This window comes from Acomys russatus, chromosome 7 (assembly GCF_903995435.1).
Source record: "Acomys russatus chromosome 7, mAcoRus1.1, whole genome shotgun sequence".
Classification (NCBI taxonomy): Eukaryota; Metazoa; Chordata; class Mammalia; order Rodentia; family Muridae; genus Acomys; species Acomys russatus.
The window spans coordinates 42241615-42313703 of NC_067143.1; the positions used below are offsets into that span (position 1 = coordinate 42241615).

Below are 72089 nucleotides of genomic sequence, written 5' to 3' on the forward strand. Positions count from 1 at the left end.
TGATGCAGTCAGAGCCTCAGCTGCAGAAAGCCCTAGCCCTGCCCTGCCTTGCCACAGGCTAGCTTCCCCACTGATGAAGAAACGTGTCCAATCATTCCATCCCTGGCTTGGACTGAGCTCCTCCTAGCAGGGTTAGTTGAGGATTTGAGGTCTATACTGAGTCTCAATATCCTTCTCTGCTCCTGTCCACACAACCACAAGGCACAGTCTATCCCAACAAGATGTGGGAATGCCTCAGAATCTGCCTGTGACCCACTTACTGAAAAGACTGGAGCCAAGTGGGCCCCATGAAAATGAGAATAGAGCCATGCTGCCTACTTTCATCACAAGCCCTGCCTCACATCCCCAGTGCAACAGGAAAAGATGGAACTGCAGTCCTCAGAAGCCCCCAGGCTGAGCTTCCAATGGGCTCTACTGTGCACGACGTCAAGCTCCTTATTTGTACCATCTGAATCGCAGACCCCATGGGGTCCACAGGGTTGAACTCCGGAGCCACAGCACGGAAAGACTTCCTCCTGTTTGTTTCCTCTGTCCTCATCTGTGCCTCTGGCTCACAGGAATCATCCGCCCAGGCGAGGCTGGCTGGCGCTTGGTGAACAGGGCTGCCAGTGCACTGACTCATCGCTGGCAGCCTCTTCAGGAATTTTGGAATAGACAGAGGCTCAGGTGACTTTTGTTGTTTCAGCTGGGAACACCTCTGTTCTTAGGGGAGAAGACAGAGGCAGGGGAGGGAAAGGGCAGTGAGGATGGTCATGCTGGGGACAGACTAATTTTGCCTTGGTGAGGATAACTTGCTTGCAAGAAATCAGGTACAGAATACTGCTGACTTGGTGACCTTGGGTCTGTGCCTCCACTGCAAGCTAACCACACAGTGTGACTGGGGAACATGAAACAATTGGCTCATCAACTCCAGAACACACTTCACCCTACCAGCCTTGCCTTCTAGCCCTTCTAAGCCCTCAAGGACAGATAACCTGACATAATGCCTGTATGCGATGTCACTCCTTCACAATTTTTGCTTGATTGTTTTGTTTGTTCTCAAGATAGGGTGTTTCTGGGTAACCCAGGCTAGCCTGGAGCTTGAGGCTATCTCTCTGCCTTCACTGCCTTACTACTGCTTGGGATCACAGAACTGCACGCCACTGAGCCTGGTACCCTTTCATACTTTGAAGCTTCCGGTGTATGAGCCAGAGTAGTTAACAGACATTGGACTGAGATGGGTCTGTCTCTGAATCCTTACTTTTCTGCTCTGTGATTCTAGCCAAGTGGTACATGTTTTTATCCTTCCTCTGCGACAACTTAGCTGCCATGACTAATAATCAGAAAGTACCAGAGCATCCTGTGTGCGCTTCTCAAGCCAGTACCTACTACAGTGAAATCTATGCCAGTTCATTGCTAAGTATCTCCAGAATTACCCGTGTTGCGCTAACTGGGGGAGGGGGATGTGCACACACAGGAACAGCCACTCGGTTCATGGTACCTATTACTAATATATATATAGTGCATAAGTATGGGGGGGAGGAAATGGTTTTGAGAGCAAAATGAGAGCACTGAGGAAAACGAGATGGGGATGTAAGCACCGTGCTTCTGAAGCCTTGTCAAAAGGAAGGCATGGCCGCCATGCTTTTCTATAGTTTTCTGTGTGCTCTCTGGTCCTTTTTAAATTTTGTTTTATTGGTATTGTTGTGTGTACTGTGTGTGTAAAAGTGACAGTGTGCACACTATACTGCACATGGGAAGAACCGAGAACAACTTGCAGGAATCAATTCTCCCTTCCAACTGTGGGTTTTGGGAATCAAACTCAGGTCATTGGGCTTGCACAAGCATGGTTTTACTCATGAAGCGATCCCATCTCCCCACAGCACTAGACTGTGAAGTTTTTACTGGTTCCATAATTTGCCATATGCTGATTCTTCCACCTAGAACCCTCCTCCTGCTCTTGGCTAATTTTGTTTGATACTCAAAGGCTCCCGTGAGATACTGCATCCGTGGCCATGCCACAGGTACCCAGGTAACCCCACTCTTCTCATGACCCAGGACTAGGCAATGGCTTTCCATTCTGCACAAAGAATGCTCCCCACAGCCACCAACAGGGCACTTAGACAAGAAATGGGAGACACGTATCTGACAGATGACCTCAGTGTGCATATAGTTGGCTACAGATACCACCATACGCACGCAGGAAGATGGACATACGTGGCTGAGCTTCAAAGATATTTTTTGTAAGTTTAAGTTTTTTTTATTAATTAAACGTTTTTTATTTTTTACATGTTATTACACACATATACAATAAACTACCTATAGCAAGAAGAACCATGACACAATCTGGAATTATATAAATGTTACATTCTTAGTGTTTTGTCCATTTTTATTTGGCAGCCTTGAAGAAAACATCTTTCCTATCTTGGTGCGTCTAAAATTCTGAATGTAGATCAATCTCTATCACATCTTGTCATTATCAACTTAAAACGGGTCCAGATTTTGTCCATCTTGTTTGTCCTGCTTACAAAACAGCAGAGGCATTACAAGCCATCAAGGATCCATATTCCACCTCTCCTGCCACACGCAACGGTTCCAGGTCTTCCCTTGGCCTTTCCCGCAACAAACTCACCACCTCCTCGCACATCATTTCTCCCCAGCGTGCACAGCCTTTCTTGTTACCATGTCCTGTGTTCTGAGGCTACTTATTCTCAGAACCAGCCTCAGCCAGACTCCTCAGGAACCTCCTCTTTCAGCCGCTGGGCAGCAAAGGACCTGGAAAAGCTAAGATGGCATTTCTTCCTTCCAGGTCCTTCCAGACTACGGCAGGACAGGCCCACTGTGGCTTGGAACTGTTATCAGAGTGGGCTTTTTGTTCGTTTCCTACTCATAACCACCACCACCCCCCCGCCCCGAGGAACTTTTACAGGAAACTTAGATAAATTTTTGCAGCAATCTGGATACAAAAGTATATAGAATGAATATTCAAATCAAACATTCACTGGTCATCAAATCAAGACGTGTATTTTAAAATGATTCTTTGGTATGCATATAATTTTTATCTTTTATTAAAGATGAAACCAAGTTTTCATGCTACTGAGATTGGTACACTTAATTACTTTTAAAGTCAAATATAAAAGTAAAGTTAAATCATGGATGAATGTTTTATACTGCAGGGTATAAGCCTGCAGTAAAGGGTAGAGGTTAGAGCTGATCCATTTTAATATTAAAATTGTTCATGCTAGCCGGGCGTGGTGGCGCACGCCTTTAATCCCAGCACTCAGGAGGCAGAGGCAGGCGGATCGCTGTGAGTTCGAGGCCAGCCTGGTCTACAAAGTGAGTCCAGGACAGGCAAGGCTAATACAGAGAAACCCTGTCTCGAAAAAAAAAAAAAAAAAAAAAATTGTCCTGCTGAGAATACCACTCCATATAGATAACGTAGCACAAATGACAGAAGTGTGGCTAGGGCTGTTTCAGAAATTGTTGGAAATTCTGTCTTATTCCCCAGCCCAAATTCACTTAGCACTGACTTATAAAACTCAAGCCAATAACTCAAAGAGTAATTTTTGAAAAAAATCAAAAATTCTAACCCAATACAACCCAAAGATGTACAAATTTAGTGTTTACATATTGAACAATGGCAGTGTAAAAAAAAATATTTTTAAATTTCTATTTTTCCATAGTTAAACAGTATTTTTATAAGAGCAGAAAGTTTGTGGGTACAGGCAGAGGCCCTGCAGTTTGGAACAGACTCCAGTCTCAAGCCTGAGCCAGGCCTGCCCAGGCAGCATGGTTGGTGTTGCACGCTAGGATGGCACAGCAGTGGAAAGTGATCACGTTGTATGTCCGCAACATGCTTGGCTTTGCAGTAATTTTTTATTATTGCACATCCAGAAGCTTTTGACGGTTGCTGTGTTCTTCTCAACCTCCACTTCAATTACATGGCTCCCATGAGGTTATTACCCACGGTTTAATACGCGCTAGAGCACCCGAGGGCACTAGGAAAGTCCCTTATGACAACAGAGAACTGTTGAAGTGGTCTCAAGGCCTTGCCGGGGACCTAGAAAGAGGGACTTGGCTCTTCTGGAGGGATGCTGGCAGCTCCCAGAGAACAACTCCACCCTGTTGCTCCTTCTTCATTCTGTGCCATTGATGTCCCCTCAGCCCTCAATGTGTGCAAATGAGTAAACGGAGGTAGTGGCTTCCTGCTGTGGGAAGGGAATTACAGTGGATGGTGGCAAAGGCCTGCCTAGCTTATAGAAGCCAATCAGTCCTCAGAAACCCAGGGCTCCACGGCCACCTCACCCAGCCCACCTCTCCCTGTCCCTCTAGCTAGCAGTTATTGACACTGTCACCGATTACTCCCAAAATCTGTTCAGTTGAGAAACTGCTTCAACTCGGTCCAACGTGACTATGAAAAGGACCATTTCCAGCTTGTCCTTTTGCGCCATTTCCTAAGCCAGCAGCCTCAAGTGTTCTGTTTGCAGGAAGTGTAATTATGGAACATCCCCGCTGAATAGGAAAGTTTGTTTATCTTTCATCACAAGTGAGAACAACCAGTTCACATCACTTGTGGGCACAAGCCATGTTCTCCCACAGCCCCAGACTGTCAGACTTCTTAGGGTGGTTACCTCCAAAAATCTAAGCAATTTTCCTCCTCTCCCATTAAAAATTCCAGGCACACAGTCCAAGAACTAACCCACCCACCCCACCCCCACCGCACCCAACAGTGGAAGTTAATGGTGGAGGCAAGCCTTGATTTGCTAAGCTCCTGTTTTATAATTTGGAATCTAAGAACTACAGCTTTCTGTCTTGAGTTCTGATCTAGAACTAAGATATCTTGTTAGGCCTTAAGAGTGGGTCTCAGGAAGGGGACCATAAAGAAGTGACTGAAGAGACAGTTCCAGAGCCAAATTCAGAAAGAGTTCTCCCAAGGAGTAATGGGCATCCGTGCCAAGCGCTGCTGAGCAGCTAAAGGATGAGAAGCTGAGAACTGACCACTGAAGTTGGCACAGTGGAGCTTCTCAGTGACCATGACAAGAAGTGGCCCCGTCACTTGTATACACTGGATTCCATGGAGACAGAGAAGAAAACAAATTAAGGTAGTGGTCACATTCAGCTCTTGGAAGAGTTTGACTGTAAAAGACTGTGACGAGTGACAAGGGCAAGCCCTTTGTTTAACAAAAGTTCTCCGGTGTGGTTATACACAGATGCGTATGATCCAGCAGAGAGGGAGGAATTGAGGGTGAAGAATTGAGGAGAGAGAAAATTGGAGAACAAATCCCCTGGATCCTTGAGAAGGAGATCCACTGCAGGAGGAGGTGTTGATTAGGATCAGAAAGGACCTTCACGGTGTCTGCGGGGTGGCAAAGGGTGTGGGATGAGTCAGAGGGTCTGGAGAGCTGCTAAGGAGATTCACAGTGTCTTGAGAGTGTTTCGTTCTTCGTTATACGTTCAAGTGAGGTGCCTGGGTAGGCTTTACCTGACTGCTTCTATTTCAAACCTCGCTTTCCTAGGAGAAAGCAAAAACCTAAAAACCTTAATAGAGGGATCACAAAAGACCTACTCTATAGAGTTTATATAAAGATTAACCGGGCAAGTGCTGATAAGACAGTAGCACATAGCCAAGTTCACCTTAATTAATGGAGTTTGGGAAGAAGCCCGTTTGTTGTACCAATTTGAAGACCTGAGTTCAAATCCCCAACACCCATGTAAAAAAGCTAGGTGTGGCTGCTCTTGATTTTAACCTCAACATTGGGCTTGGGCGGGAGGGGGTGTGCAGAGACAGGTAGGTCCTGGGAGATTGGTGATGAGCCAGCCTAGCTAAAACAGTGAACTTCCAGTTCCCTGGCCTGCCAGTAAGGTAGAGAGCAATAGAAGACACCTAGGGTAACACCCTCCGCTGGCTTACATGCATGTACCACACATGCATTTTCCCATCACACACAAACACACAAAACAGACAGCACAGCATACAATAACAACAACAAAGGTATAATGAATAAACGGTGGCTGCCTTTGTGTTGTTTTGTGGCAGCGTGCAGCTCTTCTTTGAGCATCCCCACTGCTTTTTGTCCTGACCCCAGTGAGACTCATTGCTGAACACTGATGTGGGCTGGCAGTTCTCGTCCATCACCCACCCCACAGTTCTCTCCCACAAGGCCCACAAAGCCTCTCCTGCTGCCTCCAACTCCCCAGGAAAGGCTGTGGTCCAGGCTTTTCTTCTAGACCACTAACCAGACCAGTCCACTTTCTCCATGTACGTAGGGGAGGTCAGAGTCACCAGCTTCCTCTAGCACTATGTTTTGCTGATAAATTCAGTTATTCAACCCTCAAAAGATGTTTGGTAGCCAAAAAAAAAAAAAAGCCACCAGAGACATCTAGCCCAGGGAACATCTACTATGAAGCATCTTTGGCGCCATCTACTGGTGTATGATTTGCAAATTGCCTCCCTGAAAGCAGAAAGTGTTCGAAGGAGCCAGAAACTGATTCCAGGTGACAGAGAACCAACGCCTGAGTGGGAGAAGCCATCCTGACCAATGTGTGTCAGCACTAAATGAGCACACATAAAATTCAGACAGCTTTAGAAATACATATGTTAGTTACTTACTTGTAGCATTTCCTGGGTTGCTATACAATCTTCATTTTTTTGAAATTGTTTTGTTTTGTTTTGTTTTATTCAAGACAGGGTTTCTCTGTGTAGCCCTGGCTGTCCTGAAACTCACTTTGCAGACGAGGTTGGCCTCAAACTCAGAGATACACCTGCCTCTGCCTCTAAAGTGCTAGGATTACAGGCGTGTGCCACCATGCCCAGCTCTTCATAAAATTTTTAATAAAAATTTTTGCATGAGGTTTGTGCAGGTATGTGCTCCCATGTACACATACACACAAGAGTGTAGGCCAGAGGTTGACATTGAGTCTAGTCCTCAGCCATGCCACATCTTATTCTTTGAGACACAATGTCATGCTTAACATGATGTTTACCATTTTAGCTACAGTAACCATGAGCCTCTGGGATGCTCTTGGGTCCACTCTGTCGTAACAGACACACACTACCATGCCCAGCTCACACGTGGGTGCTGAGGACCCAAACTCAAGTCCTTATGTTTGGGCAGAAAGCACCTCACAGACTGAGCCATCTCCCCAGCCCCATGGTTGTCATTTATTTATTTATTCATGTATTTTATGTAGAAGACCGCTCTGTCTTCATGCACATCAGAAGGGGCAAATCAGATGGTTATGAGCCATGAAGTTAGTGGGAACTGAGCTCGGAGCCTCTGGGAGAGCAGCCAGTCCTCCCAACTACTGAGCCATCTCTCCAGCCACCTGTGGTGGTCATTTTTATTAGAAGGAAATATTCTCCTGAGTGTATAACCTACCTAAATTACTCAATCATTTTTCTCTTTGCTAGGTGTTTAGATTATTTCCAGTCACTGTGTATTAAAAAATAACACTGTCCTAAGTTCTAGACATATGTTCTAGACATAAACCCTAGAAATATGTTCCAGTGTGCATATTTGTTTCCCATACACCAATTTTGAAAAGTAGAAGTATAAGGTCAAAGGTCAAAAACACTTTATGCTCTGAATTTAGATGGGGAAATAATTTCCTAAAAGAAAGTTACTCTTTAGACTGAAAAGAATTCTGGAACCTCCCATTTGTCATTGCTCCCTCACCAGCCACAGATAATCTCATTTTTGCTTTCTAACTGTTGAAAATGGAACAAACCATAAACAGTCCCACTTTAATTTCCTTTCCTGTGGTTGCATCATAGAGGCTTAATTTTGACACTGTGATAGCAGTTTTATTGTGAGCCCTCAGTATCCGACAGGACTGGGACAGAGGCTCAGACAGAGAACTCTCAACATAAAAAGTGTGCGTATTAGAGAGTTGAAAAGCAGAAAAGAAACAATAAGACTCCGCTACTACCCCCTGAGGCTGAAGAACAAAAGAGAAGAGGAGGCAGCTGGCTGGTGCTCACGGGCCTGCTGTGAGGTTATCCACGAAATGATTGATGGGTTGCAGAGGGGTTAACTGCTCTGTGGAGGTGAAGAATCAAGTATGTGGAATTGTCTGACTTAGCAAAAGCAAAGCTATGGATGCGTTTAAGTTCCAATATCAAATAAATAATATTTTTAATTGTACTAATGTTTCACAGGATTAAGCCCAAATAAGATTATTTTTATCTAAAATGCAAATGTTATTAAATATCCTACACTTTACCTGTGATTCCGCAAGACGGAGGCAGTTCTGGAAATAATGTTCTTTTCACCTCCTGGAGCCTTTCAGTTGCTCTCTAGTGCCTCCTTCTGGCAGATCCCTGCATAGAGCCAGTTGGTGGTTTGTACTTTAATCAATGTAAGCTCAGAAAGTACTGTTAATTGGTACAGTCCTCCCTCTTGCTTTCTCAGCGTCCTTGCACAAACTTCCGCACCTTTGTGCTTCCAGGTGACAAAAGCAATGCTAACAAAACAGAACTATCTCAAACAAAAACTGTCTCCCCTTCCCCCTCCCCCACCCACCCCATCCAAAATAAGAAGAGACACGCCCCAACAGTTGTTTGTTACTGCAAGAGAGTCACACTAAGCATCACTGGGAAGAATTAATTACCTTGCTCTTCAAATCCAGTCACGGTTGAAAACCCTGTAACTCCAAGATGAAAGTATAGAATTAACTTCCAAAACTGTAAAAAAACAAACAAACAAAAAAAAAACAATCAAAGAAAAAAGAAGGGAGAAGGAATTAGCTAACACCTTCCATTGTCTATTGTCATATGGCCGAGGGCCGAGAAGGAAGTATGCATGTCTTTAGCCAGTCATACTGTCACCAGTGCTCAGAAATCTCGCCTCAACCAATCTTGTTTCTTGTCCTCTGACAGGACTTTATCTGGCCAGGGTTCCTCACCTGGTAAGGTAGCCTACTCCTCATTTCTGAAGGCCCTGGATCTTCAATGGCCCTGCCTCTCTGTAGTTGTTATGTTTATTGATATTAACTAGCAAGCACGGAACTATCAAGATAACCCCCAGAGGATGCCTCAGGACAGCTATGTTCCCGCTGAGGGATGTCTTCCTCTTGGTTGGTAGGACCAATCCCCACAGCCAGAGAAACGGGAGTCTTCTTTGCTTACTGGTTTAGTGCAGAGAGAGTCTTGATCCCTAAGTGGTGGTCTCGATTCCCAGGTGGCAGTCTCGATTCCCAGGTGGCAGTCTTGATTCCCAGGTGGTGGTCTCGATTCCCGGGTGGTGGTCTCGATTCCCAGGTGGCGGTCTCGATTCCCAGGTGGCAGTCTCGATTTCCAGGTGGTGGTCTCGATTCCTGGGTGGTGGTCTCGATTCCCAGGTGGTGGTCTCGATTCCCAAGTAGTGGTCTTGATCTCCAATTCAATAGAAGCTTGCTGTGATTCCTAATGGAAGTTTTTCTCTCAAGGGAGTTAAGGCCTCTAATCAGGCAGGGCACAAAGTTGAAGCCACAGGAAGCATAAAGTCTGAGTTATCTGGTAGAATTGTGAGAAGCCCACATGTTCTGGCTGTGAGAAAAAGGGCACAATGTATTGTTTGCTAAATCAGACCATAGGCTGAAGATTACTACCATGCACAATCTTATGACATGGTGGGTAAGATGCGCAGCTCATAACACAGAGACACTTTGTGTCTCGTGGTCCCATTGGGTCTTGTTTTTAAATGTTTTATCCTTGAATAACTCTATGGGTAGCATGCCCTGCGTGACTTGGTCATGGAAACGTGACCGGGATGACAACAGGAATAAAGAAATAACAAACGCACGTATAGAGAAGCTGGGAGTTGGTACACTGTAGCAACTATGATGGAGGCCACCAGGACTCCACAAGTCCTGCTTGATGTGTACATCATGGGAGTCAGGGTTACTGAGTCTCTTTGGGGGTCTCTATGGGGAAGAGTCTCAGGCTGTATACATAGGAAAGGAGGAAACCGCAGTAGCTGGTTCCTGTGCACTCTGTCAACAGTCCTGCCCAGACCAGGGGAAGGCTTTGTCCACTCCCACGGGTCTGAGGTTCCGAGGTCCTTCAGGTGGCTGTGCTCCTGTCAGCTGTACACATTGACTCTGAGTTTCATCTACTCCCCCCACATATGGGGATCACACTTCATTTTTGGCATGTTAATTGCATCTATCACATCACCTCATTTGTTAATAATAACAATAGTAACAGCTCCTGGGTAGCTGGCTGTCACTCCCACAGACAGATAATAGACTCCAGGGACTATTTCTTAAACAGTTATTTACAGTAGAAAGGAGGACCCTGAAAACCCATGTGCCTGCAGATATGACTTCTTTAAAAGTTAAGAAAAGTTGGGACCTGGAGAGGTGGCTCAGAGGTTAAGAGCACTGACTCCTCTTCCAAAGGTCCTGAGTTCAATTCCCAGCAACCACACCATAGCTCACAATGGCCTATAATGTTATCTAATGCCCTCTTCTGTCGTGCGTACATACATGCAGGCAGAATACTGTATACATAATAAATAAATACTAAAAAATAAATAAATAAAAATAAAAAGAGTTAAGAAAAGTTGCTTTAGCCTGGCGCAGGCCTTCAATCCCAGCACTCAGGGGGCAGGTGATGTCTGTGAGTTCAAGGTCAGCGTCGTCCACAGGGAGCTCTGCCAAGAGTCTTTACTGAGTGCTAGAGGTCACTGGTTGATACGTCCACTCTGTTGCAGGCACAGCCTCTGTAGCTGTGGCAGGGATCCTGGCTGCTCTGAGAATCACCAAGAACAAGCTCTCCAACCATGTGTTTGTTTTCCAGGGTGCAGGTGAGGTAAGTGCTATCAGCAGCGGTCTGCAGTGGCTCTTCCAGGAACAGTAAGACTGGCAAAAGCAGCCTTGATGGGAGAGGCGGTCTGGGGTGCTGACAAGAGGAAGCAGCAGGAGCACACTCTGATCATTGCAGCTTTTTGAGTGTCAATGTTTTGAGTTTCTCAAAGGACAGATGTAACTGGGCCACCTAGGAATTGTGCGGCTGCGGGGGGCGGGGGGAGAAGGGCTCATTTTGGGGAAACATCTTGTATGTGCTGAACAGCTGTGTGCTCCGAGCCTAAACACTATCCTTGTGCATCCTTTCCCCCCCACCCCCTCCCACCCTCCCACCCCCCCCAACCCCTGCCTCACCCAGGCAGCCATGGGCATCGCTCACCTCCTTGTCATGGCCCTGGAGAAAGAAGGCATACCCAAGGCAGAGGCCACAAGGAAAATCTGGATGGTGGATTCCAAGGGTCTCATTGTCAAGGTACTGTTCAGGGATGAAACGCTGGAGGTTTCCTCACACCTGGAGCTGCCAAGAGCTACACTGAAAGAGTTCCCTGGCTGAACATGATGGTACACGCCTCTAATCCCAGCACTAGGAAGCCAGAGACTGGGGAGTCTCTGAGTTTGAGGCCAGCCAGTCAGACTACAGAGAAAGTTCCAGGACAGCCAGGGCTACACAGAGATACTCTGTCTCAAAAAAAAAAAAAAAAAGGAGGAAAAGAGAGAAGGAAGACAGAGAAAGTTCTCCAAGAGACCGACTGCTTAGAGAAAATTCCAAAGCTTTAATTGCTATTGTCCAAAAGTACTGAAGGGGTGTGTGTGTGTGTGTGTGTGTGTGTGTGTGTGTGTGTGTGTGTGTGTACGTGTGCATGCGTGCATGCAAGCACATGCATGTATGGGTACCTGAATACCCCTTTCAGCCTTTTCTCATACCCCTTCCTGCCTTGGTTTAGTCTCAGCCATACTGAATCATAATCCTCCAAAAGACACATGCTCTCTCTCTCTTCCACAATTTTGCACAGCCAGACCGCTGTAAAGAAACTTGGGCCTGCAGATAAAGCTTTCCATCACTCCAGAGAATGCTCTCAGAGCAGGTTACCAGATGCTGGTGACTCCTCTTACTTACTTGCTCATTTCCCGGCATCGTTTTGTTCACCCTACTGAGCTGACTTCTAATCCAGGTGCTTGACATCATCACTCTGGCACTCATTAGGCCAGTCAGAAATGGTCGCACTTATTTATCAGAACTTGGTGCAGCCTGTCACTACTGGGCTTCTGTTGGAAGGAGATGGAAAGACATCTGAAGCTTCTCAGGCACAGTTGGCATGAACAGCCTATCCTAGAGTCAGCTTAGTGAGACTCACAGGAAGACTGGTGGGTCCTAGCAGATCCACTCACACTAGCGCTCTGGCAGGGGAAGTCTCAAGCCCTGTCCTTCCATGAACCTGTGGACTGCCTTTCTTGTGGCCAGAGATTCCGTGAGGCTAAGGAATTTCTTAGCCCAGAAAGCTATGACCCCCAAGAGCTAAAAATAAAAATAAAATGATTTATTGCTTCTTTTTCTGTGTGACTGAGATGGCTCAGATGTTAAGAAAACCTATTTGATCTTTAAGAGGTCCCAGGTTTGATTTGATTTGATTTGATTTGATTCCCAGCACACACACATGGTGGCTAACAACTGTAAGTTCACTCAGCACCCAGTGCCATCTTGTAGCCCTCATGGATACTACATGTATAGGGAGCATAAACATAAGCAGGCAAAAATACTCATTCAATTAAAATAAATATATAATGTAAAAAAAAAGGAAAGAAAGAAAGAAAAGAAACACTTGTATATATTTCCTTAGGATTCACCTTAGGTCCTGCTGGGAAATCTGATCAAGTGTCTGGGCCTCATTATTCCAAAGCCTCAGACCAAATCACGAGACTCAGTCAGAAACACCGTCAGAATGCTAATGCATCCAGGCCCTGCTCAATGGGCCCTCAACACTCCATCTACCCCATCTTCCTCCTTTTCCAACAGGGTAGGAGCCACCTGAACCATGAGAAGGAGATGTTTGCCCAAGACCATGCTGAAGTCACCTCCCTGGAGGAGGTGGTGAGGCTGGTGAAGCCCACAGCAATTATAGGTAGGAGGAAGAAGGGGCCCCACTACCCAGCCCACCTAACCTTCTTGACTTGCAGATGGAGAGTCTGAGACTCGGGGAAGAGTCATAAACAACCAATGAAGCATGGTTGTTCCCCTCACATTCCGTGTCTGGTTCAATGCCATACACTTCTATTGAGGGACTTATGTACTCAAACTGTAGAAGTGAGGGGCCAGAGTTGGGGCTCGTTGACACAGAATGGTATGATCAGTGGGAGAACGCAGTGTTGCTCTCCAGCATGAAAATGAGCACCCCTTCCCACCTCAAGACAGGGGTCCTGGCACCTGTCTCTGTACTAGACACTCTGCTCTCATCAACAACTTTCAGGAATGCCTTCAAGGTTCACCTTAAAGACCAGAGACCTAAACTGAAACAGTGGTCTCCATAGAATGAACAACAGGTCTAACTCAAGCAAAAGTTCTTTTCCCTGCTGCTCCCTCAGCCCCTGCAGCAGATTCTATCCCCAAGATTCCCAAGTCTGTCACAGAGTACCTTGTTCCCCCACCAGTGGCTCAAGAAGAGAAATGGGGTGTTTATACAGAGTAGGCACTCCCTACTACCCCACCCCCCTTTTCCCTGTAGGTGTTGCTGCCATCGCAGGAGCCTTCACGGAGCAGATTCTGAGGGACATGGCCTCCTTCCATGAGCGCCCTATCATCTTTGCCCTGAGCAACCCCACCAGCAAGGCTGAGTGCACAGCTGAGAAGTGCTACCGGGTCACCGAGGTCAGCGGGGAGTCCTTCCTCCCACCAGCTGAGAGAAAGTAGCAATAGCTACTACCAGCAACCCTATAAGGGTGACAAAGCATGCCCCGTCATCGTGAGCAAACTGAGATTTAGAAAGCTGCATCAACTTTCTCAAGATCATCGTGTTAACAAAGAGTAGAACTTGGACTGGAGAGATAGCTCGGCCGTTAAAGGCTAGGCTCACAAACAAAAATGTAAGAATAGAGCTAGCCCTCAAACCTATATCTAACTCCAAGACCAAAGCTCTTCCCATGATGCTGCACTTCTCAAGGCTCCCCCAAACAATAGTGCTTTGTCCAGAACCATGGCTTCCATATTCTCTCTAGGCAGCTGTCCCAGGTTGGCCATGCCAGTTGTTCGGAGAAGAGGCACCATAATCTCCACTTTCAGTAACTTGAAGGGAGGTGGGGCTTAGCTTTCTAGTCAACTAAATAAATTGTTCTTAGATATTTATCAAGTTCTCACTGTAGTTTAGGGGAGGGTGGAGACAAACCCAACGTGGAAGAGATAAGCACTACCAGCACTGCCCCCAAACCTGGCTCCAAACTCCAGCTCTGCTTTTCTTCCTGCCTCCAGGGTCGAGCGATCTTTGCCAGTGGAAGTCCTTTTAAGAGTGTGACTCTAGAAGATGGCAGGACATTCATTCCTGGTCAGGGAAACAATGCCTATGTGTTTCCTGGGGTAGCACTGGGCGTCATCGCCGGTGGGATCCGACACATCCCAGATGAAATCTTCCTCCTGACAGCAGAGGTACCACTGTCTGTTCTCCCTAAGAGACTTTGAATAGGGTTGGGGGTTCAAGCCCAGTGACCCCTGGATTTGTCCTCTCTTGTCTTGTTTACCCACTCACCCCCCCCACACACACACACATACAACCCTTGCAACAGACCAGAAACAAGGCTGGAAAGGAAAGCACACAGAAGCATGAACAGAGAACCGGTTTTACTTAAATGGCCACCTGGAATAATGGGAGGAGGAGCAGGTGGGAGGAGACAGACCCAGGAAGTAAGTAAGGAGCACAGAGACTCCTGTGTAACAGTCCATGACCAACCAGAGGACGGGAGTCTTTGTTGCCAGCCACAGGTTCATTCATCTTGGTCTTAGTGGTTTCCTTTTAGAATTCAAGGAGCCCTGTGTGGCTTTAAACTTCAGCCAGAGTTAACTATAGAAAGAACTGAGTCTTTGCTTAAACCTAAGCATTAAGCTTCCTTGGGGCTATGTGTAGTAACGTGTACAGTACCTGAACAAGCTTTGGGGTAGTGGGATGGATTTTTTCTGTGAAGAAGTAATCTCCCCCCGCCCCCCACCCCCCTCTCTCTCTCTCTCTTCCTCTAGCAAATTGCTCAAGAAGTATCTGAGCAGCACCTGTCCCAGGGGAGACTGTACCCACCACTCAGCACCATCCGAGATGTGTCACTGAGAATTGCAGTCAAAGTAAGAGGCATCCTACCCGTACCCTCTAATATGGGCAGTAAGGCTCCCCCTCTTCCTGTGACTCTGGGAGGGATAAGGGGGTGGGGGACATCCAGGGAAACATTTCAAGCTGAGCTCCTCCAGCCTCCCTGAGTGCAACCCAAAGACTGAGTGACAAACTCTTGCCGGCTCAACAGCCTGAGTCCCACCCCAAATTCCTATTCAAGCCAATTCTAGAAAAGCTTCCATAGTTCCCCCACAAACATCAGGAAAGAGGGTCACCATAGTCTTGTGAACCAGAATGTGGGTGGAATTCTTTTTTTAATGAGTCATAATCACTCATTTATGAGAAAGGTCAGCTTGCGTGGCATCATGGAAAGGACTCAGGCTTTGGAGTCCCCACTCTGACACCAGCAGAGGAGTGATGGCAGCCCAAATAGCTTTACTTCCCTCAACCTTAGCTCCTTTCCTGACAAGGCCTCTCACCCAGAGCTCTAGAGAGCAAAAGTTCCTGCTGGCTAGAGTAGAGGTTTATTTTTCTCCTTTCTCTCTTTAAGGAGTGATGACGTGATCAGGTTCACAGAATATTTCAGACTATGAGATTATACAAAGATGACGGGTTTTCATATACAGCATAACACAAGAAAGACCAACTTCAAATAATAATTATCCAAGCTGGATAGTGGGTACCTGATATCATTTCCAGTTGTGTATATGGTTTTTCTGCAAGAATGACCCTGCACAGCAAGACATAGTCCCCAGGAATTGTCCAGGGCAGGCACCCTTAAGCAGCAGCTACGAAAGTCCAACAATCTAGGTTCTGGTCCGGCTTAGCCAGCCCACTTCCTTCATTGGAGGGCTTGTTCACAGCATGATGGTCTAATTCAACCACTTCACCCTACACAGGAATGTGTTAGGGGTGATTGCTGCTAATTATATTCACATCACTGTAGAAAACTGTTACCATTACTCCACTTCCCAACCAGTAAGCTGGAGCACTCTTGGAGTCTATTGCGCCTAGAAACCCTCAGAGACTAAGAAGCAGGTGTGATAGGCTGGGCCTCTTTGAGCCTGGCCCAGGCACTGAGTATGCATCCATCACCTCCAGAGCTCTGGGAGAAAGGAACTACTAGCCCCTTGGGAAAAGAAACAAGTACTGACTAGGAAGGAAGGTTTACTCGTCCCCTTCCAGTGGGGCCATAGGTGAAGAGAAATATTCTGGTTCTTAACGGGATATCCCTGGCTACCAAATAGGAGGCATTTAGGACAGACCTTCCCACAGATCTAGTATCTTACCCAAACATGTTTGTCCTAGGTCCTCGACTATGCGTACAAACACAACCTGGCCTCCTACTATCCAGAGCCCAAGGACAAGGAGGCTTTTATCAGATCTCTGATCTACACTCCAGACTATGACTCCTTCACACTAGACACCTACAGTTGGCCTAAGGAAGCTATGAATGTTCAGAAGGTCTGATGCAGTCTCCTGGGCTTTTGGGGGAGCTGAATGAAGAAATACAATATAAACAGGTTCCAAAATGGCCAGTCTTGTCTCCATGGTTATCTTTGTTTATTGTTTGTTTTCCTTTGTGTGTCTGGGGAGATGCTAAGGCATACATTGGAAGATAGCTTTGTTCCTGAAGGCCTAGGAAGCTTAGTTACCTATAACCCTTTTCTGAATTCCTCTCCAAATGTTTCTTCTACTATTAATTGCTAACTATTTACCATGCCTTGTGGGAAATTCTGCATGGCATCCTGCCTTTGTAGAGCTCAAGGTTTATGTTAGGCAGAAGTCCTTTTTTCATAAGAGAAAAAACTGTTATGTCCATGAAAAATATGTTCATATAAAAGTTGGAGTGCTCATCCAGGATGGCCAAGGCTACACAGAGAAACCCTGTCTCGAAACACCAAAAAAAAAAAAAAAAAAAAAAGTTGGAGTGCTCAAAGAAGAAAGGACACTTCCTATGAAGACATAAAAGGAAATTAGTGGGTTTTTTGTGCTTTGCCCCAAGAGCAAAGGATGGGCTAAATCCTAAGAACTCGGGAAATGTAAGCAAAGCCACCTCCTAAAAAAGGAGGTCCACCCATCAGGGAGTTAATCCCTTTCAGAAGAATACATTACCTTCAAAACTCAGTAGGTTGTGGGGGGTGAGGGGCTGGATGCTCATCAAGAACGGCCACTGCCCTTTGGGTTGTTGAATACTGTAAATTCTTTTTTTGTCATCACTCAAAGGAAAAATGGAGAAATAGAGGTGGGAAGGGTCAGCATGCCAAAGAATGAGGAAAAGAGAAGCAACAAGAGCGAACACCATGGAGAACGTGTTAACTTCATGTCTAAGGAAGACATGATTTAATGTTCCAGGCTCTGGGACACATTCCCTTCACACTGAAGCAATCGGGCAATTCAAAGTAGTTTTTTGTAGAGGTGACAGTAGTCTGTCCTCGGTGTTTCTTAGGCCAATTTAGTGAAAACTTCTACCTCCCCCTGCTCGGTACACACACTGCAGGACAAACAGTAAAGAAAGACTGGGAGCTCCTGCTGTGATGTGTCTCCTTTCACTGTACAAATCATGCTTAAGACCTACCCCTGCTGTCACCTCAGCCAGCATTCTCACTGCATATAATGAGTAGGTCCAATTTGACCATCTCCCAGTACAAGCCAGGTAAACTATGAAGATCCATGAAGAGTATGTAGCAGATTTATGAATCAATCACCTCTTATTTGGGTCTTATTCTTCCAACATCAGCTTCCTTGGTGCTAGTACTCAGCCAATAATATCCCCCAAAGCATAGACCTAAATGTGGAAAAGTAAACTATACAGTTCTAGAAGAGATTAAAACAGTAAGTCCTTGCAAAGAATCCCCAGTAAATCTCTGATTGCAGACTCACATTTAATGCCTGTGTCCTGAGGAATGCAATTTGCAAAAGACGGAAGAAACTGGCTAAGGTCTTCAACTTTCTGATCTATTGTATCAGCCCCACATGACCACCAATGGCCTTGTTGTAGTTCTCATTTCCACAAGAGAAACAATCTGCTTGAACCCAACCTAATCCTTTTTATCCCATGTCCAGAGTCAGTAAGTGCACACAGTGAAGAAAATGGCTGCTTACATCAGAGAGGCTCCTTCCATGGAATTACTATATTGCTAGTCCATATTCCTCTCATAGCGTTTACATCTCTCTAAATATATGACCTTTGAAATGTCTTCATGTTTTCTTTGTTGAGGTACATTGTGTAAACATGTATCTCTGTATTGTCAATTGTTGATGGCTGTACTGGCAGAGAGCCAAGTACTAGCCAGATCTTGGTATTTGCCTGTTGGCTTTAACAAAGAGCTGATAGCTGGGCTGGAGAGATGACTCAGAGGAGAAGAGCACTGGCTGCTCTTCCAGAGGTCCTGAGTTCAATTCCCAGCAACCACATGGTGGCTCATAACCATCTATAATGTGATCTAGTGCCCTCTTCTGGCATGCAGGCACACATGCAGGTGGAATACTGTGTCCACAATAAATAAATCCTTAAAAAAGAAAAAGGAAAAAAAAAAAAAGAGCTGACAGCCAATGGCTGAGTATGAAGTGGAAGGCGGGACTTCCAGGCAGAGATTGGGAATCTGGGAAAAGAACTGACAAGCTGGAGATTTGCCAGCAGGATAGGGAAAGGAACAGACAAATTGGGACTCAAAGAGAGGTAAAGAACTAGCCACATAGTGGGACATATGGCTAGAATAGTCAGGTCAGTTTAAAGGCCAAAGCTATAACAAATATTAATAAGAATCTGTGTCATTACTTAACCACAGATGGGTCCAGAAAGTGCTGCTACATCTAACTGGTGCAGGTAGTGTCTTGAGGTTCCATCATCTACTACATCTCGTGTAGACAAGTAGAAGGTTCTAGACATAGATGTTCAAAATTCCAAACCTAGTCCTAATATCAATGAATTACTGAAATATTTTTACATTTGTTGGGAAATTTTTTTGTTAAACGTTAGGGTCAAATTTAAAAAAAACAAAACTGTTCCCATCCTCTTAAAAGGACATGTATGCCATCATGGTTGAATGAAATACCCTTTGTTTTAGGGATTATTGTTTTACTCAATTCTACATATTACTGACTTTGTCTACTCAAACTATATCTGAAAGATAAATAGAGTTATGGAAAACTTCAATTTTCCTTGTAGCTCTGACCATATTTACTTTATATCTTTTGGCCTAGTACTATTAGGTTATGAAGTTTAGATTGTTATAACTTACAGTGAACTCAAAACTGTAAGCCTTTGTGATTTACTTAATAATGATGTGTTTTATCATGCCATATCATGGATATCATATGATATCTTGCAAGTCTCTCTTGGAATTCATTATCTATTCAGATGTTTAAACTTGTATGGTACCTGATAACAGTTACTTCTCCCACAGAACTCAAACCATCTTTCCCCATAGTGTAAATATGGTTGTCTTAACATTAAAACATAGAATCACTTCATCACTTGACAATAAAAATAATTATCAAGAACCCTAATTTTAAGACACAGAATTTTTCAAATATTAAATGTCCAGCTGATTAGTAGAAACTCATTTTGGTTGGGAAAACACAGGAAAAATATTAGACTTTAAGACAAAGAATTGATAGTAAGTAATTTCTGTTGTTTGATTTTTTTTTAAATGGGAGTTTCAAGAATTAGATACTTAAGCACTGTTTTAGCCACAAAGAGAACACATCTTTATGTTTATAAAACACAACAGGCTGAGGAGATGGCTCGGTAGATAGCAAGCTTGCTGTGTAAGCCTGAGGACCTGAGTTCAATCCCTACAGCCTATGTAAAACAGCTGAGAGTGGCCAGATGCATGTGTAATCCCAGCACTGGGGAAGCAGAGGCAGCTGGGTCCCTGAGGCTCACTGACCAACCAGCCTAGGGCAATTGGCAAGCTCCAGGTAAACGCTAAGAGACCCTATTTCAAAACACAGAAGAAGAGAGCAACTGAGGAAGCCACTTATGCACGCGCACATGCACACGTGCACACACACACACACACACACACACACACACACACATACAAAATACCTAATTAAAATCTTTATATCCAAAAAAAGTAAAAAATTAAAAAAAAGAAAAAGAAATAAAAATAAATTTTAAAAAATCTTTATATCCTGGGCAATATTTTATTTCATAGTCTTTCCCATTCTATCCTCAACCCTACTCCTTTAATCTGTATGCCAATGATAACCATTTATCACAAGGCATTTTTATCAGAAGATATAACACACTGCTTCTGTACAGAATGGATCTTGCATGATCCCCTACCAGAGCTGGCTTTTCAAAATAGAGGTTTCAAAACAGCATAAAATGAGATTTATGGAAATGAATTTAATCACGGTGAAACATAAAATCCCACATAAGCAAGTGCTGCATAAATTTGATGTATACCAGTGTATACAAGGAGGTGAACACCAGAGAGCAGGCAAATAACTGTATGCTTTCAATGTTTCGAAGGACTTAAGGAATAAACCACATAAGGTCTGGAATGCTGTTTATACTTTTTTTGTAATTTTTATTTTGTATTACTAAAATTAGACAAGTACCGTGTTGCATCTTGGCAGCCAATCTCACTGTCTTTTACGTATCTTGCATGTGATAGTTATAAGCGTTACAGAGGTTGTGCTTCTATCAAGCTTGTAGCTTTAATATTCCCATGGAAATTATTAGATTCATTCATTACGCCTATACTATTGACTAATACGAGCAATAAGCTAAGTGGAGGTCCACTCGCAAGGAAACTCCATCGAGCAGCCATCTTTTATTGAACAGTTGTTTCCATTGGAGACTCTGAAAAGCTGCCACATTTTAGAACACTGCTGCTCCAAGTACAAAAGTTGCTTGCTGTCGGAAGCTCTGTGCCCCTTTTGTCTTATAAGGAGTATCTTGTCTTCATTTTTCATTGCACTTTCAATTAACGCTGAGGCAACAAGCACTGGAGTTCCCCCCAAGACCTGCAGCACAATGTACAGCAACCAGGTTCCTCCCGAAATGTCATGTTCACAAGACTTAAGCGGTCATCCACAATCTGCTTGGACAGTGATGAGCCATCATCAAAAGGCCAATCTAGAACCTGGATACCTTCTTGCTCAACAAGAGCCATGTCATAAGTTGCTGCACACACTTGTACTGTTGTATTTCTGTAGTTAAGTCCCTCTAAATCTGTTCTAGGTTGCACTGCTTGGGTTCTGTATGGTAAGAAAGCTCATATTCCTGTAAGTGAACTCCACAGCAAGTGGGTGGTGGTTCATTGGAGTCGTGTTAATCAAGTTAAAACTAATGCTTCATCCAGTTACCAAAAAAGAAAAAAAAATACAGAAAAATTTTCAAGAAACCAAAGTCCAATACCCGCCACCCAAAATTCCCAGCCCTTTGAAGATGAAGTTGGGAGTAACAAGAAAAGAACCACCTGACAAGCAATCAATATGCAAATATGAAAGGCATGGAGGCTTGCCCTGGCTACTCAGAACCCGGAGTTGTGATAACCAACCTGTGACTCTACTTTAAAGGCAGCTTGCTTGAACACTGATGGCTCCTCCCTACAGTCAAAAAGGTCATGCTGTGCCTGGCAGTAATCTCCAGGGCCTTGCAGCAGATCCATAAATGGGTGTCCCATAGCATCAAGGAAAAGAAACATAAACTGACTCAATGAACCACCATGTCCTAAGCATACAGCCAGCCTGGGTGCTGGTGACATAGGCAAAGACAGCTGGTAAGATGCCGAGGGAGCCAATCTGGGTGCTCCCAGTCGCCCTTGTGTCCCAAGCTCTCTTATTTTATTTTATTTATTAATTTAGTTATTCACTTTAGTTCCTGATCGTAGCCACCTCCCTCCCTCCTCTCCTTCCAGTCCCACTCTCCCTTCCTCTTCCCCCATCCCCCAACCCTTACTCCTCAGAAAGGGGGAGCCTCCCCAAACCCAAAGGGATCTGAGCACCACCTCACCAGCTACTGTGGAAGATCCAGAGGCAAAGAGCAGGTTCCTGCAACCCTCCCTCTGATGTGGTAAGTTCTGGGCCTGAGGGAAAAGAAACTTGGGAGGCTGGAGGTGACAAAGCCTGCAGAGGGAAACATGAGGTACCCGGGGACAGGAAGCAGGAAGATAGCAGAAGGTTTTGGGTAGCTGTGCCTGCTTCATGTTTTAACCCTTGGAAACAATATTGTTTGGATTTTTTTTCCAATTCAACACACAGACACAGACACACACACACACACGCACGCACACACACACACGCACACGCACGCACGCACACACTCCTCAGGATCTTATGTAGCCCCATGCTGGCCTTGAACTCAGACTGTAGCCAAGAAGCTCTCACGCCCTCCTGCTACTGCCTCCTCCTTACAAGGGCTGAGATTACAGGTGCTCATGGTCATGCATCTTATGCGGTTCCGGGAGTGGAACGCAGAGCTTCCTGTGTGGGAGGCAAGCACTATAGCAACCTGAGCCACATCCTCTGACATTCATTCTTCCACCCCCTTCCCTGCCTGCCGTGTGCATTACACACATTGTTTGTATGTGTGCGTCACCACACACACCACTGTGTGAAGATCAAGTGACAAGACTCAGTGTGGTATGGGCCCTGGGGATCAAACTTGGGTCCTCATGCTTGGCAGCAAGTGTGTCACCCACTGAGCCAAGTACATTTAATTAATGGGTTATTAAATGAAAATCTCAGTGCTAAGATTGGGATCCTTTCCTACAAATTGTTGGTCAGGAAGGTCCCAGAGACTCCCCCGCCAAATTATTTTTAAAACAACAACACCACAAGCTATCTACTCAGGAGAGAATCAGCATCAATGGTCACATCAGCATTGGACAGTATGTGCTACAATACCAACCCGTCTGGCAAGGTATGCCGACCAATGCAACAGTGGCGGGACTGTTTATGGGTAACGAGCAGCTCTCTGAATGGATCTGAGACCAGTGCCACAGGAATAATTTCACTCTTGATACCATAAACCAGAACAGAAAGAGATCATAGGCCTTGGGGGAGGAGGGACCTCCTGCTACTGTTTTGCTATGTGGTCGATGCTGTCAAATTGCTTTCCAAATATTTATGTTTATACCTTTAAATTGGTGATGCTTTCAACCTCCATCACAGACAATTCTTTTTGCAATGAACAGCATCAACGATCACCAGTCCAAGTGATGAGGGTAAGTGACTACTGAGTATTCAACCCTAAGTGGAGCATTTATGTCAAACCCCCTACAGTTCAAAAACCATCTAGAAGGAGGGAAGAAAAAATCATAGAAGAGGTGGAGAATAGGGAGGAGTTCTGTGAAATGCCAGCTTTGGGACATGATGGAGCCACCGCACACGTGAACTCACAGTGGCAATGCTGACCTCCACAAGACCTATGCAAGAGCGAGTCAGCCAGCATTCCAGCACCAATGGAAGAATAGCTCATAACGCTCAACAGCAGCTGAGGAACTGTTAGCAATAGACAGCTTCTAGGGGAGGGAAAGCTGTTTTTCCTTATGAGTGTGGCCTCTGATAGGGTCGTTATGCCCCAGTGGACAGCCTCACACTCAGTTAGGACCCAGTAGGTTATTTTTAAAGGTAGGGTATGAAGGTGAAGTTCCAGAGAGGAAGTGGGAAGAGGAGTTTGGATTGCATATGATCAAGATACATTATATACTCAGATGGGGGTCTAAAATTTAAAATGCATCAATGTAGATGAACAGAGACTAATAGAAATGATTCTGGGCTAGAGAGAGGCTCAGCGCTGTTGCAAAGGACCAGAGTTCAGCACCAAGGTCAGGCAGTTCACAACCTCCTGTTTGTAAGTAACTCCAGCTCTAGGGGAGACGATACCCTCTTTCAGGATCCACAGCCACCTGCACTCACATGCACACAGGCACACACACACACACACACACACACAGGCACACACAAATCGCATAAAGCAAGACCACACTGAACAATCTGTCATAAGTAACCAAAGTACTGAAAACCAAAAATCAAGAGGAAAAACCTTGAAAGCAGCATGTGCAAACATGATTACAACTAAAATCACTGGACTTCTCATCAGAGCCCATCAAAGCAGATACCACAGACTAGCTTCTGCAAAATACTGAAAGAAAATAACTACTCACCCACATTCATATCGCCATAAAAGTCTCCTTCAAGAATAAATGCAAAATATAATCTCAGATGAAGTAAAGCTAACAGATTCTGTAGCCACTAAATTTTCCCTAAAGAAATGCTGAAGGAGGCTACCAAGAAGAGCCTTGATACCCTATGAGCATATACAGGGGGAGGTAATCCCCCTCAGTCACAGTCATAGGGGAGGGGAATAAGGGGAAAATGGGAGGGAGGGAGGAATGGGAGGCTACAAGAGATGGGATAACAATTTAGATATAATATGAATAAATTAATAAAATATATTCAAAATAGAAAAAAAAATGCTGAAGGAAGTTTTATGGAATTATTGAACCTCCAGGAAGGAAGATTAAAAGAATTAGTAAAACTTGTTGTATTGTCAACTATTTACTTTTTTTTTCTTAGACCACACAATTTTAAAGCAAAAATGTTAACATTTTCTGGTAAGGTTTTCATTCTATATAACTGGTTACGGTGTATTCACACTTAACAAAAAAGGGAAGGCAGGCTGTGGAAGCAGCTCAGTCAGTACAGTGCTTGCCTTGCAAACACAAGGACCTGAGGTCAATCTCCAGAACCCAGATATTAAAAAGCAGAGAGAGGCTGGAGAGATGGCTCAGCGGTTCTTCCAGAGGACCTGGGTTCAATTCCCAGCACCCACATGGCAGCTCACACCTGTCTATAACTCCAGTTCCAGGGGTTCTGACGCCTTCATACAGGCATATATGGAGGCAACGCACATGGAATAAAGATCAATTAACTAAAGTAATAATATGAAACCACAGTGAAAGGAGATGTAATGTATAGAGATAAATGAAGAAAGTCCTTAACTAAGCCTACCTTAGCTCAGCCCTTTGACAGAAACATAAGCCCTCTTCAGCAGTACATGCAGCCTAAGAGTACACACAAGTAAAGCAATGAGAGATGGTACCTCCTGCCAAGCCGGCCACTCTCTCCCTACAGTACACACTTATTTCTGCAATAGACATGTGACCAGGATGCAGAAATGAGTGGACAGCAAAATACATCACGGAAGATGAATGGGATCCCCTGAGACACTGACAAAGTCCCTGTGTGTCATTAACCGTAACACCCCCAACAACACTGCTTTGAGCCTACGAGGTGATGTACACACATAAACTGTCCATAAAAGTCTAAGTTTGGCACTGTTTGGATGCAGGACTTCGAGAAATCAACCTCAGTTCACCAGGAAGCTCTCGCCCCGATGGCTAGCTTTACATAGTCCCAGAAGGTGCTGTGCATTTGCTGGGGGAGAAAAGGTAACAACAGCTTCATGAGCATTGGAGTCCATGTGCTAAAATACCTACCTGCCTGGGAAGATGGGCCCACTAGTGCAATAGTGGCAAGACTGTTACTAGTAGTATCAACTGCTTTTTTTTTTTTTTTTTTTTTAATCTGACTCAACTCCATTCAGGAGGGAATTCATGCCTGGTACTGTAAACCTGACCAAAAGCCCATAACTAAGGAGCTCATAGGCCCTAGTGAGGGATTTACTGTTGTTTGACTAAATGACCATGCTATTTATGTTTGTGCCCGCAGACGTGTGCTCTCAGAAACTTTGACCAGAGTAGCCTCTTTTTGCAGTGGGTAGTGGTTAATGCAGTGACTAAGCTGGACAGAGTGCCAAGTCTAAGTAACTCTGAGTGCTCAGCTGTGGATACGTCATGTCATCCGTTATCAACCTCCCTCTATCCAAGACTCGGGGAATATTGCTAAAAAGGCGGTAGAAAGGACGTAAGAGATGGCAGGTAGGGAGAACTGTGCAGTGTTGACTTCATGACACAGCTATAGCACACATCATCTGACAGTAGCTGCGGCTATCTGCACAAGACCTGCGTAAGATCAGTGGACCATCTAATGGGTGAGGGAGGATTTCCTGTGGCTCCACCCTTGGAGGAGGAGCTATTGGCAGTTGATGGCCTCTGAGGGACTAACTGGACTCAAGGGGTTATAAATAACAAAAACAAAGAAGAACATAAGGTTAGCAGGGGTGTTAGGTAGGGTGCACGAGGGGGAATTGGGGAAAGGCAGTGATGGGTGGACCCGATCAAAAATACATTGTATAAATGCATGAAAGTTGGGGAGAGGATAAAATGTACTATTATAAATCACCATGCAAGCTGGGCATGGTGGCACTCACCTTTAATCCCAGCACTTGGGAGGCCGAGGCAGGCAGATTGTTGTGAGTTTGAGGCCAGCCTGGTCTACAAAGGGAGACTGTCTAGGACAGCCAAGGCTACACAGAGAAACCCTGTCTCAAAAATAAATAAATAAATAGATAGATAGATAGATAAATAAATAAATCACCATGCATAGCCAGCACTTAGAAAATATTTATTATAATATATTCATTACAGATGGGAACATATGAAGTTTCTAAGAAAAAGTCACAGAGCTTTTCCTTAGAAACTTCCCAGCATCCTGACAGCTGGGAATGGGTATGGGATGTAGCCAGCATCCAGCAAGAAGGTAGGCCCCATTCCCAGCCCCTACAGCAAGGGGCTGTAGGCTAAGAATAGTCCCATACCTTCACAGCTGTCAGGACCAAGTTCAGGGAACACATAGGAAACAATTAGTACACATGAATTCAAGAAAGGGTTTGAAAACCATCTTTTTTCCCCCCACCTCTGAGTATAAATATTCAACTACTCCAAACAAATGTTCCCCAGGAACATGGGTTCAAACCTTGAGTTCTACACAAGCAATCTCGAGCCCTGCAGGAGCTTGTTTAGAGGCCACACATTGCTCTCGCCCACGTTGGAAGTGCGCCTCTGGCACTGCCTGCAGCGTCTGTACTTCTCACATTGGTCCAAGAGGAACAGCTTGTCCGAAGTCCTGGGGAAAGGGAAGCAAAAGCTGATGTCATCAGGCATTCCCCACCCCACCCCCCAAGTCCCTAGCAGCACAGAGAAGAAAAGCCGATACCCAATCTTTGCTTTCTAGGGTCTTTCAGTGGCCCTGTGGCCTCACCCTGCCACCTACTACTTACCCTATATCCTGCAGCTACTGTCTCCTCCTTTCCACTAAGTCGAAGGCTGTGTGCCGGTGCCTTCTCAACAGTTTGACCCTTCTCCATGCCTAACCTAACACCGAACACATAAAGCCCAAGGCTACCCCCATATTCTAAGGTGGCCCCAAAGCTTTGGTGGGTTTTTTTTTTTTTGCCATATTTTCACTGCTGCCTCTCTCTCATTCTCATGTCACATGTCAGATGGCCTGAATATCAGGTTCATTCATAACAGATTCATTCACTCATAACAGTTATGAAGTAGCGACAAAATCAATTTGTCGTTGGGGGGGGGGGTCACCACACATGAGGAACTGTGTTAAAGGTTGAGAGCCAGGGAGTCAGAGGAAGGTGTGATGAGAATGTAACCTTGCCTTAGGCTGGGCCCAAGGTGAATCAGTCTTGGATGGATTGACCTCACTGAGACTTTTTTTTTTTTTTTTTTAAAGATTTATTTATTATGTATTTGGTTTGCCTGCATGTATACCTGCTCACCAGAAGAGGGCACCAGATCTCATTATAGATGGTTATAAGCCATCATGTGGTTGCTGGGATTTGAACTCAGGACTTCTGGAAGAGCAAGACAGTGCTCTTAATCATCTCTCCAGCCCCCCCCCCCCCCCCCCCCGGCACTGAGACTTTATATCACCACAAACTGATAAAGACCTTAGGTAGACCCAGAGAGAGAGGAAGTTTCAGGCCAAGACAAAAGACAGGCTCGCTGCGACTCCACCCAGATTATTGTATTGCAGAAAGGACCATTGGGAGGAGAAGGACACTAGGGGGTGAGAGAGTTCAGGTTTCTGCCCACAGTGCACAGAGTTAGAGGACAGTGAGCTCAGTGGATTCCTCCAGGTTTGGGCCCATGGACGGGTGCAGCTTCTTCTGTCGGACAGAGGATCTGCTAGACTCCTGAGAATTACACCAGGGGAATTGCCCCACAGAACTCATGTGCAGAAGGTTTCTTTCTTGTTCTCCTTAATCTCCTTTCCCTCCTCTTTAGGGTAGTTGGGTTGTAAGGGAGCTACATCCCTTTAATAACTTACGACTAAAGTAGACCCGTTAAGGAATCAGAGGTAACAGGAAGGTGAACTGGGAGCTGGGTTACTATGAAGTTTCTTGCAAGCAAAGACCACCTCGGGTCCCGTTGGGTCTTACCGCTCAAAGGCCTTTTCCTCCCGGTCCCGCTGCTTCTTCATTGCCAAGCTCCTGGCCCAGTCCTCTTGCAAGCGCTGGTTGACTCTGTTCATGCGATCCAGCTCAGCAGCTCTGTCTTTCGAGTGCCTAGAAAGAAAAAAACAGCCTGACTCTGTTCAGAATGCCGGAGAGGGCCAGTGTCGACCTTGGGAGCCCTATGTCTTTTATGTTAAGTTAGATGGAATGCATTCTGGTTTGGGTCATGGATCTTTGAAATATGCAAAAGATATGGATGACGTAAAAGCATGGGGAAACTGCAAGCTGTTGGATAGCGGGATGGTACTAGGATTTTTGATCTTCCATCCTGGTGTAAATTAGCAGGATTTAAGTCCTATTCCAATTAACACCTTCAGCTTCCAAAGTCACTGATGCCTTTTGAAGCTAATTTAACTCATCTGAGGAAACATCCCAAATGGATTTTCTGTACTGTGTGTTTCTTCCCAGCCTTTCTGCTGTCAGTAATCAACCTAAAGCAGCTACAGGCATTTGGTTCTTTAGTTTTTGTGTTTCTCTCTTTTGAGAGAAGGTTCTCTATGAGTGATTCAGGATGGCCTTAAACTGTAGATTTTCTTCGCCTCAGCCTTGAGTGTGCTGGAATTACAGATGTTCACTGCCACGCTTGGGCACTACAGTCATTTTGTGAGACAGAGAACCATACAAATCAAAGTGCAAAAAAGAGACAAGGTATAGACATGACTTGTAAAGAGAGAAAGGAAACAGGGAACTGACCAGGGCTGGGGTGATGGGAGGAAGTCTAGATGAAGGGCACGTCATCAAGAAGAGGCTGCTCCTGGGTACCTCGCCTTTGATGGTGATATGTTTCCATCACTAGTCTCCAAACAAACCATCACTAAGGGTCAGGGCCCTCTGACAAAAATCAATACTGTCTTCAACTGGGTCATCTTTTCATCAAGCAAGCACTAACCTAACTGCTGTTGTGTGGCTATCATGAAGATTAGGTGATAAAATATACCCAACATGCCAAGCTGACCACAGACTGGGAATCTTTGATATCTACTTTTCTCATAAGCTTTCCCCCATATGCTGTAATGGCAGGGGCCGGGGGGATGGCTGAACTGTTGTTATACCCAACAATGTGGTGGCTTTCAAAGTCATTACCAACTGAGACAAGGCAGGGGAAAATATATACACTTACTGTAGACTCCGTATATACAAAGCCCAAGGAAATGCAGATTTAGGCTAGAATGGCGGAAAGCAGCTCTGGGGTATCTTGAGGATGAGCACTTAATGGAGCAGAGTTGGGCAAAATTACAAAGGGGCAAGAGGAAATTCTGTGGGTGATGGATATGTGCAACTACAAAGACTGAGTACTGTGTTCATGGGTGACTGCACACCTAAACCAAAACCTACCATGTCAATTACACCTCAACAGACTTTTTTGTTTGTTTGTTTGGTTTTGGTTTTGGTTTTTTGAGACAGGGTCTCTCTGTGTAGCTCTAGCTGTCCTGGACTCACTTTGTAGACCAGGCTGGCCTCAAATTCACAGCAATCCACCTGCCTCTGCCCCCCAAGTGCTGAGATTAAAGGCATGTGCCACCACGCCTGGCTGTTTTTTAATTTCTTAATAACATTCTCCTCATTGGATGAATTATAAGGATAAAACAACATGAGATGTGTGCTGAATTTAGAATAGCATAACTCAACATGTTAGCTACTTTTGTTCTCCACTGTGGTTACGAAGAAAGAAAGAGTAGCGTGAAAGGAAGGAGGGTAGTGGTGCAGAGGAGGGGAGCCCAACCCAGGCTCTCCTTACTCTCTCTGCGTCCTCTGAAGCATCTGCAGATCTCGCCTCTGGTCCACCAGCTGGTTCAGGATGGCATTCCTCTTGACGCTGGCAGCTGCCTCCATCTGATGCTTCATGCAACTCTGCTCTCGCTTTCGCCTTTCCACCTCCATTTCTCCCTCATTCTTACCGAAGATGGGCTCAGCAGAGTCGGGCTCAAACATGGGTAGCTGGGAGGGTTTGTTCTTTACCTGAAATGAGCAGCACATAACGGACAGTTCTACAACTTAGTAAAGCACCAACACCAAGGCTTGCGGGAAGGAACCAGGGCCTCAAAACCTACCAAGTCTATAACATGTATGCATGCTTACAGCATTACATGCTTACTTATAGAATAGTGTTGGTGCGGTGCATAACTTTAAAATAATGATCACTATCGGCACACCTGTGTATCCAAAGCTCTCTTGTAGCACTGTGTTTCTTCCATCTTCTCTTTTAGATATCGAACTCTTTGTGCAGCAAGTCTGGTATTTAAGGAGAAGAGAAGGTGAGAGAGCCATTACAAGTTAACATCATAAAAACTTGTCCAGTGTTCATAGGAATATGCATTGATACATAAAAATGTAGCTCTAATTCTGGATGTTTTCACTGTAAGTAAAAGGCAATTCAAGTCTATAGGTTATTGGACACTTTGTTGCACACAGAGCAGACAGGGCAGGTATAACCAGATGGTGGGCTATATCATCCAGATGAGATAAAAATGGCAGGTACCCTCCTTACCCCATGCATACACACAAATCTTTTTTTTAATCTAGATGAGTAAGAAGGGCGTGACCATGCCTCTACCAGTAGACTCAATATATAATTCTTCTTTTTAAAAAGTAATCTAGAGAGATATGGCTCAGAGGTTAGGGACGCTGGATATTCTTCCAAAGGTCCTGAGTTCAATTCCCAGTAACCACATGGTGGCGCACAACCATCTATGGTGAGATCTGGTGCCCTCTTCTGGTGGGCAGGTACACATGCAGGCAGAACATCACATACATAAAAAAATAATAAATCTTTGTTTAAAAAAAGTAATCTATCCTATTGTAACTTACAGTCAATTATGAAACTTACCAATGGCCTGTATGGTCAATAAAATTGGTATAATAGAACAGATAGATTGTAGAGCAGTAGATTCTCTTGGGCACAGAAACTAGCTTATTGTTTATTGTGCCAGTCCCTGCCCATGCTACATAATTACTGTCCTGACTTCAACAGCAAAAGTAAGATCCCCCTAAGGTAAATATGGATTCTGTGGCCCTGGCCCTACCTCAGGCATCAGACAACCCAACCTGGGCAATCAAATTCTCCTTCCTGAGAATTTAGAATCGAGACTAATACTCTCCAAGTTCAAGGTGGATAAAGGCGATGCTAAGAAGCTGTGAGCACCAGCAGAGGGAAAACACACTACTTTTCAGTCCCTGGTTCTAGTGTCAGCTATGTCCCCAATACACATGTGCCCCCGGGTTTTATGGACCATGCTTACAATAAGACCTCAGCTTTGCCATGAGGCTACCTGAGCATCTCACAGTTGGAAATGATGCCTGCTCCTGATATGTTCCTTCCTTCCTGTATCCACCAGTGCTGATAATCACCAATAGCACAAAATGCTGCTCTATAATTATAGTACTTTTAGAGTGCCAGTCATTGCTGTAACTACAGTAATGGTGGCTTTCTCATTTTAATGCAGTTACACAGTGGTACTGGCTGTTATTTGGGTTAGTTTTTGTTCAATTGGCTACAGAGGTGCTAATGAAATTTTGAATGCTTATTCAGTCCCACACAGAAATTAGCTTCACACAAAACATCCATCTTTCCAAGCCCACATGGTGGACTCACTCCTCCGTGAGCTGCACTTGTTCCAAGCGGTCCATCAACTCTCTGTTCTGTCTTTGCTTTATTTCTTTCTCCCGTTTGCTTTCCATTTGTTTCAGGAGACTTTGGGAATATTCCTCTTGCCTAAAAGCATTAATCTCAGGACTAAGAGGCCGTTTATCAAACAGGAAGGATTTCTGAAAGGAAACACAAGCAATTCTCTTACACTTATGCACCAAAGAGTAAAGTTAACAATACAAACTAAAATGACTTAACTTCTAACATTTGTCCAGCCCCCAAAACAGTAGCCAGTTAGTAGATAACCCAGAGAATATGAGCATGTTCAGTGACAATGCTGGGCCACAGTGAGTTCCCAGATGCCTTCTGAAAAGATCCTGAGCTGGCAATTACACCATCCATGTGGAAGAAGGAATTCTGTGTGTAGAAGCATGACCCAGGGCACAGCAGAGGTGGAAAGAAATGTCCCAGAATATCTACTGTGAGCCTAGACATTCTAGAACTGTTGGTGTGTGGTCAAGACAAAAGACCAGAGACCTTGCTCTCATCAACTGCATTCTGCTGTAGGAAATAGTGACAATGCCACCTGGTTATTTAACGTTGTAATGAATGCTGCAAAACGCTAACCATAGCAAGAGTCTGAGGATGGAATGAAATTGCCTGATAATTTCCCATAATTGCCTCCCGTATCCCGACCAGAAGGGGGTCACACATGCTAAGAAAAAATGGGGGGTGTGCTGCTGAAGTATAGTGAAGACAGAGCAAAAGTAAAGAAGCTCAGAGAGACGGGGGCAGAGCAGCCGTATGGGGTCTGATGAGGCAAAGCAATTCGCCTCTATCCAAAATCCACAGCAATTTGGATTTCATTTTGAATCAGTGGGACACCATTAGAGGAATTAAGCAGGAGAGTAATTTACTTTTAAGATTTTTTAAAATTTAGATAATGTATTTTATTTAACTCAGTATGTTCAAAATAGTATTTCAACATGTAATCAACATAAAGTTATAAATTATATATTTTACATTCCTTTTTCATACTGACTTCAAATCCTGGTGTGTATAAGGCATATCTCAATCAAAACTAGCCACATTTCAAGTGCTCAAAAGCCAGAGTCAAGTGGTTCCAGGTTAGACAGCGTGAGTCTAAACTTAAAGAAAGCAATGAGCTGCTAGGGACAAAGCTAACACTCTTGAGGCCTAGACCTCACAAGGTCCTAGATTTGATCCCCAGCACTAAAGAAAGAAAGAGAAATGCAAACAAGCAGTGATGTAAATATTTTCATCCAGATTAAATCTTAACGTAGAGAACACTTCAAGGCTTTTCCTTGAAGTGTGGGATTCATCATCCACCTGTGGTTGTAGTTCAAACACCATGTGAGGGAGATGTGTTTTATCAGCCTGTTTTAGCTCTCTCAGGGTGCCAAGACATTACCAAAAACTTGAGAGCTTCAAGCAAAAGAAAGTATCTGGGTGTGGTGATTCATGACAGTAATTCCAGCAGAAGCTGATAGAAGAAGAATCATCAAAAGTTCAAGGTCAGCCTGGGCTAAAAAGTAAGACCTTATCTCAAAACGCAAAGCAGTCAGGCATGGTGCTTATCTATAATCCCAATAGAGGCCATGGGAGTGTCGTTTAAGGTCAACCTGGTCTATGTAGGGAGCCTGAAGGGCAGCCAGGACTACATAGTGAGACCATGTCTCAAGACAGAAATTACCTCTTACAGCTTGGTGTGGCTCTAATCACTGTAGTTGTAAGTAGGCTAGATTCTAAGTCACATGGCCTCTTTTGTGTACTGCACCTTTCTCAGTGCCTCTCTGCCCCCTCCCCGTTGTGTGTGTGTGTGTGTGTGTGTGTGTGTGTGTGTGTGTGTGTGTGTGTAAAGAGTGTCACTCCAGCCCAGGCTAGCCTTGAATTGGCAATTTTGCCACTGCATCCAACTTTTTCTATCCCTGTCTTAATTGGGCATCTGTAATTGGATATAGGAACACCCACAAAATCCACAGCTCCATATTTCTTTTTTTTTTTTTTTTTTCAGTGCTTCTCCAGTGTTAGGCAAGGACTCTACCACTGATCCACATCCTAACCCCCACTCTCTTTTTTAAAAATATATTTTATTAATTTATTCATATTACATCTCAATTGTTAGCCCATCCCTTCTATCCTCCCATTCCTCCCTCCCTCCCATTTTCCCTTTACTCCCCTCCCCTATGACTGTGACTGAGGGGGACCGCCTCCCCCTGTATATGCTCCTAGGGTATCAAGTCTCTTCTTGGTAGCCTGATATCCTTCCTCTGAGTGCCACCAGGCCTCCTCATCCAGGGGACATGGTCAAATATGGGGCACCAGAGTTCATGTGAAAGTCAGACCCCACTCTCCACTCAACTGTGAAGAATGTCCTGTCCATTGGCTAGATCTGCTAACCTCCACTCTTTACAAAAGTAAAGCATATGCCTTCCAGAAGCTAGAACCTGAGAGCCTTGGGGGCCACTGTGCAGCTTGCCACTCTGCCCTCTTTTTTTTTTTTTTTTTTTTTTCCCAAAAAATTGTGACTAAATCTGTGACCAATTATTCCTCAAAGAATCGTATTAATTGCATTGAAATTTCTCAGCCTTGGTACTTTAAGAATTTTTAACGATCATGTTGGCTTTGGTGTGAAGAACTGGTTGTAGAGGAGTAATAATTGGGAGGACAGGACAGAAGTTTGTCTATAATATGCCCTGGAGAAAGAATGTAACAGCGATGATAAAGAGATTGGGCCAAACACTGACTATACTTGGCTGGACTTGTAGACAGTTGCATTTGAAAGAGTGAAACCAGAAACCAATCACTCCTACATCAAGTCTGTACAACTGGCTGTGACAGCATCCCACACAGAAGCTTAGTTCTGTGACATTGACATAGTTCAGCTAACCTACTCACATGGAAAGACAGTGAAGACCAGGTTAGGATAGAGTCATACATAACTTCTTAGTCTATGAAGAGGCACAAAGTGGGGCCACATCTCTAATCTATACTTATACTGTGGGAAGGGCCCAGTGCTTCTCTCCCTCCCTGATGGATGCCCTTGCCTGGAAATATCTTTATTTTCTTCTTTGCCTATCTCTTTACGTGCATGAAACATTCCTAGATTCCTAGTCTGGGTGAAGTGATCTCCTCTTTGCTCTTTTCAAAGATTTACATGGCGGTTATACTGCACTCATCTCTTTTGAGTATCTGCCTCCCCTAGACTGAAACCTCATCAGAATAAGGAATTTGTACTGATAGATGCCAAGAGATTAGCCAGTCCAGAGGAGCTCAGTGTATGTCTAATGATGAACAAAGTGCATTTCTCTTATGTCTATGTGGAGAATGTTGGATTGTATCAATACTGGTATAAAACGAACAGGCAATACCAAAGGTAGGCTCAATAGTTGAAGACAGGAAGTGAAGCACGTAGCTTGCTTCCATCTACACTGGGTGTTCTCAAGCCTTAATGTGCTCAGATCACTTGGAAATCTCACCCATCCAAATCTGCATGGTGGAAGTCTAGGGTGAGTCCCTGAAGGTTTTCATTCCTAGCAAGTTCCCTGGTGATGTTGGTGCTGCTGCTTTCTCTTTAGATCCTAGGGCTAGGTGTGAGGGTCCTGTCCCTCACCTGTCCCAGGGTCTGATTGGCAAAGACTACAATTAACAAGAGCTGTCACCATTAATAGAAATCATATTGTCACTGAGAATGTTGGGAAGGCAGACCCTCAACAGACCTACACAGGCCACTTTCTGACTTAGTTACTTTAAATGGCACAACCTGCAGCCTAGGATATTGGCCCCCAAGTCTTACAGGTGAGGCAATATTAGCAATAGAATATTTTATGATTAAAACAGATACAATTTACCAGACTTGGTGGCACACGCCTTTAATCCCAGCACTCAGGAGGCAGAGGCAGGTGGATCTCTGTGAGTTCAAGGCCAGCCTGGTCTACGAAGTGAGTCTAGGTAAAACCCTGGCTTGAGAAACCAAAATAAATAAATAAATAAATAAATAAAAGATACAATTTTAATAAAATGCAGAGATGGCTGTTTCCTTAATACACATCTAGCAGAAGCCAGGGAGTAATCACTATACTGCTGAGCATTCCATGACTCAGCTTCTAAATAGAAAAATGGCAACTACCAAGAGACAGAAAGGCTCTCCCCCAGAGGAATTACAAATACTTCTGAAAGTTATGAAAAGTTACTCCATTTCACACTGAGAAACATATATTCAAATCAAAATATTTTTTAATTAGATGTTAAAAGCGATCCAATTGTCCAAGAAAAAGTTATTGCTTACATGATAAAAAGTTTGATAGGAAACAATTTGACAGAAAAAGCACACATTTTTTTCTAAGAGTTCCTTATATGCAATCAACAGAAATTGTAGAGACTCACATAAAATTCAGGTTTCTCATTCTTGTGATTCCTTATAGCTTCAGCAACTCCAAGATTATAAGCAGCATTTTTCTGATTCTGCTCTCTGGTGGCCATGCTTTTCATCTATGGCAAAATGGATGCTCTTACTTTTTAATTTAATCACAAAATATGATCTTAAAAACCCTACATTCTGCGAGGCAGTGGTGGCACATGCCTTTAATCTCAGCACTCAGGAGACAGAGGCAGGTGGTTCGCTGCAAGTTCAAGGCCAGCCTGGTCTACAAAGCGAGTCCAGGACATCCAAGGCTAACACCAAGAGACTCTGTCTCGAAAAAAAAGAAAGAAAGAAAGAAAGAACTACACATGAAAGCCTGCCTCAAAAAATAAAAATAATAAACTTAATTTTAATTTTATATTAATTAATTTTTAAATAATTTATTAACATTTAGGGGTTGGAGAGATGGCTCAGAGGTTAAGAGAAGTGGCTGCTCTTCTAAATGTCCTGAGTTCAAATCCCAACAACTACCTGGTGGCTTACAACCATCTATAGTGAGATCTGGTGCCCTCTTCTGGCATGCAGGTGGACATGCAGGCAAATCGCTGCATACTTAATAAATAAATCATTTTTCAAAATTAATGAACATTTATATGTTCCATTCTTTCAATTCTGTGTCAATATATTCCAACCAACACAGAAACCTGTCCGGACAAAATACAATGGTCCTTTCTGATGTCTTTAAAGAGTTGCAGAAGTAAGTCAAGGTTTTTATTCCCCATTCTTTTTTCTTTCTTTTCTTTCTTTCCCCCCCCCCCCCCCACCCCCACCCCCGGTCAGAATTTCTCTGTGTAGCCTTGGCTGTTCTGGACTTGCTTTGTAAACTAGGATGGCCTCAAACTCACAGTGATCTGCCTACCTCTGCCTCCCTGAGTGCTGGCACTGAAGGAGTGCGACACCACACCCGGCTTTTATTCTCCATTCTGAGAATCTGCATACCATCACTATAATGATAGTAAAAAACTAATGGAAGATTTTTACCACAAAAGCAGGAAACAGTAGCAACACTATTATTGGAGACCACAGAAATCTGTATAGAGAAAGTGTAAAGGTGCCCTTGTGTGTCCCGCCCCCACCCTCACCCTCACCCCATCCCCAGCTCTTTTTGAGATAGGGCATGACTTTAAAAGGTGTAAGGGTTTTACCAGGTTTATATTTTATCAGAAATTTTAAAAGTAATATAAATCCATCATTTTCACTTTTTTTTTTTTTAAGACAAGGTGTTACTAATGCAGTAACAGCCCTGGCTTATCCTGGAACTCACTATGTGGACTGGCCTCAACTGACAGAGCTCTGTCTGCCTCTGCCTCCCGAGAGTAAAGGCATGCACAAACACTTCTGGCTCATTTTCCCCTTTAAAACTCAGCCCTGTGGGCTGAGGGGGAAGACCCATGATGTACGCTGACATTCAAATACAAGGACATCCACCAGTGAAAACTTGGACACCGCCTGTCTTATAGTTGGGGGTTTCTATCGCTGTGATAAGACGCGATGACCAAAAGCAATTTGGGAGGAAATGAGTTTAGTTCATCTCTCCAGTTCGACTCCACTGCTGAGGGAAGTCACGGTGGAAATTGAGGGCAAGAAGGAACTGAAGCAGGGACCAAGGAGGGACACTGCTTACTGGCTTGCTCTCCATGGCTAGCTCGGTCTGCCTTATTTAACTCAGGATCGCCAGTCCAGGGGTGGCACTGCCATAAATACTTTCTCTGGAGAGGGCTTGACATGGCTCAGTAGGGACACCATTTTTAGGCTCAACTAAATATAGTCTGCACGTGCTTCCACTCTAGCACATTTGTAAGCTGCTGGGCTAAAACTTCCATGGTATGTCGGTTGGTTTCGTGTCAACTAGATATGAAGTAGGGTCATTTGGGAAAGACCGACTTTCAATTGAGAAAATGTCTCCACAAGATTTGCCTATTAGGCTTACCTGGCTTTTGAAGAAAGCCTCCTGGTCCTTCAGAATTTGGTATTGCTGCATGAGTCGCTCATCTTCCACCTCTCTCCTCCTCCTCTCCTCTCCGTAGTACAATGGGAAATTTCGCTGTGCTCGTTGCAAACACACATAGCACATTTCCTATGGTTCCAAATTTCAGGACAAATTCATTTGTACATTTTACTTTTGTGTCTTCATTGACTTTATCCCCTTCACAAGCTCTCCAAAGACTGGGTTTATCAAGAAACACATTCCATAAGAGAATTCATTAGTGAAATAGTATCTACTATGCAATTAGCAAAAGAAGGTTTATAGTGTAGGTCTCACGAATAACTAAGTGGATTTAATGAACTCCCAGAGGAGCTGAGAATTAGAAGAGATTTCGGGTCCCCTTTCCCTTCAGTAGGAGGTCTTGACCAGCAGGCGCGTCTCAGTGCAGACATGTGAGTATGCCCATAGATTACAGTAAGGAGAGATTCACAGAGAGACAAAAGCCAGAGGGGGAGCCTAACTGGGCTTTCCTCGGTTGGAGGCACTGTACCTGTCCTGCCTTGTTATGATCCTGGCAAGCTGGGGCAGGAGATGTTCTGGGCTTCTCACCATTTCTCTGACAACCTGGAGATGACAAGCTTCAAAGACAATAGGACACAAATTAATGTTTAATACAAGCTGGCCTCTAGAACAATGATCAGTTTAAATGTTCTTTTAATTGTGTAATCTGTGTGTGTTTGTTTGTGGATATGAGCACATGAGGGCCTATAGAGGCCCGAAGAGAATGTTGAATCCCTTAGAGGTAGACTTTTTTAAGATTTATTTATTACTATGTATACAGTGCTCTGCCTACACATACACCTGAAGGACAGAAGAGGGCATCGATCAGATCATATTGTAGATGGTTGTGAGCCACCATGTGGTTGCTGGGAATTGAACTCAGGACCTCTGAAGGAGTAGTCAGTGCTCTTAACCTCTGAGCCATCTCTCCAGCCCCCCTAGAGGTGGACTTAGAAGCAGTTGTGAGTCTGTTGATATGGGTGCTAGAAACTGAACTCAGGATGGACCTCTGAAACAGCCATAAGCACTCTTAGCGAAGGACTTATGTCTACCCCAGGACAGTGATAATTTTAGATACAAGTGTACACACAAGATAAAGAGAAAAGGACTATGCTTGGTGGTTCCTGAGGTAGAGGCAGATCGGCAGAGGTAGATCTCTGTGAATTCAAGGTCAGCCTATTTACATGGCCAGAGCAGGACAGCCAGAGTTACATAATAGTGAAGCTTCGTCTTTAAAAAAAAAAAAATACAGAAAAAAAAATCTCAGTGTTTCCCTTCAAAAAAAGCTGCATGTGCTGGGCATGGTGGTGCACACCTTTAATCCCAGCACTCGGGAGGCAAAGGAAGGTGGATCTCTGTGAGTTCAAGGCCATCCTGGCCTACAAAGCCAGTCCAGAACAGCCAAGGCTACACAGAGAAATCTTGTCTCAAAAAAACAAAAAACAAAGGAAGAAAGAAAGAAAGAAGAAAGAAAGAAAACAGAAAAGAATCTGTACTTTGTGTCAGAGGAGTCAGGTTTTAGCTCATTTTGTAGCTTGTGAGGACAAGCCATGGCATCTTGAAAATCCTCAGTTACAACTTCTGTGAAATGGGGATAAATTTACTCACTTCACAAAAACATAATGCCTGCTTGCCATGTGACTCTTCTAAGTGCAGGAAATGCAGTGCAAACAAAACCACGAATACACAAGTCCCCATCCTCAAGGACTTAACATTCTGGTGGAGATAACCAGCCAGTAATACTATAACTAAATATGTTCCATGATGATAATAAATGTGTGCACTGAAGAAACGGAGTAGTAAATCACAAGTCAAATTCCCAAGAAAATTCCCACCAAGAAGAAAATATTGGCAAAAATGCCCCCAAGAACGTGAGATAAACAATGTGGATTCGCATGTCCCATGAAAGCCTTCACTTACCAGGAAACTGGGACAGAGGGGAGGACATCCTATTGGGACTCTAAATGAGAGAAGCATGGGAGAATAGCAAAGTAGAAGGATCCAGAGGGTCCTAGAAATCTACAAGTAGAACACTATGAAAGGCAGATTTGGGCCCAGGGGTCCCGCTCAAACTATGGCACCAGCCAAGGACAATACAGGCAATAAACTTTAAACCCCTACCCAGATCTAGCCAATGGTCAGAACATTCTCCACAGTTGAGTGGAGAGTGGGATATGACTTTCTTATATGCTCTCGTACCTCACATTTGACCATGTCCCCTGTAGGAGGAGACCTGGTGGCACTCAGAGGAAGGACAGCAGGCTGCCAAGAAGAGACTTGATACCCTATAAGAATATACAGGGGGAGGTAATCCCCCTCAGGAACAGTCATAGGGGAGGGGAATAATGGGAAAATGGGAGGGAGGGAAGAATGGAAGGATACAAGGGATGGGATAAACATTGAGATGTAACAAGAATAAATTAATTTTAAAAATTTAAAAATGTAATTAATAAACTAATCTTGATGAAAACTTTTAAAAAAATGTGGATTCCCAGCAGAAAAGACATTTCAGGAGAGCACATGGGAGCAAAGTCCTGGAGCTGGCAACGTCCTTGGATCTGTATTTCTGGAGGAAAATGAGTAAAGGATGAGAAGCATTGGAGAAGTCAGACACCAGGCAGATCCCTTGCTGTCAAGAGGACTTTATGTCTCAGAAGAGAGTGAGGAGCTTGGAGGGTTAAGTAGTAGATGTCATCATCTGTCTTACTCAGGATTATTTTGCCTGCAGCAAAAATAATGTTTCCTACCACAATGCGAATCCCCTGAGCATAGCCTCATTCTCTATTTCACACGGGCTCCAGCCCCTTGCCAGAAACCAAGAACTGAGGTCATGTAGGATGTGGGAATGGTATTGCTCAGGAAAAATGGCTTTAAATAGTATCATAAATATTGGCCAGTGTTTTCGGCAGTACAACTTGAATGTTGTGCTAACAATGTAGCAGGAAAAAACACATGGGGAAAGTACTCCTACACAGAAAAACTCTTAACACAAAATTGCCAAGCATTGTAAGAATCAAAAGAACCGAAACAATCTCTGTCATCATTTCCAAGAGGTGAGGTTATTCAGAGCCAAGAAAATAAAGGCAATGGCACAAGAGGCAAACCTAGTATTAAACAAGGGTACTCAAACAAAGAGCTAAATGATCGATGGACTGGAAAAGCATGGAAAATAATTAAGACCAAAGCGCTGACAGCATGTTAGACGAGAGAACTGACTCAGCCTAAGGACCTGCGTTCAAGCCCTGAATCCCTCACAGTGGAAGGAGAGAACTGACTCCTAAGAGTGGTTCTCCAACTAAAATGAACAAAGAGACAAAAAAATGCATCCTATATATTAACAAAATATATGACATGTAAAAACACAAACTATTTACCATTATGTTTAAAATAAAACTGAGAATGCTACTTTAAAAGCAGCACAAAGGTAAAAGAAAATTGTTTGTTTTAACGAGAGAAACAGAAACCACATTCAGAAGCTCCAATGTACATTTCATAGTAGCCAAACTATGAAACAAAGGAAATGGTAAAGAATTTTTGAGAAAGTCCTGTGAGGAGGGAGAAATACAAACACTAAGAAAGGAAACTCTTAAAAGCTACAAGAAGGAGGCTGGAGAGATGGCTCAGAGGCTAAGAGCACTGACCGTTCTTCCAGAGGTCCTGAGTTCAATTCCCAGCAACCACATGGTGGCTCACAACCATCTACAATGAGATCTGGTGCCCTGTTCTGGTGAGCATGAAGACAGTGTACCCATATACATAAAATAAATAAATTTTTGAGAAAAAAAAAAAGCTACAAGAAGGACCAGCTCAAATGTCTCCTTGGGACATTTAGCAGAAGAAAGTAGAGAAACCTCATTAAAATGCTGAGGAAAAATTAACTGTAAAAGCCAAGAACCAGCAACACAATACTAAATCCACGTAAGCAGTATAAAGAGTAACCCTACTTAAAAGACAGAGACCTTGCCCAAAGAATTACTACAGAAGACACAGGAAGACAGCAAAAAGCAAATATGTCGGAAACACTGGTGAATAAAGAAGTGGGACGTCCCAGCCTTGTGTGCAAACTTACATTCCATTCGATGCCATATGATACCTAAGCACTCAGAAACTGGCAATGCCTGTAGAGTTGGGAGGTAGTTTCTGAAAGCAACCAGGCAGGCTGATTTCTCCCTGTGTGATTTCTGCATCGGCTGAGTAACATTTATTCCTCTTACCCATAACGTATCTTACCCATCACATGTGTCTGCATTTCCCTTTAGATTATGAGCCCAGATCACCTCTATAATCCCCATCACCTCCCACATAGAACATTCTCAACACTGAATGAAGGAATGGAAGAATTACTAAGATTCCCTGTGTCGTGGGAAACTTCAAAACTACATGTAGTAAGATGCAACCAACAAAACCCCAATGCGTTACTTTTCAGAGGCCGTGGTCTTCCCGCCGTTTGCACTTCGCTCCAAATTCTCCAGCAGGCTGACACTCGTCAGTTTGCCAGGAGAGGTAGATTGCCTATCACGATGTTTCTTGGCTGGTGAGATATCTAAAGTATAGAACAAAAGCAAGTGACATTCTCTTCAATTCTCAAACAGCTGGATAGGTCACGAAACACACATATACATTCTGACAGTTTTTACCAGGGAGAGTTTCATCTAAGATATGCTCTTTGCTTTAATCTTGGCCTAGTGAGAAAGAAGATGTCCGGGCCACCTCATGATTTATGCCATTTATCAGGACCTGATCACGCAACAGGGATCCAAACACCAAACAGTGGTGCAAGAGGCTACAAGTCACAGGGTTAAAGCAAGGTACAGGGTTTCATGAATAAAAGGTGTTTAGAAGAAAAAGCAAGTAACACAATGGTTATCGATGAATCTAAAAAATTGTGGTATGAATACTAAGTGTCCCCCATAGATTCGTGTACTTGTATACTTGGCCCCCAGTGAAACTCTTTGAGAAGGTTAAGGTGGGTCCTTTAAAAGGGTGGAAAAAATGAAGCACTGAAGATGAGCATTGAGGTTTGGCAGGTGGGCTGACTTCCTGATCACTCTCTGCTTCGTGACTCCAGATACAACGTGACCAGCTGGCCTGCCACCCTGCCATGTTTATCCCTTGGAACCCAACCGTAAGCAAGAATAAACCTTTCCTTTCTTAAATGGCTTGTCAGATATTTTTATGCCAACCAGGACGGTAACTAATACACTAACTTTATTTACTTTGAGTATATAAGTTACTAAGCACCACCACCTACTTCATAAGAGTCAAGAATAACAGGCTGTACCCACAAACCATCGGCCTACCCCTGGTTCCCCCTTCTTTGTCCGACTGGTCTTTCAGCTTGATCTTCCTTGGTCTGTTCTCTCCGCCTTCCTCAGCAATGACCTCCATGGGTGGTTTGTTCTCCGTCTCTTTGTGCTCAATCCTGAGAATAAACAAGATGTTTGTCCTCTGCACTGGTCCTCAACAGGTGACTGTGTGAACTCTCATATCTGGGAATCACCCCGCCACCTCTCTGATTTCACAGCAACCCTACTTCCTCCGAGGGGTGCAATATTTGCCTTGGTAAATATGTGGCATGAGCTCTCTCTTTGAGGCCAAAGCTGGGGGTCCGCCAAGACCACATGCTCTTGTACCATGGCCCCCAAAAGAGCGTCATATAAAGGAACTCCTTGAACACCTCAATTTAGGTTTTGTTGTTTTTTTTTTACATTTGGTTTCAGTTTGAATTTTCTACCCTTTCTATATCTGTGAGAGATGCCTATCAGCTTAAAACCATAGCCTGATAGCCAGATTGCAGCCTACAATGACCATTTCTCTTCTTTCTCCTTCTCTTCACTTCCCCATCTTCTCCATTTATGTATTTGTTTATTTATTTATGTATTTACTTATAATAATAAATAATATATATAATAATATAAACAATAAAGGAAAGAAGGAAGGAGGGAATGAAGGAAGGAAGGAAGGAGGGAAGGAAGGAAGGAAGGACCCACAAAAGGATGCTTTGGGAAGTAGTGTCCAGTTGGTGTATGCGGCTGAAGGTTTTCTTTGGTCTCAGGGGTGAGTTCAGGGCCCTCTCACTGGAGCGGGACTGTTTGCCTTTAAGTAAATTCAAGGACCAAACTTCACAGAAATAAACTCTAACATTTGTTTTGAGTATTTGATTTTTCATGCCCATTTCAATACTCTCACACATAAAGAATTCCTTAAACAACCCCCTAGAATGCTTCAGTCAAAAAACTGTGAAAGAAAATTCACATAAGGTAGCTCAGTAGCTCACTTGCCTCCATGCCTAAGCAAGTTTAATTCCTGGCACCACATGGTAGATGAAAAGAAAGTTGCCCTCTGGCCTCCATACATATAACACACTGGCATGCCCATCTCCACACATGTATACACACATAAATTAAGTATTCAAAGCAAAAGAATCAAAGACAACAGGTAAATGTGTCTTTCCAAACAATGAAATCAGAATTATTATGAATATTTGAGAAAAGCTCTATGAAGTTGGTTGTTACTGTCCAAGTTTCTTCCCCGGAACTGAATGGCTGTCAATGGCATGGCTATCAAGATTAGGAATATAGGGGCTGGAGGGGTGGTTCAGTGGATAAAATCTTATACTGTTCTTCCAGAGGACCCAAGTTCAATTCCCAGCCCTCATGTCAGGCAGCTGCCAAGCATCTGTAACTCCAGCTGTAGGAGGATCTGACTCCTCCAAGGGCACCTGCACTCATTTACATTAAACACACGCAGTTAAAAGTAATAAAAACAATATTTTTAAAAGATTAAGAATATCAAAGCATGCTAGGCAGTGGTGGCACGTGTTTAATCCCAGCAATTGAGAGGCAGAGGCAGGAGGATCTCTAGGCCAGCATGGTCTACAGAGAGAATTCCAGGATAGGCAAGGCTACACAGAGAAACACTGTCTCAAAAAAAAAACAACTAAACAAACAAAAATGTCAGAGTACACAGTCACAGTATATGGAAACAAAACTCAAGCCTCCTTAGCTCATCTTTCACTGTTCTTGGTAGCACACTATTTTTATCTCATTTGTCTAAAATAAAAAAGGAATTAAACTGATATTGCAGCTCTACAAAATGGAAAATTTTACAAGACGTATATAACATGATTATAATGAAGACTGACTATCATACTACTGAGAAAGTACCTAAGAGATGAACACTTGCTCCACAGAGCAACTACTACTGCTACTGTTACAATTATCATTCCCAGCAGCTGGCCCAGGAATACCCACTATCCTCCTGAGGACACAGCATCAGCATGCTCGGTCATAATAGTCAATGCTTAGACAGGAGGTATCCTGGGAGCTGAGAGAAAAAGAGGCTAAGGTGGAGGAAGTGGGAGACAGCACAGGAAATCTAGCAGGTTAGAGTTTTACAAATACTGCAGAAACTAAGATGAGTGGCATGTAGGGTCAGAATCATTTGGGTTCTGTTTGCTAAAACTTAAACCACAGAAAATCCATGCAGTAAGCTCTTGGTGCTTATACAGAGATGATACGGAGGAGAAAGGGGATGAGAGTAACAGAGATGAAGGCAGAAAAGGGAAGAAAAAAAAGGGAATAAGTTTGGAAAACAAATACTGCCCAATAGGCAAGGCGAACTCGCGCCTGGTTTAACCCACAGAGCAAAGCACTCACCTTGGAAAGGCCAGCGCGCTGTTGGGACGCTTTCCAAAGACCTCTCTGCTAGACAGCACTGAGTCCATGGTGCCAGGCCTCTGGAGGACAGAGACAGAGATCATATCTGAGCCGTGACTGAGAACAGTCCAAGACACCTCAGGCTGCCTCCAAAACAATGCTACCATTGTGCTCTTTACACTGATTCGGTGCTTAAAGTCCAGTAAGTGTGGCCTCCTTCAACAAAGTCCCCCTAAGAATTGGAGTTTCTTCCAGGCTTCTTTGGAAAGTGAGCAAACGTCCAGAAAGCACCAGGTGAGCACAGCTCAGATTCCACTCTTGACCCACAGGACATTAAAATTTTGCTGTTCAGAGAAAGTCTTTGAAGGAAGCTTTTGTCTCCTGCGTGCTGCTAACTGCTATGTATCTCCAGGCAGTAGGCTTGTGGGGGTAACAATTGGAGCTGCACTGCAGGATTTTAGTGGAGTTTTTGAACCCCACATTTTATGGAAATGTATACAAGAGCACACAAGCAAGAGCTACTGTAGTTATCACCTTCTATAATAACCGCATTATTACGGCTGATTAATATGCACAATTATTTCTGAGTGGATGATATTGCCTACAAAAGACCTTAAAGAAAATTCCAAAAGAGGTTTTATTTAATTAATCACCAAAATATGCACATAAAGTTCCCTGGAGGACTATTTTACAGGACCATACTCAGGTTTAAATTATAGACCATCTGTCAGTCAGACTACCACTCCCCCACACACACATTTCATGGTGTTCACAGAGTGAGTGACATGTGTTAAGGCGTCCTGATTAACCCAGAGCTCCAGGGCCAAATTCATCTAAATTCTCATCGTTTTCATTTCCACACACTGGTTTGTGGTCCCTCTTAGCAATCCTGTGTAAAAATAAGGTTGTGTGGAAAACTCCATGGAGCCTCCTCACACACCGCCCCACCTCCTCAGTCCCCACTACAGAGGTCCATGAAGGGAGAAATGGACAGTTAGGCCATTTTCATAGTCTTTCCATTGTTTAAAAAAAAAAAAAAAAATCAAGCCAGGCATGGTGGCACACACCTTTAATCCCAGTACTCAGGAGGTAGAGGCAAATGTATCGCTGTGAGTTTGAGGCCAGCCTGGTCTACAAAGTGAGTTCAGGACAGCTATGGTGAACACAGAGAGACCCTGTCTCAGAAAGAAAGAAAGAGAGAAAGAAAGAAAGAAAGAGAGAAAGAAAGAAAGAAAGAAAGAAAGAAAGAAAGAAAGAAAGAAAATCAAGCTCGTGCTATTTATGATTCTGAGATGATTCAATTAATTCCTATCATCTTTATTAGTACCCAGAGGTCTACAGAGGCCCATTAACCACTGGATGAATGCTACCGACGGTTCCTTCACCTCTTCAACGCCTGCTGTATCTAGCTTAGCATGAACATCATACCAGCTACTTAATGGTGAACAACGATGGTGACAGTTATGAAATGTATTTTATGACACTGTAACTAAAAACTAATAGTATGGATCTGGGGAGATGGCCCAGCAGTTAAGAGCACTGGCTGGTCTTCCAGAGGACCTTGGTTTCACTCCCAGTACCTACACAGACATTCACAACTGTCTGAAACTCCATTCCCAGGGGATCTGGCCTCCTCCTTTGGCCTCCAGGGACATTAAACACGCATACACAGACAAACATAACAAGCAAAACATTTTGGCATTTCAAGAGCCAAATGAAATAATGCACACAGAAGAGCTTTGTCAGCAATAAGGTACTATAAAATGTCTAGAACTAAGGGTTTCTGTTGCTTTTTCATTCCTTGGTTAACACTGATTCAAGATTTGGTTTAAGTCCTTCATCTTACTTGTCAAGAAACTGGCCATCTATGGCCACACATTTCCACACACTTAAAATATATCAACACAAGCTTCTCTCTTTTTTTCTTTTTATTGTTTGTCTGTATGGTATTTGTGGAGGCAGAGAGGGCATTTTGAGGCAGGGTCTCTTCTCCACATAGCCCTAGCTTGTCCTGGAACTCACTATATAGACCAAAATGGCCTCTAACTCACAATTGGCCATCCAACTCAGCACCTGCCTCCCAAGTGCTGGGATTAAAGACACACAACATTATGCCTATCTTGAGTGGACTTTCTTAATGACAGCACACCCAATTTGATTCAGAACCACAGATTGGAAAGAGGGGTTATGTGTTGGCTAATTTTAGTTGTCAACTTAGTCTGATATAGAATTCCTGGGAAGACAGCCTCTGAGGAATTTTCTAGTTCAATTGTCCTGTGGGCATGCCTGGGGGCGGGGGGGGGGGGGGACTATCTCAATTTCCTCTGTTAATGTGGAAAGACGCAGACTGAAAGTGGGTAGCATCACTCCCTACTTTTGGTCCCTCGACTGCCCTAGAGGGCAGACTGTAAGTGTGGTTCAATTAGCTGTTTTAAGCTCCTGCCACCTTGAGGTACCTGCTCTGATGGATGGGTAACCTGCCAGTGTGAGCTAACAAACCCATTTCAGTTGCTTTTTGTCAGGCTATCTTATCACAGCAATAGAAATGAAAGCAGGAAAAGTTAGAAGAAAACAATTTACATTTGCAAGGGCTTTAGTCAAGGTGCCACTTCCATCCACGGTACAAAGGAAGTCCTTATAAAATCTCATCTTCACTTTGCTGTCTCTGATCGAAAGGACCCCAATTCCTTTGAATGTGAACTCCACGCTTTGTTTGACAGAAATGGATCGTGACAAAAAAAGTAATGTCTCCTTAACACATCCTTCTATTGTATCCCTGTTAAATGGACCTTCCAGGGATATCATGACAAAATTAAGTGGGACAACTGGAATATCACCTGGAGAAGAAAAAGACAGAGCAAGGGGAAGGAAATTATACTAAAGACACATAATAAAATATAATAAAAACATATTGCACACACTTTTAAGTAATTACCAGATTCTTGACATTGAAAGACAGAAATATCCACATTTTCCCCTTATACTTGTAATATCATTGCAAAAAAATGAATATATCTGGTCATTAAAACATGCTAATCAGTACCATTTCATCTAAAATTATAATGCACTTTGCTCATAATAAAAACAATTGTCTGTCTAAATAATCTAAACAAGGATTTGGTTTTCTCTAGGGAGCAGAGGTGAGATGTTGCTCCTCTGTGCACAGTTGTCTGAGGTTTTTCTGCTCCCTCATCTTTCAGGACACTCTGCAGCCCCACTTATGAATGTCTTCTGACTGCCATATCATCTTTAGATAATTATAAGTATTTGTAAATATTAACTGTTTGAAAAGATAGCCTTCTTTCCTGGATGTTATCTTTGATGACACTAAAGGTCTTATACAAAGGTATCAGAGTAGACAAGATGCAGAAAGTGCTCCTTTCCAAAGAGCTCACAAATGACAAGGCAAATGAATGAGATTGTATCTACCATGAAAGAGGCAAGGATCTATTGGACTAGAACTGGTGTAGGAGCTGTGCAAGGGCCACAGATTAGGGGAAAAGGAAACATCAAAGAGGATGGAGGGGACCATGGCAAACAGCAGTAACAAGGTCCACTGGGAGAGGAACAAGACCAAGAGAGGCATTCTCCAGGCACGCACTTAACACAAATTACTCTTTCAAATGCCCATTACTGCTGAGTGATAAGAATTAGCAGTTTGTCAGGCATGGTGGTGCACACCTCTAATCCCAGCACTTAGGAGGCCAAGGGAGGTGGACCTCTGTGAGTTCAAGGCAAGATTGGTTTATAAAGCAGAGTCCAGGACAACCAGGGCTACAACAGAGAAACCCTGTCTTGGAAACTCAAAAAGAAAAAAGAAAAAAACAGAATTAGCAGTTCTACTAGATGTGGCCTTCACTACATCAGCCCATGCTCTTGCACAGTGAACACTGGTTCTTTTCTACGTCCCTCTGCATCTGTTTAATGTATGAGTCTTAAAACAGAAGGTCGGGTTGCGTGCTTTCCCATACCCCATTGCATTCTGCAGCCAGTCTTCCAGTCCACTTACGTCATGGTGGATGAGCCAGTGGATACTTGCACATCTCTCCTCTCATGACCTTTCAGTGACCTGTCGATCGTGTCCACTCATGCCATGGTTCTCCAACTTCCTCCTTGCTCTACTTTCTGGCTTCTCTCTTCTTTTATTCCTAATTATACTGAGGAGCTTGAGAAGTTGTCTTGATTTTCATGTGTTGTTGATTTGGGAGGGTTTGTTGGTCCACAGGACACTATCTTCATCTGCTTCCTTATATCCTCTTCGAGGCAAACTTATTCTAACCTAGATCCGTGTTCTCCACATCTCTTCTAAACTCTGGGGTCACTGACCTCTTTGTAAACGTCCCTAGGAGAATGCCAGATTCAAAGTGCCTCAAAATGAGCTTGCTACATTACCCAAGACCACGAGCATCACATCCTCTGTTCTCTAGGCAGGAAATCTGAGTAACTCTAAATGACTTCCCCCATTCGAGTAACTCTAAATGACTTCCCCCATTCCTACCTAGTCCCATCAGCTCTCACCTGAACTAGCTTCTATTCCTTCCTCACTACTGCCGCCTCCACTCCAGCATTTGTCTTATTTCACCAACTTGCTGTAATCCAAAGCGCTCTACCTAAGCTTTAAAAAAGTACCAAAAATGTACAGCTGCAAACCTGTCAGCAGTTCCCAGCGTAGTGAAAAAGTTTTGGTGTCTTTAAAAGAACTGTTATGTTACATAAACATGTTTGTGTTTTAACCCCAGGTGTGGAATAGGTGTGATTCAGATGGTAGACAGCAGCAAACTGTTTGCCTTATGTTGGCTCTGAGAGAGGCTCTTTGTCAGCTGCAGATAGTTTAATTCTGAGGACTCTGAAGAGGGAATAAACGCCAGAGCTCAGTGAGAGATGGGGGTGAGGGGGGTGGGAGAAGGTGGGGGGAAGCTCTGAGGGGAAGCTCTGAGAAAGGAGGTGGGTGCTGCTCCTGGTTACTGTTGATGTAGTTTGACAAGAAAAAGTTGGAGAAGTCCTGAAATGAAGACTGGTCTTGCCTCAAGGAGCCCAACAACCCTAACGAGCCGGAAGTAGCTAAACAGACCTCTGCCCCTTCTCCCCACTAAAATCTCTCTCCTACCTGGGATTGGAGTATTGGAAGGGATTAGGGTGGAGAATGGAGGTAGAGGATTAAGAAACCAAAATGAGTTTTGTTTTGTTTTGTTTTAAATAGCACCTACATCCCAGAGAATGAATCCCACACAAGTGATACTATTTCTGTCCTAATTATATCCCTTCAATTTGCCTGGCCTCAGTCCTGGCCACATAGAAGTGCCCAGGATGGCCCTAACAGGCTTCACTCTGTCTCGTACTCTTGCCATGTTCGTACAATTCCTGACAGATCGTCCCATGGCTTCTCTGCTGGCAAAACTCCCCTTCTGGAGACAGGCCTGCTCTCCTATACGGCATATTTGATCCAGTTCTGACCAAGGCTGCTGTGCAACACCAAATCCTGAGAGCTTTGACGTAAAAACCACATCTTTCTGATTACCGAAAACTGCTCTCGGGAGTTGATTATCTAGTTAGTTAGTAATGAGTAATTTTAACTCTGAATCTGAGATATAGACAGGGTTGTTCTTTTCAACTACTTAATTCTGAAGTTTTTACACACTGTAAAAAATGAGTTGTAGATCCAAACTACTTTATAAGATTATGATACAAGATCCAAGGTAAAGAATAAACCCTTAATTCTAAAGCAAATGTATTTTTTTTAAAAGAAGTTCGCTTTATCTTGATTTCCTTTCATACTGTTTGATGAGATATAAAATTTTAGGTGAAAGGCAAAATTGTGTCAAACCCACCATATTGAATGTATGCAAAGTAAATTCTAAGCATAGTTGTTTTGGTTTTCCAGCATATTTTTTGTCTTGTTTGGTTTTGAGACAGGGTCTCACCCTGTAGGCCCAGCCAAACTGGAACTCACTGTATACCTTAGGTGGCCTCAAATTTGTGGCTATCCTCCTGCCTCAGCCTTGCAAGTGCAGGGATTACAGGATGAGCCACTGTACCTGGACTCCTGACTTGCTCTCTCCTTTTCATGGAGAGCTATCCTGAAAATCAATTTCCCGGAAAGTTAAAGGAACATTATAGGTTTTCTACCCCTGCTGCCAAGGGCAGACCATTTCTCTCTAACCACATGTGAATGTGATGCAACCGAAGACTAGAAAATACTAAGAGGAACACAGCCCTTGGGCTCTCAGCCCCCAACAGTGGATAAGCAGCCACACAGGTATGGTGAAGCCCACACTGAGGCTGGATGTAGGTATGTACATACAACATGGGTAGTGTTTGTTTTGCTCACTACTGCAGTTTTAGAGTCTGTAGAGTTGGCCCTCGATAAACATTTGTGAAAGAAAGGAAAGGAAGGAGGGAAGAAGAAAAGAAATAAGTAAGGACTGTTTTAGGATATTTTTAGAAACCTGTAAGTTAATACACATTAAGTGCAGCATTATTAAATTTTAATTTTTAATAATTTAGATTATATCCATGATAGAAAGACATTATTTTTCTCACAGCTAACTGGCCAAGTTTTTGTTGTCGTTCTTGTTGTTGTTGTTATTGTTACCCAGAGACCATAAATAAGATTTCTCTTCTTTAAAGCCACTTTTAAATTCTTAGAATCTGAAACATGAGTCTACCAAGCCTGTAGAATTCTGTCACATGGTTTTTAAATGAACTCGGTCTTCCCATGCCTGCCTCTTAAGTTATTAGTGTCTAAAATGGACTCCAGGGGCTGGCTGGATGGCTCATCGAGTAAAGCCATGTGCCACCAAATCTGAGGACCAGAATTCAATCCCTAGGACCTACATGGTAAAAAAGAAAAGCAATGATTCCCAGAGATTGTCCTCTGACTTCCACATGCATCCTGTGGCACAAGACACACACACACACACACACACACACACACACACACACACACACACACGTTAAAATAAATATTTAAAAAGTAAACATACTGAGCTTCAGGAAGACTTTAATTTTTCCACCCTGACTCCACGTTCTGCCAAAAGTACCATACAAAACACAAGGCTCTCAAACCAGAAACTAATGTAGTATTGGCCAAGTTTCACCCGTTCAGTTTGTCTCCACAGGCCAGTAAATTTCTGGCGGGGGGGGGGGGGGGGGGATCTCAACTGTTAAACGGATTTACCAGGAGAAAACACTTTGTTTTGCTTGAGTCCGTGGGTCTGCACTAACTTCTCAGACATGATGAACACCGGCCTCAGCACCAGGATAGACTTGTTTCCCACCTCAAGCTTCTGCCTCGTGAAAGTGAAAGTTCCAAGTCCAGGAATCTGAACCCCCTGAGAGGAAAGGAGACAAAAAGGACAGCACACACAGGGCCATTAAAGGGTTCAGTCAGCCATGGACTATCATACTTAGGACATATGAGCAGGGTATAAGAGTTCTACCACCTCTTTTAAGTTCCTCCATGCTCCTCCCAAAATCTCTTCCTAGTTCTACAGCATTTAAGCCCAACACTTGCCCTAAAGGAAGAGTCTAACCATAGGCAGTTCCTTGTTTTGCACTAGCTAAATTTAGTTTCAGTATTTATATATTCCAATCACAAGTTATTCCCAGAAAAATGGCAGAACAGGAAGTATTATACCCTTCTACATCCATGTCAGGAACAGTTCAGCTACAAACAGACCTCATCTAGTTTCTTTACACAGACCCAGACTGAGCAGCCTGTGCTCTCTGTACCACTAAGTGAGAAAGATTTACGGATGCATTGTCTAAGGATAATATCCAGCTTGCAATCCTACATGTTTCAAAGAATAAAAATAAAATCCTACATGTTTCAAAGAATAAAAATAAAAAGCAATCCTACATGTTTCAAAGAATAAAAATAAAAAGGGGATGATGTCTAATAAAATAAAACTAAAAACAAGACAAAATGGCTTTAAAGCCTACTTCACTATTCCCAGCAAAATAGGCAAGTCTACGTAAGAAATGGCTCTCGGGCTACTGTGTTGAAATTGGAGAGTAAAGCCTACCTTGTGCATAGTGAGCTGCCGTTCCACAAAATCTGAAACATTCCCCCAGATAGTGGAGACTTCTGAAATCCAAAGGAAAATGAAAACAAGTTACGTGGGCAACCATGTGATAGTATTTTAATCCTACTAAACAAAAGCATAAATATGAAAATAATGATTAAATGGTAGTAACTTCTAATTCATATAGAACTAACAGAAAATAAAATCATTCCCCAAAATTAACTCTCCTGTTAGCTAGAGCTAATGCCTGTAAGTTCCAAAGCTATGGCTTTAATAACAACGATGAGAGGCTAGGGAATGTGGCTCAGTGAGCAGTGCTCACCCAGTGGGTAGGAGGCGCTAGGTTCAACCCCCAGTACTACAACAGAAGAGTGAGACTCAGTAGTAGAATGCTTACATGCATGAAGCCCAGAGTTCAATCCTTAGCTGCTTCCTATCCACCAAACTCACCCGTTTCCTCACACATCATTCGAAAAAGTACTTTACAGCCATGATATACCAGAATTAAAGGCCGTAATCTTCCTGCTTTAGTGAGCACTTTCATCCACTAAGAGAAAAATAATGACAGTTTGCCTAGTTGGAGAATTGACCTTTTTGTCCCTAGCTTTATCCATGTCCCCAAGTGGCAACCCAATAAAAATGATCAAATGATTTTCTTAGTCTTTTATCTTAATAATTAAAACTTTGCCTTCTTGATCTGCAAGAAGTTCCTAATTAGAAATGACCACCAGGAACATATGATTAGACTTAGGATAGTGAGAGCTCAACACAGACATAATTTTCTATTTTGTTAAGTTTGCTAGTTTTGGGGAGTTAGAATAAAGAGAACTAGACTGAGTTCAAGAAAAAAAAAATATAGGAAGCCTTCAAATCAAAGTAGAATTATGATGTCTGTTGATCAACTCTAACTATATGCTGAGTTAAACTCTCATTGTCAACATAAATGTTACTAACTCACTGACAAAAATCTCACTCTCCTGATTTACATGGAGAATTTTCAGAATTATAATGTCAAAACTGATAAAGAGTTTATGACTAAACATAACATGCAGTTCAAATTTCAGGTAACTAAATCCTGATGAAAACTCTTTGATTTAACTGGGAATTTGAGTGGTCTTTGTTCATTGAGATGTATCCATGTCTGTGGCAATGTTTTATTCAGTACAGTAGGACAGGCAGAGTTACACAAAAGTAGAGTTAATTATTTAAACTGAAGTTTGCTATTCCTTACTGGAGAAAGAGGCTTTAGGCCTCTGCAATTCAATTAGAATAGATTTGTAAATGTTACCAATTAGGATTTCTAAACAATTTGTTTTGACAAGCAAGCTTTAGAAAGATTAACACTAAATGGCAGAATAAAAATGATTTCAACCCCATCCAAAAATAGATTTAAATGTGATCTATGACGTCAGGCTAAAAAAAAAAAAAAGGAAGTCTGGTCATTTGACAAAATCCAGCACTCCTCCCCACAAAAAAAGACTCAGAAAACTAGTGTGTTCACTGACTTTGCATTAGTACAATGAAATCTCTGAGGTGACTGACTTTTTTTTTTTTGGTTTTTCGAGACAGGGTTTCTCTGTGTAGCCTTGGCCATCCTGGACTCACTTTGTAGACCAGGCTGGCTTCGAACTCACAGCGATATGCCTGCCTCTGCCTCCCGAGTGCTGGGATTAAAGGCGTGCGCCACCACGCCCGGCCGAGGTGACTGACTTAAAAAGGAAAGAAGCCTATTGAGCTCAAGAGTTTTGGAGGTGTTCCAAGTCCAAGTTCAAGATCAAGCAGCCACAGTGGTTTGACCTTCCTGGGATGCTACCTCATAGTGGGAATGTTTGTCGTGAAAGAGACTGTGTGGCCAAATATGAAACTAGAGATGGGGAGAAGAGAAAGGGAAAGACTGGTGCTCTGAAACCCGGAGGACACCACTTTCATGATGTTTTTAGAAGAACACCTTTCAAACTAGCTTGCCTTCTCACACCCTAGAGCCTTCAATGAGTTGCTCTCGTGGTCCTCATCCACATTGTCGCAGCACAGACACAGCTGGACTTTCTTCAATGATGGTAATGTCTGCGACAATTGTAGCAAACTTGAACGCTTTCTAATCTTTTGCTACAAAACTGGATGGTCTCTATCGTTTTTCTGCTTTTTTTTTTTCTTTCTTTCTTTACTTTCTCACTGTAAATCAAGCTAACAATCAGTGAGCGATGACCATGGCATTGGTGAATGTTACCCCATCTTGAACCTCCCGCCACTGAGTAAATCACTCTGCCCTTCTTAGAGCCATCCTCACGTCTCTGGCACCTTTCCTCGCAGAGTTGAACACAAATGGCCTGTCACTCAATTCCTGAGTGTCTTGATTCTCTTGAATCTCAAGAGCATCTCCTATTTTCCACATTCCTACCTATGTTTTGGTTTTCAAACTCTCACCAGAGTGACCCATTATGCCCAGAAAACATCATTCTAGAGGTTTCTCTAACACACACCTCAGAACTCCTCTACATGCCTCCTGTAAGCCAGTTCCAAAAGTCTATGCGCCCCATGGTCAGGTTTACTGCAAGAATGATTCCAGCTCTCGGTGTATTCTATAGTTAATAAGAGAACGCAGGTAGGGGAGGGTTGTTTTGACTCAGGGTGTCGACCGTCATGACAGACAAGGCACAATGATTAGGATGTTTCAGTAAGTGGTGGCAGGAGCCTCTCGTGGGAATTGGGAAGCAGAGAGCGCAACCTGAGAACAGGGCCATGCTATAACCCTCGAAGGAATGTCCCAATGTCCCCCAAATAGTGCCACCTACTGTATCTAAGTGTTCAAACATATAAGATTATGGAGGTCATAATAAATCATAATTAACAAGGCTAATAGATAAAAAGTGAGTGTTCTATATAGCTGCAATAAATAAGGAGACTTTAAAAAATTTGGGCTGGAGAGATGGCTCAGAGATTAAGAGCACTGTCTGCTCTTCCAAAGGTCCTTAGTTCAATTCCCAGCAACCACATGGTGGCTCACAACCATCTATAATGAGATCTGGTGACCTCTTCTGATGTGTAGAGGGTACATGCAAGCAGAGCACTGTATATGTAATAAATAAGTAAATCTTTAAAAAAAAAATTAAACACAATACAACATTAGAATTCTAAAAAATTTAAATACTTAGGTATGGATCTTGAAAATGTGTATAAAATCTATAAGAAAATATGCACAAAAGTGATGAAGGAAATCAAAGAGCTCCGTAGCAGAACATTCTGTGGATAAGAAGGTTCAGCATTGTCCAGATGTTATGTGTCTACTACAGTCTCAGCTTCCCAGCGAGCCAGGTTTTACATATCGACAAACTCATTCTAAATCTCACATGGAGAAGCAAGACACAAAGCAACCAACACAATGTTAACAGGACTAACAGGCAGGACCTGAGAGCCCCAGCACTCGGGAAGCAGAGGCAGGCAGAGAGAGCTCTATGAGTCAGAGGCCAGCCTGGTGTGCACAGCCTGTTCTGGCTGCACAGCGGGACTCCAGGTAGGAACCCTAACCCAGACAGGGGAAATACAAACTCAAAGCAGGCTCATCATTTTTAAGAGCCGTTCCACTCTGCTGGGGCGGTGTTGAAAATTTCGGGTGCTGTACAAGTATGAGGGATACCCTTATATCGTTCTCTTAACCTTTAAAATATCTAACAAAAGTTCCTATTGCGGGGCTGGAGAGTGAGCTCAGCAGTTAAGAGTGCTGCTCTTCCAGTAGAGGCCCCAGCTTCAGCTCCCCACACCCAAGTCTGGATTCTTCTAACTGCCTGTAACTCCAGCTCCAAGGAATCTGACACCACACCATCTTGTGGCTTCCTCTGAATCCCACATACATAAGTACACACACACACACACACACACAAATAAAAAATAAAAATAAAAACAAGGCTGGTGTGGTAGTGCAGACCTTTAATCCCAGCGCTCAGGGAGGCAGAGGCAGGGGCATCACTATGAGTTTGAGGCCAGCGTGGTCTACTAAGTCCAGGACAGCCAACACTACACAGAGAAATTTTGTCTTTAGAAACATAAATAAATATGATTTTAAGGTTATTTGTATCATCTACCTCCTCTTTGGCAGGATTTAGCTCAAATGTAAATTTACACTTATTTGTGTTTTGATTGCTGGGTATCTTCCCCACTGACTGTAAATCCGGGGGCTTTTGGTCACCCAGTTCTCTAGAGCTCAGCACACAGTAGGACTTGAAAACACTCGAAGGAAGATGTATGGGGAGAAGATAGAAAATATTTTTAAAGTCATGAAACTATTACCTTTTCTACTTCTTTCAAAAACGTGACAGGAACAATTAGAAATTTTGCTAGGGACATGAAAGAAGCAGTATTTATTCCTATTTGTCTCCTAAAATCATTCTCTAATAGCTAAAAAAAAGTTATAATGGCTCTCTAAGTTATAATGGCTAATTATAAATTTAATTATAAGAAAGCTACTAAAATAGATTGCTTATTATAACTTGTTTAACAAAAAGCATCCGTTCCCGTTAACACACCTGCGAGGTGTGAGGAACGATACAAGCAGCTGTGCCTTTTTTGTGAGCTCTGAAGAGGAGTTGTTTAGGACTACAGGGGAATGCTTTTCTCTGGGTAGCCACAAGAGTTTTCATCCATGCAGGGGAGGTGGGGAGGTTGTTTTCAGTACTTAGTACTATTCAGGCAGTGTGTGGCATTTCTAAAAAATAAAAACCCTGAGCCGAAACAAGAACAACACCTGAGCTGGCTCAAGTTTGGCCATAGGGAAATAAGCTCTGAGTCTTGCTTGAAACACGGGAAAGTCCAGCCCCAAATCTCCCACAGCAAGTCACTTACCCTCTTGGCTCAGTGAAGGCAGTGTGGGCAGCACCTGCTTGTACTTGTCCTGAAAAGCTGGCGGGATCCTGTCCAACATCTTCGGTCCCGATTGACTCCGTGGTGGGTCCTCGTTGGATAATCTCTTCTTTGTTATATGGAGTTCGCACTAAAATGATTTTTCCCACCCTCCAGCCCTCTTTGCCCGGAATTTGGGGTGTGCTTTAAAAGTCTTTAAATGTTTTGATATTATTTTTCCTTAAATAAACGTTCTTTGTCGCCGTCCCTCCCCGGTGATCTGGCTCGTGGATAACCTGTTCCCCCAACACGTAGCCAGAGCGTTGTCCCTCGCTAAGCCAGAAGGGCAAGTCCAGGCCCACCCAAACAGCGAGGGCCTCGGGCATATGGAGGGCTGGGGAGGGTCGCTGAATAAGAAAGCCTTGGGAAAGGGAGGACTGAAAGCGTTGCTATGACGCGACAAAGGCTCGCTCGGTTGCTAGGGCCTCAAGGCCCGGCCCCCTATGAGAGTGCAGTTTCTAGGCTACCTGAGAGCCCAAGCAACCACTTTAGGAAGTAATTTTTTTTTTTTTTTTTTTAAACTTTGTTCCTTCTCTCTTACCCAGGGCACAAAGAGACTTGTCCTTGAAGGTGATCTATACTGCAGTCATCCAGAGCAAATGGGGAGGGGGAGGGTGCATTTTGCCATCAGTGATGTAGCTTAGACCATATGGATCTGATTGAAGATTTGAGCTTGAGCTGGTTTACTTCTTGGCTTGTCTTTGTTTTGTTTCCAGGCTCCCCTCGTAGGAAATGGAGGGCTGGAGAATGAAGGCAGAGTTTATGTTTTTAATGCCCTTCCCTTCCCTTCTCCTCCCCTCCCCCCGCCCGCCCCCTGTCATTTCCCCCCTTCCCTATAGAGAGCAGAATAGGACAAACCTACTCCTGCAGATGACTTTGATGTTCTCCTTCCTGCTAATTCTGCACAGGTCAACCCCATCCAGGTCAAGAAACAAGGCTGTCAGTACCACAGAAGCGCTCTTGGTCCCCTGCAGTCATTACTCCACCTTAAACTATACATTAGCTGTGACATTGAACTGTTGAAGACATATATGCATATTCTTTTTTCTCTTTTTCTTTCTTCTTTTTTTTTGGGGGGGGGTGTGGCGGGGTTTTGAGACAGGGTTTCTTTGTGTAACCTTGGCTGTCCTGGACTCACTTTGTAAACCAGGCAGGCCTCGAACTCACAGCAATCCACCTGCCTCTGCCTCCCAAGTGCTGGGATTAAAGGTGTGCACCACCATGCCCAGCATGCATATTCTTTTATCTGGCTCTATCACAGTGTGTGTGTGTGTGTGTGTGTGTGTGTGTGTGTGTGTGTGTTAGTCATTTGTGGCTTCTGTGGTAGCTATCTGTCGTTTTGACTTGCATATTTCTGTGTGACTAAAGGACAGTAATTAGCCATTCCCCTGGGGAGAAGCATTTGAGCTGCTTCCAGTTGGGAACATTAGGAATACTGCTGCTACAAGCATTCTCTTTCAAGACTTTTAATTTTTTGCTAGTATATGCACATCTTTAATGTGTATATAAGTCCGAGTACATGAATGGATCATGGAAAAGGCACATGATTGCCTTGGATAATGCCAAGCACATTTCACAGTAGTTATTGCTATGAAGAGGCAAGAGGAGCTATTGGCACATAATGTGGACAAAGGCCAGGGACCATAGGCCACCTGAAACGAAAAAGGGATTTTCTACATCAACATTTTTAAACATCTCATCTGATTTCCATGTAGAAAACAAAACCCAAAAAGGCTGTTTTGCAGCTGAGAATAAAATAGCTGTAATCCATACACTTGAAGCAGGATGCTTTTGTATGTGTTGCATTCATAATAATTATCCAGATACGTTTGAAATGGCATTATCATGCCCCCCAGTAGTCACTCTCAGACACACCACACATTGAAATATAGTGTTTGTGCAGATAGTTTTAATTGTCAACTGGAAACAATGTGGACTCAGTAGGATAGAGTCTCAATGAGGGATTCACTAGAATAGATTTGCCTGTCGGCCTGCCTCTGAGGACTGTCTTGTGTTAATTGATATGGGAACCCCCAGCCCACTATGAGTGGCACCATCCCATAAGCAGGGAATCCTAGGCTGTGTATATAAGGGGGTGTTGAGCATAGGTAAACATGCATGCATTCATTTCCCTCTGCCCTAGCTGTGGTGCTTGAAGTGCCTGCTATTCTGACTTCCCTGATACGATGGAACTTTGACCTAGAACTATGAGCTGAAATAAACCCCTTTCTCCTCTAAGTGGCTTTTTTTTGTTTTGTTTTGTTTGTTTGTTATTTTTTATTTTTTATTTTTTTTAACAGGGTTTCTCTATGTTATCTTGGCTGTCCTGGACTCACTTTGTAGACCAGGCTGTCCTCGAACTCACAGTGATCCGCCTGCCTCTGCCTCCAGAGTGCTGGGATTACAGGTGAGTGCCACTGTGCTTGGCTTAAGTGGCTTTTTAAAATCAAATACTTTTATCAGAGCAACAGAAATGAGACTTGAATAATATTTTACTGTTCATCACTTTTAATATCTCTATCATGCTGAGATACTGCATCCATTTTTCAAAGTATGAGCAGCTCAGCTCCTACTGCTGGGCATATATATACCCACAGGGCTCCCTGTTCATCCGCAGAGATACTTTCATATCCGTGTCTACTCCTGCTCAAGCCACGAGATCAGGGAAATGAAGCCAGCCTAGTTGTCCATCAACAGAGAATTGAGTAATGAAAATGTGGCATATATACACAATGGAATTTTACTGTTAAAAAAAAAAAACATGAAAGATTCAAGGAAATAGAAGGAACTCTTCTAAGTAGAACGAAGTGAGGTGATCCAGCCTTTGTAAGACGGAAATCATGTATTGTCTCCCATATGCAGATCCTAACTTAATGTCTGTATGTAAATAAAGTTTGTGAGAGTGGAAATAGACTATAAAACTAGATAGAGGAAAGGAGTAATAACAGGGAATGAGGAGGACGTGGGTAACATGAAGGTGGAAAACAGGCTCCAGTGGATGCACAAGCACAGGGAAGGAGGGCAAGGAGGAGAGAAAACGAGGGTTTGGAAAATGAATGAAACCTAATTGTAAGCTAATATTTTAAATAGTATGAGTAGACAGCCTGTATTATCTATGAATCTCCTTTCAGGATAATAATGAGTCATTGTGAAATTTTTTTTTTAATACAAAAGAAGCTCAGAACAAAGTTTTGAGTTTATATTAGTTTTTCAGAAAAACAATTTCCCTTTTTAGTCTCTACTTTACAGTTCAACTTTTGTCTGTAAGTCTGTTCATAGTGTTTGGTTGCAGAATACTTGGATATTTTTGAGGAGCTGAGGTGACAAGCATCTATAATTCCAGTATGAGAAGCAGAGATTAAACAACAGTCCAAGGCTAGCTTCAGCTATCTAACAAGTTCAAGGCTAGCCTGGGCGACACTACATCCCATCTCAAAGGCAACAACAGGAAGAGTCCTTTGAAGAATCAAATAAAATATTGGGAGTTTTTGTTTTGGTTTTTGGAGACAGAGCTTCTTTGTGTAGCGTTGGCATCCTGGACTCACTTTGTAGACCAGGCAGACCTCAAACTCACAGTGAGCTGCCTGCCTCTGCTTCCCAAGTGCTGGGATTAAAGGTGTGTGCCACCACACCTGGCTTGGAGATTATTTTTAACCATACTTTGTTTTATGTGTCGCAATATGATTTATATACTAAATAACACTATGTAGAATGACTTGATATACTTTTAAACATAAAAAAGAATAATGTGTCCAATACTGAACCGTCATTCCTGAAAACATACATACAAGTAGTATTTGATAGACTGAGCAGGTTGTATTTATGTGTTTAGGAACAAACACACACACACACACACACACACTCACACACACGTATGTAACAGAAATTAATGAAAAAAGAACTCAGGCCAAGCATGGTGGCATATGCTTTTAATCCTAGTGCTCAGGAGACACAGTCAGGCAGATCTCTATGAGTTTGAGGTCAGCCTGGTCTACAAAGTAAGTTCAGGACAGCCAGGTTACATAGAGAAACCCTATCTTGGGGAAGAGAAAAAAAAAAAAGAAGAGGCCCATATTTGAAAGAGAACAAGGAGGGCTATATGGGAGGGTTTAGAGGGAGGAAAGAGAAGGATAAACAATTTCATTACATTATAATCTCAGAAAATAAAAGGCATAATTTAAAGAGTTACTTTATTTATTACGTTTACAACACCCTGCCTGCATGTGTGCTTGGCTGCCAGAAGAGGGCACCAGACCTCATTATAGATGGTTGTGAGCCACCATGTGGTTGCTGGGAATTGAACTCAGGACCTCTGGAAGAGCAGTCAATGCTCTTAACCTCTGAGCTACCTCTCCAACCCCAAGGCATAGTTTAAAAATAACTATATAAAATTAAATTTTTAAATTTAGATTAAAATGTATTTACTGACTACTCATGTTTAACCCTTGTCACACTGACGATCAGTGGAAAGAAAAAGAAATCCAACTTTAACAAGCCATCATGTTGTATTCTTCAGAACGCAAAAATAGTTCTTGTTACTTCAACAGAGAGAAAAAAATAAATTATATCCTCTTTTCTGACATGCCCTTGCATCGGCACTCTGCCCTTCCTTGTCACCCTGCGTTGCCCTTTCATGGTCTCCTTGTTTGAAGGATCAGCATAAGCAAAGCAATAGACCCTTTTGGCTTCTCAAGGTGAGTATGCATAGAGCAGCGTGGTGGGAGGAGCATGAGGCAAAGTGGAGCTCTTCTCTTACAGGTTTGAGAATGACCGTGTACATGACGGGCAGCCCATAGTATGCGCCTACAGTAATCGGGTTATATCTTCTCCCAGGCATCGAGCCCTTTAGTTAATATGTGACTAGCATATGGAACATGCCACCTGTAGCCTCAGTTAGCATACGCTGCTTGATAAACTTCCTTTGGACAAGTGAAAATTACAGACTCACAGACACCACAGAAAGATGCCTGTCATTTCCTTTACATCAATTGTGAGGGGAGAAAGAAGGAAATCTGGATAGCCTAACCCAGACCCGACTGGTTCTAGATTATTCCTACCAGTTTCCACATTTCCTTACTCCCTTCATCCTCCATCTGTTGGTTCTGCTGACTTTGGTCTCAGCACCCTTCAGAGAGGCCAACACCAGACACAGGTGACCTAACTAGCTCCGGTGGCCTTGTAAGAGCTTACGGCCACAATTAACTCCACACTCTATCACCAGGGAGGCTCTGTTTCTCAACTGAACTCTGTTATGAGACTGGTACTTAAAACTCAAGTATTTAGCCGGCCGTGGTGGCACACGCCTTTAATCCCAGCACTCAGAGGGCAGAGGCAGGTGGGTCACTGTGAGTTCAAGACCAGCCTTGTCTACAAAGCAAGTCCAGGACAGCCAAGGCTACACAGAGAAAGACCCCGTCTCGAAAAACCAAAACAAAACAACAACAACAAAGTGAGTCCATGTCAGCCAGGACTATTACGCAGAGAAACCCTGTCTCGAAGAAATTAAAAAAAAAAAAACCTCAAGTATTTAATGATTCATTTTCTTTCAGTTTTAGACTCCAGTTAACATAAGTTAATTGCAATGCACTTCATTTGAATATCCCATTCAAAGCATAAAGACAGTAGAAAGAGACTCCAAGAAGATAGGAGGAAGGGCCAGGCATGATGGCACACGCCTATAGCACAAGCCCTCAAGAGGCAAAGGCAGGGCTATCTCTATGAACCTGAGGCCAGCCTGATCTATAGAGAGATTTCCAGGCCAGCCAGAGCTACATAAGAAGACCCTGTCTCAAAAATAAATAAGTAAATAAATAAAAATAGACTATGTCACCGTTCTCTTGCACCTTCTGCTGAAAATCATACAATGGGACTTTGTTATGTATAACAAATGTGGTCTTGATTAATAATAAATATGATAATGATACTCTTATATATAACAGTATCCACTTATAAACAGGAGGGAAAATCGATATTTAATCTCTAGACCTGACCTGCTCCTCTTACACATCTCCACCCGTCTTCTGTTTCATATATGCTACAGTAAGGAACCCGGCATTCAAAGGCCTGCGTGCAAGCTTATAATTACTATAAGAGGGTTTATATGACTAGATAATGTCAGTGTTTCTGAGCCCCAAATCCCCTTTTTGTCCACAGCTTTACGACAAGGAATGTTATAAAAGGAGCCATACGTCCAGATAAAGAGGTGATAGGGCAGGGTCCTGAAGGGCCTCGTACGCTGGCGCTTCTGTCTCCAGCAGGGAGGTAGAGTGCGCCGTCTGTTACAGCCTGGATGTAAAATGTCCCCACAGGCTTGTGTGTTCATATGTGCACTTTGTCCCCAGGTAGGGACACTATTTCATGGGGTGGAACTGGGGGGTCACTGGAGCAGGGGTCTGAACTTGAGGTCTGGAGCTTGACCCAGCTAAGCTTCCTGTTCCTTTCCCCTGAGGCTTATTGAGCAGTTCACATGGCTGATGGCACAGCTAAGAGACACACCGGGTGGCACTTCCCCGACATTAGGAACTATACCCTTGAGCTATGAACCAAAACACACCTCTCCTCCTCTCTATTAGCGTCATGTCAGACATATGACCACAGTGGGGAGAAAACCAACTCACATCTCATTGCTTTGACATACAAATGGTTTGTTTACCAACCCAAAGGCTTCTTGCACCTCTTCCTCTAGGTTATCATGGAAGTTTCAGTTCATAGAAAGGAGCCAGATGTGGTGGTGCACACCTTTAATCCCAGAAGTTGGGAGGCAGAGGCAGGCGGATCTCTGTGAGTTCAAGGCCAGCCTGGTCCACAGAGAGTTCCAGGGCAGCTAGGATCTCCACAGGGGCCGCATCTCAGATATTCACCTTACACTTCATAACAGTGGCAAGTTTACACTTATGAAGTAGTGATGGAATAATTTTATGAATGGGGGTCACCGCATCATGAAGAAATGTATTAAAAGGTCACAGGTATAGGAAGGTTGAGAACTACAGTTATAGGCAAAAAAGCCACAGTGGCCTGCAGGAGTACGTTATCTGAGGCCAAACAATCTTTTGAGAGAATATTTTCTATTATTTTGCCCACTCTTATTTTCTTCCACTTCCCTCCCCATTTTGTCACATCCTAAATCTTCGATCCTTTGCTCCTGCAATTTAGTTGTCGGCTGGTAGAACCATGCTGGCTTGAGTTGACAATGTTCTGGCTCCTTAAGAACATCCAGGTGGCCTTTTGGAGCTCACACATCCGCGATGTGCAGGATGTCGGTGGGACATATTTCCCGGTGGCCACGCTGCGTTCCAGAAGCTGAAGGAAACAGACCTGGCCCTCCCTGACTCAACAGGACCAAGGGCCAGGCATGTGACCAACGGAAGCTCAAGAGAGAAGCTGGCTCAGGGGTTCAGACACAGACAGCAGGAATATCTGCGAGGAGACAGCCATGCAGAGATGGCATGCTTTCCTCTCTACCTGGATTAAAGAGAATTGTTAGGGTTCATAACAGCCACCTTTCACAGCTCTTTCCACTCCTGGTGTCTGACTCTCGCAGCCCCCATCACTGAGTAGCCTCGCCCATGGACTTCCAATAACTCCCTTAAATTAACTCAAGTCAACATCTGTTGTGGGACTTTTCTGGGCAGAGGTCTGAGTCAGGAACTCCAGAGAGTAACCATAAAATCCCGTTTGGCAAAAAGGTGTGACAATCCTGGTTCCCTTCAGTAAGACACTTCAAAGATGCTCCAAAGAGGATCCACTCCTGAAGCAGGCCCTCGGGGATATCCTGGGTATGCCTCCTGCAATCTACAACCCAGGGCTTAAAAACCCGGGGTCCAGTCCCCCGAGTGTGTGTGGGGGGGTGCCTTTTTGTCCCCTTTATCTTCTCGGCCCCGAGCATTTTGTCCTTTCCTCCGTTTTCTTGTTTTGTTTTGTTTTGTTTGTTTGTTTGTTTGTTTTGTTTTCGAGACAGGGTTTCTCTGTGTAGCCTTGGCCATCCTGGACTCACTTTGTAGACCAGGCTGGCCTCGAACTCACAGAGATCCGCCTGCCTCTACCTCCCGAGTGCTGGGATTAAAGGCCTGCGCCACCATGCCCGGCTTCCTCCGTTTTCTTAGGCTTCTCCTTATCTCTCCTTTTCTCAGCTTAGCTCGGACTCTACTCTATGCCAGACTTAGTATATGAATTAAAACCTAGTTCTTTGTTTCTCCGCTGTCTTATTTTTGGCCAAGCGCGCTCGGCTACCCTGCACTTCCTCAAGCCCTGGGCTCCCCCTTCTCCGCAGACAGCATAAGAACCTGGCTCCCCTCTGCTCCGCACAGGCGCCCACATTCATCCCCAAAGATTCTCAACCCTCTCTGTGACCTGATGGAGAGAGAACAAGCCTTCGCCCAACCAGCTTCACCGGAGCGCTGGAGGAGTTGAGGCTGAAGGAAAACGCCGCTAGGGGGCGCGATGCAACAATCTGTGACTTTGTTGCTTACAAATGTATAAAGACAACTGCCAGACTAGTGTGGTGGCATCAAAGGAGGCCAGCTATCTAAACGATCAGATTTAAAAGGCCGACTTAAATCCCATGTGGTTCCAGCGGAACTGCGTGCTGTTAACATGATGATCCTTAAAAAAAAAAAAAAACAGAGAAAAAAAAAAAAAAAAACAAAACAGAGAAAGAACAAATGCACAAAGCAAGATTAGACTTCCTAATGTAGATGTAATTCCTAATGCCTAATGCCTAATGTAATTAGAGTGTGTGGTCCTCGGATAGAAATTAATCCACCTAACAGTACATCAAATCATTTACTTTAGGAGAAAAAGCTCTGCAGCTGGGAAGAACTCCTCAGCTTGCTCCTATTGTCCCCCAGTCACCTCCCCCATCCCTACACACACACACACACACACACACCCGCCTAGACTCTGCACAAAGATCCTCTTCCTTAGAGGAGCAAACAAACACAGCAGATGGGTGTGCATGACACAGCCAATGGAAACATCCGGGCAACAGAGTTTATGAGATACAACGGGGCTGAAACTTGGTTCTGGTGCCGAGGAATAGCTTGCAGAAAGAGAAGAGAAGCGGGATTTGTTCTTGAGATGCTTGGCGCCTGAGCATGCAGTCTTACCTGGCTCTCACACACGCTGAGGAAGATCAGCTGGAGCCAAATGCTGCTTTCTGTCTTGGTAAAGAGCATCTCCCAGGTTCTAGTAAGGGCTAGCTAATACTTAAAGAACTTGGAGCAGAGAGGTGGCTCAGGGAGTAAAGCACACTTGCTGTGCAAACGTGACAACCAGAATTCATATCCCTAGCCCTCAAATAAAAAGTCAGGTACGGCCCAGCATAGCTCTAACTCCAGGGTAGAAACAGGGAAAGCCCTGGGGCTTACTGCTGACCAGTCTAGCTGAAAGCATGACCTCCAGGTTCAGTGAGAGACCTGGTCTCAAGGGAATAAGAAAGAGAATGATGAAGCAGAGCACCCCTACATTACTGGGGAAATCCCAAAAAGAGATTCTCGTTTAGGGTTCTTAGTCCTTTTTGGGGGGGGCAGTTCTGCAACTTTATTTGACATTCAGCAGGTTGGTTCTCACCCACATTGAGCATCTGTAGATTTTTGAATGTGGTAACAGACTTGTCTGGTGAATCCTCATCTTCATTACGTTTCCTGGACAAACATACTCACATGTGATATGGAACATTCCTTATTCCTTTGGCCCAGACAGCATTATTGAGCATGGTATCTACATGCACATCTGGAATGCACATCTCTTTGTTTTTGTTTGCTTTGTTTTGTTTTGTTTTTGAGACAGGGTTTCTCTGTGTAGCCTTGACTATCCTGGACTCACTTTGTAAACCAGGCTGGCCTCGAACTCACAGCAATCCACCTGCCTCTGTCTCCCGAGTGCAGGGGTGTTAAAGGTGTGCACTACCACACCCGGCTCTGGAGTGCGCATCTTCGTGGCAAATTTCTAAATTTCTTGGAGTGCCCTAGGAGCACGCTTTTTGAAGCCCACTCCATGGATGGGCTTGTGAGTGTTGATGGCGTGTTCTTGGGTCACCACCTTGTTGATGCAGGAACAGCCCTCCCTCTCCCTCTCTTCTTTGCCAGAGCCATTCTACCCAGACCCAAGCTGGAAAGGGGGTTCTTAGTCTTGTTAATAAAAACATGCAGAAATGGACTCAGAAAGAAGTTAATTTCATTAGTCTAAGAGAAAAATAAGGGCAACAAGCTATTGATCTCCGCAGGAGTTAAGAGTTAAGAGATCTAGAAAAAGAAAAAAAAAGCTATGCCCTTTGAAGTCAGGTCCTGTGAAGTTGGCATGACTTAGCAATGGAGGTCAGTAAGCAGGCACATGACAGACCAAAGGAGTAGGGGAGTTCAAAGAACAACTGAGAAAGCCCAGAATGCTGGGAAAGCGTGACTGGGCTTTGGTCACTATCTGAAAGAAGAGACAGAAGGAAAGGAGAAAGCTATGCTCTCCTGAGTTTGGCGTCAGAAAGTGGACAAACACTTCTCAGTGTCTTCACGGAGAAACTTCTAGGAAAGACAAGTGTGGATCTCATTAGGGAAACAATATTCTGAGATCCTTAGCACTTCCACAGATAAATCAGCTTTCCTAGGGGGTGGGCTCCTGACCAGGTGATTGACATGCCCAACTGGGTTAACCTCTTTTTTTTTCTTCTTTTCTTTAAGTTTTTCGAGACAGGGTTTCTCTGTGTAACAGCCCTAGCTGTCCTGGACTCACTTTGTAGACCAGTCTGGGCTTGAACCCACAGAGATCCACCCGCCTCTGCCTCCCAAGTGCTAGGATTACAGGCATGTGCCACCACACCCTGCTCTGGGTTAACTCTTAAGGAAGTAGACAGCGGTATGTAATGTTTTAATCTTTGGAACAAATCAAAGTGTCATGTTCTACCCAAGCCAGAGACAACCCATTCTTTTGACCAGGAGTTATGTTCCCCTCTTTACTGTTACCAGGGCTCTAGGAGGTAGGGTCCAAAGCTGACCATCAGGGACAGATTTATCCTCTGTGGCCTCTAAGGCTGCTGTTCCCTGTTATAACTCTGCACGCAAGTCCTTTTGATTCTACCTTCCCAGTGCCAGGGTCCCAGGCAGACACTCGCACACCTGGTGTTTTAGTTTCTTTTCTTTTTGCTTGTGTTGACAATAGCAACTTCAAAGAATGAGCATTTATATGAGACCGAAGTTGAGGTACTGTCCATCACAGCAGGGAAGTCAAGGCAGGAGCAGACGCAGCTGCTCACATTATGCTGGCAGAGAAGAGAGCAATGAGAACAGTGCTGCTCAGCTCCCTCCATCCACTTATGCAGTCCAGGAAACAGCACTACCCACAGTGGGAAGGTCTTCTCGCCTCGATCAGGGCAACCAGGATAAGCCCCACAGGTGCACCAAACGTCCGTCTCCCAGGTACTTCTGGATTCTGTCAGGTAGACAGCTATGGTATCCTATTTTCCATGTGGGTGCTGGGAACTAAACTCAGGTTCTTGGGCTTGCATGGCAAGCCCCTTACAGACAGCCATCTCCACAGCCCCAGAAATAAAACTTGTAAACTAGCCGGGCAATGGTGTGGCACACCTCTATAATCCTAGCACTCGGGAGGCAGAGGCAAAGTCAAGCCTGGTCTACAGAGCAAGTTCCAGGACAGGGAAACCCTGTCTCAAAAATATATATATATACATGCATATAAGCTAGTGTCTGCCATGTAGAGCTGCCTGTGACCACATTTTCCTGTGGTCCCAAAGGACCTTGTCCATTCCTTTAGCATCTTACACTCATATCAACATCTGCTTTCCATACCACAGGAGCTCATAGGGAAGAATTTTGTCTTATTTATTTCATCTTTGTTTACATATCACCATTCCACAACTAAGGTATGAAACATAATCAAATGCAGACTGTACTTCTTTTAGTGAAAGGGGACGGGTGTTCTATCATATCATGTAAATGTAAACATCACATAAGATTATTTTGAATTCTTGCTATAATCCTTTGAAACTTTTCATTACAGTTTCATTTCCAGGTCTTGTTTTAGAACCATCCACATGAAACTTTCTAAGTGGCAGTTCTTTCCAAGGGAGGCCTTTAGCGGTGTCTCTACCACTGCTTCTCACAGATTTAACGTTTACAGCATTGGCAGGATTGTTTAATTATGTAAAAGAAATGTTTACAGTAGCTAGTCTCTTGCCAAAATTGCATTCACACCTGTTCCCTCCCTCTGTCTCCTCCTCTCCTCTTTGCCTCTGCCCATGCACACTCCAGGTCTGCTATCAATTGTAAAGGCGGGTTTTTATCATCAGGCCCTCCCATGCTGCGTATGGAAGAGCAAATATCTAAAGAACCCAGCACCACTCTTCTCACTATCTGAGTTCTCAAACAACAACCTAACGACAGCAGCAGCTGCTCACGATGTCCTCGTTCCCTGCCTTGATAAGTACATGTTGGTGTAACCAAAAGAATGAAGCAGATGGGTGAATAAATAAACCCTGACAAAAGTTCAATAAAAGTGCCAGGAGCTCTGTAACTCCGAGGCCAGTCTGGTGTACAAAGTGAGTCTAGGACAGCGAAGGATACTACAGAGAAACCCTGTCTCAAGGAAAAAGAGAGTTCAATTTAAAATACTAGAATATACATATCCTTTTAGGAGAGATGTCTGTCTTAAATAGGTCTCTAGCTGTTTCAATTTTAAAATCAATTATTTTCAGTGATGAAAAGGTATCAGAAATATACTAATTTGAATGACTGAGGTACCAGGATGTAAACCCCAGCGGGCTGAGGGGTAGAGCTGGTGCTAGAGTGCATGCCTCTCTGTCTCTCTGTGTCTCTGTCTCTGTCTCTCTCTGTCTCTCTCTGTCTCTCTCTGTCTCTCTCTCTCTCTCTCTCTCTCTCTCTGTGTGTGTGTGTGTGTGTGTGTGTGTGTGTGTGTGTGTGTGTACGCAGTGCAGTGCAGGACTGCAGCAAGTGGCAAGCCCTCCACCATGAACTACATTTTTACACATTCATTCTCTCAGGATGAAAAGGTTTTCCCTCCCATA

General features: G+C 43.7%; 2 protein-coding genes and 1 pseudogene across 2 annotated transcripts in view; 1 reads left to right on the forward strand and 2 right to left on the reverse strand.

The window, feature by feature from the left end:
- The window catches only part of Me3 (malic enzyme 3), a 174367-nt gene extending 157758 nt beyond the window's left edge, over positions 1–16609 (forward strand). The window contains exons 8-14 of the mRNA XM_051148890.1: positions 10674–10771; positions 11126–11239; positions 12782–12887; positions 13488–13630; positions 14228–14401; positions 14987–15085; positions 16380–16609. Of these exons, the coding sequence (XP_051004847.1) occupies positions 10674–10771; positions 11126–11239; positions 12782–12887; positions 13488–13630; positions 14228–14401; positions 14987–15085; positions 16380–16541 (896 nt within the window). The 3' untranslated portion in view covers positions 16542–16609. The remainder of the gene's footprint in view (positions 1–10673; positions 10772–11125; positions 11240–12781; positions 12888–13487; positions 13631–14227; positions 14402–14986; positions 15086–16379) is intronic.
- Positions 16610–20860: 4251 nt separating this feature from the next.
- Positions 20861–21350, reverse strand: LOC127191952 (protein tyrosine phosphatase type IVA 1-like; annotated as a pseudogene).
- Positions 21351–26544: 5194 nt separating this feature from the next.
- Ccdc81 (coiled-coil domain containing 81) lies at positions 26545–59562 on the reverse strand. Its single transcript, XM_051148891.1, has 15 exons — positions 59003–59562; positions 54167–54228; positions 53320–53473; positions 48723–48979; positions 46143–46222; positions 43785–43906; positions 42904–43027; positions 38975–39062; positions 38428–38574; positions 36461–36565; positions 32060–32232; positions 30621–30699; positions 30206–30426; positions 28393–28518; positions 26545–27062 (listed from the first exon to the last, which is right to left on the reverse strand). Exons 1-15 carry the CDS (start codon positions 59079–59081, stop codon positions 26921–26923), a joined length of 1959 nt encoding a protein of 652 aa, XP_051004848.1. The 5' UTR covers positions 59082–59562; the 3' UTR covers positions 26545–26920.
- Between the last annotated feature and the right edge of the window lie 12527 nt (positions 59563–72089).

Excerpts from the sequence above, each read along its gene's own strand:
- Ccdc81 (XM_051148891.1), bottom strand. The coding sequence starts at position 59,081 with ATGTTGGACAGGATCCCGCCAGCTTTTCAGGACAAGTACAAGCAGGTG. Across the intron at positions 39,063-42,903 it reads AAGACCACGGCCTCTGAAAA|CTTGTCATCTCCAGGTTGTC; the intron begins GTAACGCATTGG and ends TTGTCTTTGAAG. Across the intron at positions 30,427-30,620 it reads AGAGAGCTTTGGATACACAG|GTAAAGAACAAACCCTCCCA; the intron begins GTGTGCCGATAG and ends TGCTCATTTCAG.